The sequence below is a fragment of the Punica granatum genome, chromosome 3 (assembly GCF_007655135.1).
Source record: "Punica granatum isolate Tunisia-2019 chromosome 3, ASM765513v2, whole genome shotgun sequence".
Classification (NCBI taxonomy): Eukaryota; Viridiplantae; Streptophyta; class Magnoliopsida; order Myrtales; family Lythraceae; genus Punica; species Punica granatum.
The window spans coordinates 6,409,236-6,466,451 of record NC_045129.1 but is presented as its reverse complement, the minus strand read 5'-3'; the positions used below and the strand labels follow the sequence as shown (position 1 = coordinate 6,466,451).

General features: G+C 39.8%; 7 protein-coding genes, 1 non-coding gene and 1 pseudogene across 9 annotated transcripts; 3 read left to right on the top strand and 6 right to left on the bottom strand.

Moving 5' to 3' along the window:
- The first annotated feature begins 3,179 nt into the window (after positions 1-3,179).
- LOC116201568 (cytochrome P450 84A1) lies at positions 3,180-6,301 on the top strand. Its single transcript, XM_031532838.1, has 2 exons — positions 3,180-4,239; positions 5,401-6,301. The coding sequence occupies exons 1-2, from the start codon at positions 3,298-3,300 to the stop codon at positions 6,022-6,024; spliced, it is 1,566 nt and encodes a 521-aa protein (XP_031388698.1). The 5' UTR covers positions 3,180-3,297; the 3' UTR covers positions 6,025-6,301.
- A 6,801-nt stretch (positions 6,302-13,102) lies between these two features.
- LOC116200723 (transmembrane and coiled-coil domain-containing protein 4) lies at positions 13,103-19,781 on the bottom strand. The gene is made up of 15 exons (XM_031531580.1): positions 19,470-19,781; positions 18,641-18,722; positions 18,013-18,495; positions 17,016-17,181; positions 16,743-16,895; positions 15,912-16,009; positions 15,619-15,710; positions 15,060-15,130; positions 14,827-14,962; positions 14,634-14,693; positions 14,453-14,535; positions 14,252-14,328; positions 14,063-14,133; positions 13,787-13,844; positions 13,103-13,694 (listed from the first exon to the last, which is right to left on the bottom strand). Exons 1-15 carry the CDS (start codon positions 19,706-19,708, stop codon positions 13,542-13,544), a joined length of 2,022 nt encoding a protein of 673 aa, XP_031387440.1. The 5' UTR covers positions 19,709-19,781; the 3' UTR covers positions 13,103-13,541.
- Positions 19,782-20,930: 1,149 nt separating this feature from the next.
- On the bottom strand, positions 20,931-30,552 carry LOC116198900 (zinc finger CCCH domain-containing protein 44-like). Its single transcript, XM_031529170.1, has 10 exons — positions 29,909-30,552; positions 28,449-28,528; positions 27,797-27,984; positions 25,774-26,695; positions 25,555-25,682; positions 24,416-24,475; positions 24,225-24,275; positions 24,007-24,077; positions 23,570-23,712; positions 20,931-23,484 (listed from the first exon to the last, which is right to left on the bottom strand). Exons 1-10 carry the CDS (start codon positions 30,337-30,339, stop codon positions 21,185-21,187), a joined length of 4,374 nt encoding a protein of 1,457 aa, XP_031385030.1. The 5' UTR covers positions 30,340-30,552; the 3' UTR covers positions 20,931-21,184.
- Positions 30,553-33,578: 3,026 nt separating this feature from the next.
- Positions 33,579-35,619, bottom strand: LOC116199178 (probable pectinesterase 53). Its single transcript, XM_031529468.1, has 4 exons — positions 35,106-35,619; positions 34,820-35,009; positions 34,109-34,551; positions 33,579-33,813 (listed from the first exon to the last, which is right to left on the bottom strand). The coding sequence occupies exons 1-4, from the start codon at positions 35,465-35,467 to the stop codon at positions 33,663-33,665; spliced, it is 1,146 nt and encodes a 381-aa protein (XP_031385328.1). The 5' UTR covers positions 35,468-35,619; the 3' UTR covers positions 33,579-33,662.
- Positions 35,620-37,433: 1,814 nt separating this feature from the next.
- Positions 37,434-37,506, bottom strand: TRNAE-CUC. Its single transcript has one exon. It is a non-coding gene; the product is annotated as a tRNA-Glu (tRNA).
- A 79-nt stretch (positions 37,507-37,585) lies between these two features.
- Positions 37,586-40,178, top strand: LOC116199179 (protein CHAPERONE-LIKE PROTEIN OF POR1, chloroplastic). Of its 2 annotated transcripts, none has more exons than XM_031529469.1 (5): positions 37,586-37,740; positions 38,154-38,364; positions 38,456-38,559; positions 38,973-39,423; positions 39,643-40,178. In XM_031529469.1, exons 2-5 carry the CDS (start codon positions 38,189-38,191, stop codon positions 39,791-39,793), a joined length of 882 nt encoding a protein of 293 aa, XP_031385329.1. In that variant the 5' UTR covers positions 37,586-37,740; positions 38,154-38,188; the 3' UTR covers positions 39,794-40,178. The 2 variants fall into 2 exon arrangements, with proteins under 2 accessions (XP_031385329.1, XP_031385330.1); XM_031529470.1 differs by having other exon boundaries at positions 37,587-37,740; positions 38,154-38,337.
- Positions 40,179-40,794: 616 nt separating this feature from the next.
- Positions 40,795-43,567, top strand: LOC116199180 (annotated as a pseudogene).
- A 332-nt stretch (positions 43,568-43,899) lies between these two features.
- On the bottom strand, positions 43,900-49,984 carry LOC116199176 (probable serine protease EDA2). Its single transcript, XM_031529467.1, has 12 exons — positions 49,701-49,984; positions 48,813-48,938; positions 48,340-48,495; positions 47,465-47,647; positions 47,192-47,308; positions 47,021-47,074; positions 46,848-46,919; positions 46,396-46,601; positions 45,997-46,091; positions 45,671-45,745; positions 45,143-45,226; positions 43,900-44,306 (listed from the first exon to the last, which is right to left on the bottom strand). Exons 1-12 carry the CDS (start codon positions 49,899-49,901, stop codon positions 44,191-44,193), a joined length of 1,485 nt encoding a protein of 494 aa, XP_031385327.1. The 5' UTR covers positions 49,902-49,984; the 3' UTR covers positions 43,900-44,190.
- A 1,072-nt stretch (positions 49,985-51,056) lies between these two features.
- LOC116198726 lies at positions 51,057-52,424 on the bottom strand. Its single transcript, XM_031528948.1, has 3 exons — positions 52,163-52,424; positions 51,892-52,009; positions 51,057-51,728 (listed from the first exon to the last, which is right to left on the bottom strand). The coding sequence occupies exons 1-3, from the start codon at positions 52,324-52,326 to the stop codon at positions 51,417-51,419; spliced, it is 594 nt and encodes a 197-aa protein (XP_031384808.1). The 5' UTR covers positions 52,327-52,424; the 3' UTR covers positions 51,057-51,416.
- Between the last annotated feature and the right edge of the window lie 4,792 nt (positions 52,425-57,216).

The following is a 57,216-nucleotide window of genomic DNA, read 5'->3' as shown; positions in this document are numbered from 1 at the left end:
ACCGGATTGATCTACTAAAAGAAAAAATTCTTTCGGTGTGAATTTTCTCCATTCATATATAAGACTATAATTCGAGATTTTAGTTAAAGAGAATAAGTATAGAATAATTTAAATCAATTCATTTTGGAAGATAATTTTTCATTTTATTAGTTGGAGGGGTGATATCGAAAAGTTAATTAACCCCACAAAGATAATGACGTTTTAGTGATGTTAATACACGCAATCCTAACCCTTAGGTCCGTTACCTTAAATATTAAGTACAATTATTTTAACTTAAATAACAATATAAATATAATTTTCTGTCACAAATTGACTTGCTCGTCTTACCAATTTTTCATTCATAAAAACTAAATGAGTTGGAAAATTAAAGCCGACATAAGGTTTTCGATTCACTGTCTTAACCTTTGACAGTAACTCGTGGCAAGTCCAACATCAAATCTCTCACCTTTCATGGTTCTGAAGAGAGCTCTAACTTACAATCTGGGACCCTCAAAAGATCAGTTGCCCTTCAAATTGCTGCCACGTGGATTAGCCCCAGTGGTTGACGATGAGTAAAATTCTTGGAGTAGGTAGGTTAATTAGCTGTGTTTATTAATATTAAAAAATATGCAAAAGTTATTAATTATGCTGTGTAAATAATAAAGAAATAAGAACAAAGAATATATGAGGTCTATGTAATCAGTATTAATCAAAGGGTATATGCCGGCTATATAAAAATATAACATATGCAGTTTCATATGGACTTCTCAATATAATTCTATGGGTATCGAGGGTACGGAGGTTGATGTTCGAGTCTCTCCTGGGGCAGCTAAGATTTCTATGTGAACCTTGCTGATTCAATGAAAATTTAAGTCCGTAATTAAATTACACGGCTCGTGTCGATGCTCATATTACTAATTAAGGAGAAGCTAGCTAGACCTATAATCAGCCAATGTTCCATGGAGGTTGGGACTTTGCTCTACTAAGATAGCTTACCTCGTGCACATCGATTTTGTTAAAGAGAGAAAATTCCGAGGCGCAAATAATGGAGGCAATATATGAATCCTAGTCTTATATTTGCGCACACGAAAACCTTGGAACTTCCAATATGTATTCTCATATGCACGACACAAAACGACTTTGCATGGAGAATATTACAAATCTAAACGCACTAATATTGTTTTACGAATTACCAGTGATCAGGTTAGCTTCGAGGAGTAATTTTATCGCGGACTCCAAAGTAAAGTCTCTTGCAATCAAAGGTTTTTGCGTTCGACTCCGAGCACCGTGTTTTCCCTTCCCCATTTTCCCTCACTTGTAAGGAAATAAAAGGTAACATTAATGACGAGCCCAAGCCTAACCGACCTCATGCCTGTACTTCAAGATTTTGCTTTTTAAAGATGGAAATACATCTTAAATAGGACTTGAATAATTTACGATATTTCCTTTGAAAATTTTCCCTTATTGACACTGTGTATTCGACATTTTGTGAAAGAGACGAGCTTGAAAATTGTAGGTTTAACTCTCTTTGTTCGATAAAGTAATCGTTCTGGAACGATCCCTGAGTAGAGAATTTAGACCGAATCCGTCTTTGAGTTTGACTTGAATCCGACAAACCTATACGATATCACAATTATTATTGCTTTTGTTTCTTCCAATTTGTTCAACGCGTTTACATGTTCGAATTCTCATCAATATAGCAAACAAGAAAGCCACCGTGTACCCCCCACCCAAATAACCAAAAAATAAAGAAAAGAAAAGGAGTCATTTTTTGTCTTGTGAAACAGAAAAAAAAAATGATGATAATAATAATAAAAATTTAAATGTGTTACACGAGAGGTTAAAAAATGAGATGTTGCATAGAATTAGATGCCCTACCATAAACATAAGGATGTTCTTTGATATTTTAGACTTTCTTTTCTCCATCACTCGTGGGTCCCTAATTTTCTCTACATGAAGCAATAATCCGAAAATGAATGATAGTTTGTCGTACAAGTTTATGCAAAAATAAAAGAATTGGTTATGCGAGAGATCCTCGTGATTGTGACGAACTAACTCGGCATCGGTTGTATGGGGTTAGTTCGTCGGCTGCAAGTATATAAAGCATATCTTCTAAGTGTATATATCTATTACCACCTTCCAATTTTCAGATCTGTTATTGTAAACCTATTTTCAGTATAGCCAGACATCGTAAGTAATTCAAAACAAAACAAGAGGGAAATAAATCTAACTATAAATATACGTAATTTTTAGATTAAATTTTTAGATTTTATTCTATTTTCTAAATATAAGGGAAAAAAAAGATAGCCATTAGAAATTAAAATACATACTTTCAAAATTATTTTGTTTATAACCAATTGCATGTTTTCAATCAAGTTTTCTATTTTTCCTTGAAGTTTTTTTTCTCCATTAGTTTTCCATTAATTACTTTAAAAAGATTAAAACTTGAATGATATTTGAAAAATAAAATAATAAAATAGGAAAAAGAATACATGATAACTAAGAGAGCAAGTGAGAATACTGCTGAGAATGTCATAACTTTACTTAAGCAGTGGTGACTAACTTTTAACTAGACACCACTGAAATTTAATCCTCCCTCTATCTCTTCAAACAAATTATCGAACCCAAGAGCTCTTATTCGAGCATCTGCATTTTAATTTCTTTTTTTCTTTTCAATTTTCTCAATTGTGACATTTAAAGTTATTTTCTATTTTTCTAAAATTAAAAAATAAAATTATTTGCCTAATGGGAACGTTAATGGAAGTTAAAAGTGGTTATAAACATATATATATATATATATATATGTATAAATTGAAAGTACGATTTGCGTTTTTACTATATATTTAGGAAATAGAGTGAAGTATAGGCTTCTATAATTGAACATAATTTTTATTTAATTTATTTAATTATAACCGGATTATTGGTGATATACGGTATGTGTATGTACAGATTCCTAAGGCAAAAATATATATTTTTCCGGTCTGTGGCAAAAATATAATATACCAAAGGGACATATTATTATTCCTATCAAGATAAAATAATTAATAATTATCCCTAAAATAGAATTAATGAGAAAGGTCGAAAAAAATCCGTCCAAAAAAATCCATGACGTGATTAATTGGAAATTTTACATAATTAAATTACCTACTGTCCAAAAATTATGGGAAATTTCTATATAAAAGGCCCCGTTGTAACTCCTCTCCGACCAGCAACACATTAAGGTTGCACTTGCACTCTTATTTCTTCCTTCTTCCATCAAAATATCCAAAGAAACATCAACAAACATACAACAGCAACATATCGACTGCAGGGATAAACATGGAGGATTATTATTCTCTAGTTACACAAAACCTCCAAGCCTTCCCCATGTCCCTCCTCGTCGTAATCCCTATCCTCCTCCTGCTTGGGCTCGTGGCCCAGCTCCGGCGTAGGCCACCCTTCCCACCCGGTCCGAAGGGTCTCCCGGTGATTGGCAACATGCTCATGATGGACCAGCTGACCCACCGTGGCCTCGCCAAGCTGGCCAAGAAGTATGGCGGAATCTTCCACCTCCGCATGGGCCGCCTCCACATGGTGGCAGTTTCGTCCCCTGATATCGCCCGCCAGGTCCTCCAAGTCCACGACAACATCTTCTCGAACCGCCCCGCTACCATTGCGATCAGCTACCTTACATATGATCGCGCCGACATGGCTTTCGCCCACTACGGCCCGTTCTGGCGACAGATGAGGAAGCTCTGCGTGATGAAGCTCTTCAGCCGCAAGCGGGCTGAGTCGTGGGCCTCAGTTCGAGATGAGGTGGATGACACCGTCCGTACCGTGGCGGGCTCCGTGGGCCAAGCCATCAATATTGGGGAGCTCGTGTTTGCCCTCACCCGGGACATAATATATCGGGCAGCATTCGGGTCAATCTCCAATGATGGTCAAGACGAGTTTATCGGGATCCTGCAGGAGTTCTCGAAGCTCTTCGGCGCCTTCAACATCGCTGACTTCATCCCTTACCTGGGGTGGGTCGACCTGCAAGGTCTAAACTCAAGGCTCGTCAAGGCCCGGAATTCACTTGATGGGTTCATCGACACGATCATCGACGACCACATAAATAAGAAGAACAATAAGGTGTCGAGTGAGGGCGGAGATGACGTCGATACGGATATGGTGGATGATCTGCTTGCTTTTTACAGCGAGGAGGCCAAAGTGAATGAGTCGGAAGATCTTCAAAACGCAATCAAGCTCACTAGGAATAACATTAAGGCCATCATCATGGTAAGTTAATATTCACCCACAAATATATCATTCCCTTTTTTTTAACCCTTCTTCATGACTGTTCGATTAGAAATTTCCTCCTAAAATCATTAAAAAAATATTTTTTCGGCTACAAAAAAATTCATGAATCTAATATAATAAAATATAATTCTTAATAATTAATAAATAGACATGATCAGTCCCATCAAGTATCAAACTTACAACCTCTTTATTACAGTAATACTCCTTTTGAAGCATTTTTTCTTACATATTTTATACGGAATGGGCGAATCTACACGCCCTAATATCCGGATCTGTATAGTACAAGTTCCGGATATCCCATTAGAAATCTGTCCACTTTCGTGGAGTGAGTTGTCACTGCATAAATGAACTCACTGGCTACCGCATTGATTTGGAATTGGAAGAAGAAAAAAGACATGAACATGCATGCCTTTTCGAGTGTTAGTTTCTAACTGTTAGGAAAGAAGAGCTGAGGTTTAATATCCAGTCACCAAAACCATATTTAATTTGTCACGTAAAATCTTGTTCTTTGGATTACCAAAAAAAAAAATCTTGTTCTTTGGCAGTTTCTTTCCATGTGTACACGCCCCTAATCGCATGTATTTCTTTAATTTAATCAAACTATTTAGGTTAGAAATTGACATCACACTGTAGAAGATGTTTGTCGTTTGAATCTTTAATCTGCCTTGTTAATTCATTTTTCACAATTTCGTAGGGGAGTGTGCTACTTGAATATCGAATTAGACTTGAATTATCTCCATTATTTACATAGGGAAAACCTCTAAACCAATCAAATATAGCGGGTGGATTCATGATAGGTTAAAAACTAATGTTAGCATGGTACAATTGCAAGAAGCCCCGCGAAGTGATATATGTGGATTTAGGTTATAGATTATTCATTGCGAACGTGGGCGTAATTCTGATGCAACAATCTTGGTTTACAATTGGCATTTAAGATGAATCAAGCATAGTTTATTGACAATACTACTTTGAGCATGTTTTGGTGCTTTACTGCCTTTGGACTCCTCGTACATGCATATATCGGAGATAAAATCTAAAAATTTCACGTAAGCATGATAGAATGATGACGTTATATGCAGTAGTAGCTCATGAGATTAAATAACATCTTTAATTTTTGTATGTACTAATTTTTTGGTGTAGGATGTGATGTTTGGTGGGACCGAAACAGTGGCGTCGGCGATAGAGTGGGCCATGGCGGAGCTGCTGAGGAGCCCCGAGGACCTTAAGAAGGTCCAGCAGGAGCTGGCGGACGTGGTGGGCCTCCACCGGCGTGTCGAGGAGGCCGACTTCGAGAAGCTCACCTACCTCCGATGCGCTCTCAAGGAGACCCTCCGCCTCCACCCTCCGATCCCCCTCCTCCTCCACGAGACCTCTGAGGACGCGGTCGTCGGCGGCTACTACGTCCCCGCTAAGTCCCGGGTCATGATCAATGCCTGGGCCATCGGGCGGGACCCAGAGTCTTGGGAGGATCCCGAGTCCTTCAGGCCCTCTCGGTTCCTAAAGCCCAGCGTGCCCGACTTCAAGGGGAGCAACTTCGAGTTCATCCCGTTCGGGTCGGGCCGGAGGTCATGCCCTGGTATGCAGCTAGGCCTCTACGCGCTCGAGCTCTCAGTGGCCCACCTCCTGCACTGCTTCACGTGGGAGTTGCCAGATGGGATGAAGCCCAGCGAGATGGACATGGGGGACGTGTTCGGGCTAACCGCCCCGAGGGCCACCCGGCTCGTCGCGGTGCCAAGCCCAAGGCTTGTGGGTGCCCTATATTGAGCCAATGGGAGAAGGGAAAACATTATATATATGTCATACCCCAATTGTCAAAAAAGGGTGGGAGGGAAATGGAGGTTGCATGGATTTTTGGGTTTTTTTTTTATTTCTTTCACAAGAAAAAAAACGGAAACAATAACTGTGGAGGAATAATAGATTGAATGAAAGAAGTCTGAAGTACCAAATTGATCATCGATCGTTCTCTGTGGATAAAGACAATTTGTGAATTGTTTCTTTCGGACATTCGTCCTCATCATATATCTTATTATATTGCGTCCAACTTTTGTCATATTATTATTTTTTCTAATAATTGCTCAAATGAAGAAAAAGATTTTTGCTTCGATGATGCAAGCATAGAGTCATGTTTAAGGTAGGGCAATTAATTTTTTTTTTCATATTTAAATGTTTTGTTTATGATTCTTTTATCCTAATTAAATAATTAAACACTGATTTTTTAGCATCTTTAGCTTTACATTGCAGTCAATTCCAGGAGGTCTGATCTCCTTGTCGAAAGCTATATATACACCTACAAACAAAATTAGTAAAAAGCTTATTAATTTATTGGCTTTGTTAATTACGGTGTCATCCAAATGGCATTCAGCTCGAAATCCTCTTTTCTCTTTCGCTTTCCTTGGTAGTTGGTACAGTATTAAATATGGCGCTTTGTCGATGGGTATCGGAATGATAATCAAATCAGTGGGGACCGCCTACTAGATCACATTTTCTTTATAGGAGATATTGTAGTTTTGAATATATACCACGTCAATCAAAAGCACACAATTAAGCTAATATTATATATGTATATATATATATATATATTTAATGTGGTTGCAATGCGCAATTGAAAAAGTATATGAATGCAAAAAGGATAAATTAGATCCATGATCTTATTTATAATTATGCACCACTTCCTCTGCCACAGTGGCTAAAGTATCAAACATGCCAATTATAAATAGTGACATAAGACAAGAAATAGGATATAGAGCAATAGCGCTTGCTCTTGTCTAGTAACTTAATGATTTCATGTTCGACTCTCGTGGTGAAATTATAGGTGTTATTTTCTTATGTATTTTATTTTTCCATAGTAGGCCCATGAGTCTCTATTACAATATGAAAAAAAAAGAAAGGCATACTATATCATCAAGTTGGAGTACATTGAAAATAAAAGGCTTAAGCAATAAATATAGGCTGCACTGCATGGGTTCGAAAATTCACTTAAAAACATCTTATAGTCATGATTTAATTGAAGCTCGAATAGAATTAGTTTCAATCAATAAAATGAGAATTTTCAAGAATACATAGTGCTCCTTTGCAATAATAGAATTGAATGAATCCACGTTATTTGTTTATGATTTAAAGAGACATGTGGAAGGGAAGAAGACATTAAAAGCGAAAAGGCTATTGTCACACTGTACGAAAGGAGGATATATATGGTATGTATGCACATTCAAATTTTTTTGTATAGTTCTCTTTCTTTTTGTAGTATTAATGACGTTTTCTAGTACGTTCGATTATTGAAATCAATAATTTTGGCCCCCCTATTCGACAATATGGGACCAGTTGTCGCGTATCAAGTCACTCCAAGTTCTCTTGAGGATACATGCATGTATATATATCTCCACGGGACCTCCTTCGGTCCGCGAACTTTAGACTATTCATGAACTTTTCAGGATCGTTGGATCATATGAACTTTGCGTTGATCCTGCAACCTTTATGGATATCCACCTAAGGTTCAGGGTTCATTCATGGAGGGTAGAATTGCCGGTACGTACATGGAAATGTCATGTGATGTGATTGGGGAGACAGCACGTAGGATGTCCGGATGCATGTAGAAAGGAAGAGAGATCAGGGATGTGCATGCAGCTGGCGGGATGCTGTAATTTTCATGGTAGAATTGGTGCGACTCGTTTCCTTCGGATTTAGAGAACGGGAGGAAATTAAGAAATTCGGTATGAAAATTTTCAAAATTTCATACAAATTTTCCACCTCTTTCTTCTCTTTTCTTCCCTCCATTTTCCATGTGCCCAAGCAAAGAAATCTTAAACTTCTTTTTCTTTTCACTGTCATTAATCATGAATTATGATAAGAACAATAATAATAATAATAAGAATAATAATCAATACTGATAACGATGATTGTATATGGACTTATTAAGGTTTATGGGTTTTGAGGGATACCTAAGTCTAGAGTAAACTGCCAAACTTTGATCCCTAAAACTTAGATCGGCGACAGCGACCCCCCGCCAGTCCTGAAGCTTCTCACCTCACGTGTTTTCATTTTTTTAAAAAAAATTTCGGTATGCACTCTGGTATATGAAAACTCAATAGATTCTGATTAATTTAGTTCGTGCCAGGTCGATTCATTAAGAGGTGAGACTCTCCTAATGTATGGAAGAATTGAAGTTTGGGGACAATTTTGGTGACCAAACTTTTTTTGGAGGATCAAACTAATGACTGAGCCAAACTTCAAGGATCATTTTGCAATTTATTCTCTAAGTCTATGATTGGTGTCCATGATGATTAGACGGGATGGCTATTTCAATTTTTTGCCTCGTACGTTGCTTCAAAAATGCCTTTCAGTTTTCCTTGGATGCACACGTTCAAATAGTTATGATCGATCGATGAAATCGTTCAGACCTAGAATCCTAAGCTGTGGCCTTAGGATATATTATAAGTTGTTTCGCTCGTAAGCATTATGTACAAACGCTTTATGCTGCAAATACATTTTGCATAAATGATTATATTCACCGCGGATCGACACCCACTGAGGGGGTCGCGAGAAATCTATTCGAAGAATGTCCCCAAAAAACTCAGATTTCATGGGAATTCATGTTGGAGATCATTTATTAAGTTAAAATGAAGTTACAATTAATTTCATGTGTCCATGTATTAATTATTAGAATTTTTATTTTTTTATATTATCTCATAAACTTCTTTTTGTAGTCGAAAAATGAATTCATAGTGCGGGAGATACATTGATCCCACCAACAATTTTATCATTCTTGAGGAAACTATCAGCCTCCGTAAGCTTAATGTCAGTCAGGAGTCAAATAGAATCATCATTTGGCAATGGAATGGGATATCGTATCGACTGTTGGGAGCAAGAGGCAGGACCCCATACAGCCAATCAGACGATAGAACCAAATATATATATATATCTATATATATATATATGTATATATACATACTATTTATATATTAATTTATATCCTCAACTACTCTCTATGGAGTTGGATATAACTTATCCACTTGGTAAAAGACACACGTGTACTGCCCCCCTTATAAACTGCATTGGCGTTGAAAAGAAACGACGCACTTTATCGGCAATTATATGAGTTTTAAAAAATCCGAAAGAGGCCATATGATCAAATAAGATCGGTCCAAATGAATAGTAGTCTAAACTAATAAGCTGTTGAGAATGCATGCTCATGATCTGAGCTCTTTAGATAACCTTTGTATTTAAATAGAAATCTCTTTAGATATCGGGCCACCATAGCTTCGTTCGTAGCCTCACATTCCATACAGCTCCTGCCCTAAATGATCTGTGAAAAAAAAGTGCGCAATAACCTACCGGCCTCAGTAGTTCCTGCAGTTCGAGACGGTTATCCTTTGCTAGCTCGATAGGAGCATTTGGGACGACATAAACTATATTGCACCTTTCGAGACTGTCCTCATACAAAAGATTGTAATGAGCTTGATTTCGACCCATTTTAATTAGAGTTACTTGATTTGTAAGGCACAAAGCATAATCCTAGAATTGGCAAAGGCCCGATTCTATTGCCTGTCTAGCGCTAGTTCGCAGCCGGCCGGAGCTCTGCTGGATCAGGAAATGCCATATGTTAGAGGTGTCTCGCATCAAGCCCAAAACTCGAAGACTTGGGAATGAGAATGAAAAATCAATCGAAGAGAAGCGTGTTAAGGCACAGACCAGAGAGTACTTAGCAACACTTTAAATGAGGTGCCAAAATTTTGGTGCTGAGGCACTAGTTTTTCTTGCTAAGGCACATATGGTCGAGTACAAGATATTCACATGATTTTGTTTCCGTTTTGATGCGATTTCATTACAATTTAGAATCTATTCAAAGAATATATTTTCCTAGGTGGTGTAGGAATATTTTGGATATACTCTAGAGGATATTTGCGGTCTTGTAATATATAAATATTGGAAGAGTCTTGGAAGACAGTTTTTTAGTGAATATCACTTATAATCTCTCGAGAAGTCTCGGCTTATTCTCTTGAGATCTCTAGGGTTCATAAAATAAGAGAGTTATGAGAATTAAGAGGATTATAAGGCTTTTCTCGGATTGGATCTTATAACCTGGGCTGGGAAACACGAGTGTAATATCATGTTTTCGATATAGTGAATACTCATGTTATGTCTGTGAGTGTTTTCCTCGCGTTGAGGATTTTACCACTTATATTTGATGTAGTTTATTTTATCTCATTTAGGCATCATGTTACAACACCATTGTTAGAGTTGGCCAAGGCTATGGCGAAGTAGGCGAGGGGGGAAGGCGGCAATCATGTTGTGGCTGGGTGCAAGATAAGGAAACCGAGGCTTTTCGTATTTCAAATCATCTTGAATACCTAAACTTTTTGTCATAGTAATTGTATAAAAAAGTGAAATGATTCGAAGAGAAATTATATTGTTCTAAGGGATCTTTCGATAAATGTACATCTCCAATAAAGTTACGTGAAAAAGGGGAAGTCTAAATGGTTACTGTATCGATCGTGTGTCGATGTGTACCCGACCTGTCATGAAATAACAATCTTCACATTTGATAAATTAACCACGAGAAGGTACTAGTAAGACGTGAGAGATTGCCGTAAAGAGAGACCTTAAAATTGCCCGATAGAGAAACCGATATATTTGTCTGGGGCATACATTAATTAGAGCCACTATTGTCGACGATAATGTCATACATATATATATGTGTGTGTGTGTATATATATATATCTTGATCTTATTTGTCCATCTGTGCCAAGTTCTTTAATTCATGAACAGAATGTGTATGTGCTGTCCTTGAGATGGTGCCTCCGACGACTTTCAATTGTGTGGGGGTTGATGTTGCCGTGGCCTATCTAATCTGTTTTGATCGGGTTACGGATGGAAGTCTTCCAAAAAGAAAGACGTATACAATGATCTTTGCCCTAGCTATCATTTAAGATCGTAAGATCGGTGCAAGTTAAGCATTCCAGCCTAATGTACATTTTGACAATTTAGAGAAGATGTGCCCAAAAAAAAAAAAAAAGTGGCCGCGGCCATGTATTTTGGCCCGTTGTTTCGTTTTTTTTTTTTTTTACACATTGGTATTCGAAAGTTCAATAGCTCTTGATAATCTAGTTTGAATCAGGTTGACCAATTCATTTTAACTTCACTCGAACTCGGGATTTTATTTAAGGGAACTTGCATTAAACCATTTAAACCAACCTACTTCTCGCATTCAAACAATTCATTTCTTTGACATATATAAGACAATTATTTGCTCAGTTCCCTAATTGTAACTTGAAATTAGAAGTATTCTCATACCAAATAATTTAAAAAGGTTGATTCTTTGCCGACATGTGTTGGTTTAAGCGATTCGACGCTTGTTCCCCTTAAGCAATATCTCGAGTTCGACTCTTATAAATTGAGAAAATCCATACTGAAAGAGCTTTACCCCATAATGAGCCAACCCTATTCGAACTGGATTAATTAGTTAGGCGTATTGGGCTTCCGGATACCATAGTATATGCCGATAAAAGGGTTGATTTTTTTTTTTGTATTGGAGGGTTTATTGTTTTATTAATAGTAAATAAGAGTTATAAGTTTGCAAATTTGTAGGAGTATATACTTATGTTTCCGTATATTTTTTTTAATTACTGGTAAAATTTTACGATTGTTGATCCGATCATATACAACCTTGGGTAGGATAATAATATTGACAAATATGCCAAGCTTATTACGTGACAGATCAATCCAGCTATACAATTCAATGCCTTTGAACTTTGATTTTAAGGGTGACTTGAATTTGAATCTTCATTGATTATCAAACTGATAATGGCATGATATCATGCTTGCCATCAGAACAACCGGAAAGAAGAGAAGTAATTAATCTGGTGTATAACGATTTGCTAGCTAATTAGGATTAACCGACTTAAGATCCAAACGTCTTTGTCGTACACCAAATGTTTTCGGGGCACCGCTGCCTAATGGAGTGGTCAATTTTCGACACTATTCTCGCCTTCCCGAATTATTTGCCAAGATATGCGGGTAGGTTGAGGACCACACATGAACTTATATATTAATCAGAAGATGTCAATATAATTGTTCAAAGTCCTAAAGATGGCTTCGACTTGCAGCAGCAGTAGAAGCTCCCAAATCAATTGATTTCATCAAGTTCACATTTGGGGTAGACATCAATCAATCAAAGTCAGATATCTATCCAACGTGTATTAATTCAAACAGTTCGTCCTTTATTTCGCTTAATTAAGTTCTCGGGTATGAGTTCTTGTTAATGGAAAAAAAATCTACGATTGGGAGAGTTTTATCCTTAATAAACCGACCCGGTTCGAACTGTATTAATCGGAGCTCATTGAACTTCCGAAAATCAAGGTACATACCGGAAAAAAAAATGAATATTTTTTACCTTTTCAGTGAGGAGGCCTTTTCAATCTTCTGGACCAGTTCATCCTTTAATTAATCAGTCATTAAATTCCCCATCCAACCCGGAACGATTCAATTGATTTGACATAGGCTTTTGTTAGGTTGCAAGCACGTGCTGCTACAATATTATTTATGAATCATATCGACCAACTATACGTGAAATCGATTGCCGCCATTGAGTTCAGAACCTTGAACAGACTGCCGTTGATTAGCAGGAAAGGTTAAATCATCTAAGATTTTAATGGCAATCAATTTTTATCAACAGTATATAACATTTTTCTCAAATTCTTAGCCTATGTATGATCGCGATCAACAACTGCATTTTCTCAGAACCCTGAACAAACTGCCGTTGATAAGCGGGAAAGGTTAAATCATCAAAAATTTTAATCGCGATCAATTTTTATCAACGGTATATAAAATTTTCTTAGCACATGTATGATCGCGATCAACAACTGCATTTTCTCAATCAAGACATAAGTATATATTAACAGCACATCGTGCAACTCGTAAGTACAAGAACATGTGAAATGCATGTCCTCGTGGAGGTATCCTATGTAGTAATTACACTGGGGAGGAGGCTGATGTAGCGTTACTATGAGAATCCAATTTCGCGAACCGGATATACTACGATAAGGGAGAGCAGTATAAAAGGAAAGGGAAACGAAATCATGGCTCCAAAGCTCGACTGTAGTTACCCGACGAATTCTTTTCCCCTCTGATCGAACGAACTCTGACCAACCTTTTGGTCTCATAAAACTTCAAGTTCTGCGATGTGTGGAAAGGCTTCAAAATTTGATGGACTCGCTGAATGGAAAGACGAGTTTATTGCATCTAAGGAAGCTGGCACCAAACCCCACATGACCCATGCTGCAGCGTTAGGGCGACTTTTTCGAGCTTGAGTTTTCCGAGTTTCTGGGAGGAGGGATGCGAAAAGTGGGATAATAAGTATCCAACTCGAGACGATCCAGAATATCATGTGTGGCCCACAAGTAGGAACTGTGGCCTTCAATGAGTTCCGTAACATTTACCTGCACATCATTAAAGTATTAATTATTTGTATGTACATGAAAAACCAGATAGTTATCTATGTAAGGCCGAGCAGAGATGAAAAAATTCTTACATTTTCGATTCCGGGAAAATCAGCTGGTTGGATTCCCGCCAATCCTTTCGAAAACATACTGCAGAACAACAGAGGAATCAGGGGATGCCAGGAGAGCTTACTAGAGCTTCTCACGAATGATACAATTTAAGATTCGAGCACTCATGGGTAATTAAAGATTACACATTCTGATGATCGCTCTCTGTGTTCAATCCACCAACAGAATATTAGATAGTTGTGCTGGCCATATCAAAATAATTAGCCAAAACTAAAATCTTATGTTCCGCTGGTTCATACCTTGCACGGAAAGCAAATCCCAGTGTCCAATCATTAGTGGAGTATGCATTCACAAATCTTCCTGCCACCATCTGCAAAGCAAGCAGCGAGACTTAATGAGGCCTAACGCAGATTATGTGATGGAGGACGTGATAACTCGACAAAATGTTGCGATGATGCAATCTTGAAGTAAATTCAAAATTCAATCACCTTTCTAGCAGCTTTCCAGTTCTCGTCTTGAATCGAAATCGGTGCTCCCAGAAGAACAACTCTTTCAACAAATTCGGCTGGAAAAGACTCTAGGTTCAGATTCTCAAGGATAGAACCTCATATACTGAGCACTAAACTAGTTTGTCCATCATCAAAACAATATAATAACCGAAGAAGTTATTGAGTGAAAAAGATTGGTACCAGTGTGTTCAGTTTCAGCCAAAACCTCAAGACACTTGAAAATAACTCGAGCTCCAAGAGAGAATCCTATGAGCGTCACAGGCCTGAGGGATTCCAGGAAAACCAAATACATAATTGGATATCTAACTGAAAAGACAACTTTCCCATGGATTTCAACAGAATTGCTACTAAAAGCTATTACCGGTTCCCATGGAGTCCTTTTCGCAATACTTCTGCAAGAAGTTTTCCCGCTTTTTCAGATCTGGCAAAGAAACGAAGAAATAAGACACGTTATCCTATCATATGATGTTTTTTTTGAAGTAACTCACAAATAAAAAGGGGGCAAATTTTTCATTTTACTCAATAGACTAACGAAAAGGTGACGCAGAAGGTACCTGTCCAAAGCAATCGTCCATTTACTGTCTATGAAGTCGGTAGCAGCAAGTAATGCCGCTGGCCAAGCCAATGCAGTTAAGAGAGTACTTAAGACTGTCATCATTGCTCCTTGCTTCATCAACTCCATCGCAATTCCTACCCCAAGCAAGTAGTGCAGTATTGAAGAATCAAATGGAAGGTTTTTTAGGGTAAATGAATTAAATGAAGCAATAATTTGATGAAAACCAATTACTTGAAGTAAGCCAGTCCTGAATCGCAGTGCTCACAGAGATCAGATTCTTGGACTCCCATTGAATTGCATACCTAAGAATTGTAGGATGTTATTGCCAAGTGATTGTTTCTGCTTTGCATTCAGATAATAGTTATGAAGCCTCTCAATATAATTGGATTGTTTGATCACAGAGAGCAATTATATTTATCCATAAAGAAGATGATAATGATACTTGCAAGAACTGAACGACCAGTTTCTAGTAAATAGTATTTTTTAGAATGTTAGATTTATGGAAAATTAGTAAATATAACGGAGCAACTGAAAAAATTCTGTTTGCTGGTCATCATAGTCTTCTCCATGTTGTCACTAAATGAGAACTAGCACTTTAGAACCAGAGAGCCAGATCTCAAGAGAGTAAGAAAATGGCAAAAATATAAGCCTGCACCATGAACGCAATGATAAGATAGCCAAGGCACAAGAAAACAAGCACAAAGCACTTAAGTAAAATAACTTCTAGGACGTGGGTTTGTGCAGAAACGTAATGCAGAAGTTTGCAGCTCGATTAACATAGGATAAGTACCTTTCCAAGTTGTCACTTTGTCCCTCCCAGGGGCGCACAAAATCTTCCTCATCAAACACAAAACCAGAGACCAAGATTTCTACAGCTAATCTCTGTCAAAAGATGAATGATCAGAACCAAAGCTAAAGCAACATAAGCATGGACAGACTTGATGGTGTCAACTAAACAGGAAGCTCTAGCTGAATGTGGGCAAATGGAAGCAGTTTGAGAAGGATAGGGAAAAAAATAATGGAAAGGAGTAATAATTTCAGCTAAACGATGCTGCATGAATTAAAGGTCAAAGCATAACTTACCCCTTGGTTTTGATTTTCCCCAATGGCTTTAAACTCAAATTCATCAACGCTGCCAATTCTCCGAGCCATTTTGGTTCCTGTAAGTCCAGCTCCGGCAGCTAGCTTTCAACAAAAAAGAAATATAAATAAATCCTCTGATTGAACAAAAAAATATATAGTAGAGGAAACCACTAAATCATCTTGCTTATCACTGCAAAATACACCAAAAAAGCCCATTTTATAATGAGGAAGAATGCATCAATTCAATTTCAGAAAAACAAAAGGAGCTTATTTTTCACCCTGTGAGAATTTGGAAAAACAAATTTTGCACCCACTAAAATAGAGAGGTAGGCAATTATCTAATTTAATGGCCAGGATCATATTACAAAAAATCCCTGCTTGCAAATGGCATATCAGAATGCTCGGTAAAAGACCCAAACTCAACTATGGTGAAAAACATAAGTGGCTTCCACTTCTAAACAGACACAAGCATTTTGTTGGTTTCACTAAAACACAATCAAATAGATAGCCTAACTACCTTAATTTCAAATTTCTCAATTGTTATAAAGAAAAAATAAGTAGGCTTAGCTCATTAATATAACTGAAACAGATAATACCCAAAGCCTAGCTATCCTCTCCGACAGTCCGAGCACATCATACTCTATGAAAAATTGCAACTCCTTAAAGCAAACTCTTGATAAGCTACAAGACCATCTCGTGTACTTCTCAAATGTGTAGCATAGAAGCATAATGGAGTCAATTTCTCAAAAAGTTGCCTAACAATTCCAGTCAGAAAGGATTTTACTGGATTATAATCATAGATGCACTGTAAAATCTTAGTGAATCACTCACCTCCAAAGGATGCAGCTACAGCAACAGAGCCAGCGACAGTTCCTGCAGCACTTGCAACTGCAGCAAACCCACTGGCTCCAATCACTGGAATGAGAGTGCCCAGTGTAGGAGCTAGAGCGCTAAGACCTGCAGCAATTGCTGGGGCAGCCAACCCTGTTTGATGTTGAAAAGAAGAGCATTAAGGAATTCAAAACTACTGAACCCACAATAGTTCCGTGCCAGTATGAAAATTCCTCGTTCCATCACTAAAGGAGAAGTGGAAGATATCCATACCACCAGTAATAGCCAATAATGCTCCTCCTGTCAATGCAGCAGCACCAATGATTCCCCCACGCTTCCATTTTGCCCATGAGCTTTTTGGTGATTGGCTTTCTTCTTCCTTTTCTTTCTCTTTCGCCACAGCCATTGCAGAACATGCAACCATCATCTCAATTGCTTCCTTAAAAAATAAAAAATAAATAAAAAGTATCCTAAACACGGATTATACGATATATGACTTCTACTAATGAAATAGAAGAATTTGAGAAACAGATAACACCATCTTTTCAGGTGATATTTCTTACCACTAAAATTACATCCTATTAATCAATTAAAACCTCCTCTCTCAAAGATGTTTCCGAGGGAGGTTATTTGGACATGACACCTGAGTGAGCTCCAATGAAGTAAACGAGAGTGAAAAGAAAGGCCAAAAGTTGTTTGAAGTAGTGGAGAAATATCTCTAGCGGCATTACGATGGTCTCCTCATAGATACGTTTTACGGACCATTTACACAGCTTCACTACATTCACACTGCAGTTTAACTTGAATAAAGATTGCTCCTTTTGTTGTGCATCCTCATTAATTGGTCTTTCCATGATAATATTATATACTCAAGTGACTCTCTGATATTAATCATCCTTATTCAACAGGCCACAAATTAGTTTAACAGAAGTAAGAACCGCTGAATTAGAGAGCAGCGTCATCACAGAACTTGGAGTTAGAGATTTCAAAGGTTAGTCAGTGAATATCTAATTATATCTGATAAAAGAAAAAGTACCAAATAAACGATACTGGTTGCAAAACTTCTTTTGGAACAATCCATTGTTATCCAAATGAACATCCTTGCATATTCTCTCTGGAAAAATGCAAGGTGTCCCCAATTTGGGGAAATTAGGAGATACTCGAGATAATAACTACTAAATGAGATGGGATATTCTGCCATTATATTTGTAGAAAGAAAAGAATGGCCCAATAGGAATCAATTCAGACTAATCAAGACAAATGTACATACCATTTTCACCCAGTTGATATCAAGCCATGTAGCCAACAACCTCAAAGCCACCCGATGTCGAGCATCGTATCCTTTTCTCCGCCGAGCACTTTTCTTATCATTGTCACGAATATCTGCTAGACAAGCTGTAAGAAGCTCATAAAGAACCGCCAATTTCCTCTCATAACTAAGCATTTTAACTTCTTCCACAGGTTCCTCTTCAAATGCACAGGTCAAATCAGGAGATGGGCTTTCAATGTTTGATGTACTACTTGTCTCTGGCATTGTAACTGTAGCTTCGGAGTTCACTTTTGCTTCATTCGTGGAGAGTTTCTCTCGGCATTCGTTTTCATATTCCTGGTGTTTCTCTTTCTTGGACTTGGAAGATGCAGGATTTGTTTCCATGCTAAGCGTCAGGCTGTCAATAGCTTTTGATAAAGCAAGTTGCTGATCTGAACTTTCAGAAGAGTTAACACTGGTGTCTTCTGCAAGTAACCTTAAGAACTGTTCCAAGTCATGAAAAGAAAAACAGCGAGAAATATAGGATAAGTTTCTATGGTCTTCAAAAATTCATTCTGAATAGGATTGAGCTATATGCAGTCTCAAACTCTGTTCCTAGAAGGCAATTACAACTAATTAGAAAACATACTGCTCCAACGTGATGCTTTGCCGGAGAAGATCCAGCTGTCTCTTCAAGCCCAAGCCACGCAACTTTGTCGATATCAAGAAATCTGCACATTAGAAATATAAAATCGATTCATTTCAAAGGGGGCCAAACCAGCTGCAACTTTTTCATTTTTGTAATTAGTAAAGCTCACTGTTTCATCTGATAAACATAAACACCAGCTGCTGTAAAACAAAAGTTTCGATGAAACACATTAATGCAGAAAAGTTATTTATAGAAAAAAATTATGTTATTAGAGAGAGAGGGGGGGGGGGGGGTTGGGAGGGAAAGGTGGCAGCCAGTGATGAATGTAAAAATGAAACCTTAACTTCTACAATGAATTCTCACACAACTATTAGTTCATTTCCGACCGTCCTTAGGTGAATTATATGGCCTATACAACTTTCCTGTAATGATGATTCCAACAGCAGCATTTGGCAACTTCTTTTCTTTTCTTTTTTTCTCATTGCAGTGAAGAACATATCGAGTGACCGGCGATTCACAAAGAACGAACTTTTCTAATGTTCTATCTGCACCTTTTCACCGGCCACAGCAATACCGAGCTAAACCAAACTTAAAGAGAATCTCCATACCCCATAATCACTAAACTGAGACAACACAAACTATGACCATCGAAGGAAGCAAAACGTTGGGCAGCTCATGATCAGCTCAAACGTACCGTTCCAGTATCATTCAGCACTTCGTCAATTGACGACTCGACCATCTAACATCAATTGATCCCTCAATGCAGCCGCAATGAGGAATTCACCAGTGCGACTGATGAAATCAGAAAACCGATTGAGGAAGACGTCACCTGAAAACGGGGAGGAGGAGGCCGGAGTTCTCGTGGACCCAGAGATCGGGGTCCTCGGAGACGGAGTCGCTGCTACTGCCGCTGCTGGGCCGCTCTTCTCCGGGGCCGTCGTCTTCCCCATCGGGGTCCAGCATGCCGAGGGGCCGGGTCTGGTGCATCTGAGCCTGGTGGAGGGCCAGGGCGAACAGAGCTCCGGCTCCGTACCGCTGCGTCGGCGATAGGAACGACGTCGTCGCCATACTGACGAAAATGGATTGATTTGAGACTCTCTGTTTGCTTCCGATCGAAGATGACTGATTTTGTCAGCCACCGCCGGGAAAAGGACAATTAGAGGGAAGAGATTCCCGGGAGCGTGAAACGACATCGTTTGGAGGGAACCGTCACCGCATGGAAGTTTTCACTAACGGCCGCTCTTCAGAAAGCGCGGGTTTGACTTTGACTTGATGTCAAGGACCACCCTTTGCATAAAAAAAAAAAAGTAAAAAGAAGAGTAAATAAATAAAATAATTTCCCGACTGGTGAGTCTTAGTATGAGATAATTAAAAAAAAAGAGTACAAGAAATTCATGGAGAAAAACCTTTTGATTTCGATTCAAGTGTAATGTGACTGCACCACTCCCTTGTGTGCATGTCATTATGGAACTAAGAATTTAGCTCAATCATTATCCAAAGGCTTTATTTGGCAAGTCGAGCTCGAGATTCGATCAGATTTCTCGAATCCGATTGCGACCTTTATTTATGCATTCCATGATGGGATCAAGGATTTCATTTTAAACGCTAGCGTGTGATCTCCACACATGCCATGACAGGATCGAGCATTTCGGCACGATGGTAATTACTCTACAACTTCATTTTGCATATCATTGTATCGAGGATGATAGGATCGTGTATTACAGCGTATCATGTACTAGCATTACTGAAGTTAGCAACATACTTTGGTATTATTATTTTGACCCGCTAATAATGACTGTTTTGGTTCGACTATACTGCTAGACACACAATCGATTTCCCAAATTATGTACTTACTATAACTGAATTGCGGATTTGACATGACATGTACATAATTGGCCTGCCAAATCAGAGGTAAAATACGATTCACCGTATCCCCTTTATTTTTTTCGGCTGAATAGACGACGACGATTTACGATATACTAAATCCAGCATATGGCACGTACCATGATAAGATTTTAGGCGCGATTAAGCTGACTTGCCATAATTAGTTTGAGGAATCGATATCATATTCCTGAAACGCCGCCACATCTCCAAGCATAATTTCTGAAATATCCTGCCCTTTCTGGTAGCCTCGGCTGCGACTGATGCTGACCTCAAGAGGCCAAGACCAGGACTGCCCAATCTAGAGACCACGACTACCCTCTCGACTCGAATGATAGCCCCGAAAAAGCTGCCCTGTAAAACAATTTGCCGTAACAAGGCAAATGCTTATCTGCCCGAACATCTCAACTACAAACCATAAATGAGCCCGGAGACTTGAGAGGAGCTTTGTATGGATCAATCCTTGAAATAGTACATGTGCTATGGCACTAGAAGAATTACAACATTACAACGGTGAGACACAAATAATAAATTGACTTCTTATGCCCTGACCTTCACTTTACAAGGTCACTTGGACCACGACCAGCAACACAAATCCGATAACCGCAAGAAAGAATTGACTCCCGTGAGACTATTTAAAGAGGCCTATGCCCAGGCCTTCACTCAGGGGTGGAAGTAGCTACAGGAGGACCCCTTCTTGCAGTAGCCGCTCTCGTAAAACTTACAAACACGCTGCCCTTTGGGTGGCTGCTGTCTGTGTCCACCCCCACTGGCCCCGCTGGAATATTGCCGACTACCACTATTACTATTGCTATTCCATGGTCCTCGGTTGCTCCTCCCATAACCTTGATCATTACCTTGGAAGCCCCGCTCTCGTGGGCTAGAGTATCTATTACTCCCACTGTTGTATCTTTGCTGGTTGCTCCATATGCCTTGGTTCCCTGAGCCGCTGCCCGAGCTGAAACTTCCAGTCCTCTGATATTGACTTTGCCGAGCCTCCAAGTCCATGTTTGTCTGGCCATCATTTGTCCCTTCCCAATGAGAGCTCCCTTGAACCGCTCCCCAAGCATGAGGAGATGTTCCCGGCAATTGCCAGGTTGATTGGGGAGGCGAGGGACGAGGGAGTTCAGAGGTGGGCTCCGATTTCCATTGATTGCCCGTGTTTCCTTCATTCTGCTGCTTCCCACCTCTCTCGGGTTCAGTGGTGGAAGAAGAATGCTTGTGAGAAGTCCTCCGAGCGTGTCCCAGACCTCCATTAGAAGCCGTATTCTGTGGTTCATCTGCAGTGACAGTGGGCTGAGAAGTCACCATGAGTTCGACAGTCGAAGTAAAGACCTCACTCTTTACTGGGCCTGGTGTCGGATCGAACCCCTCTATGGGACTGAAGCAATCGTCTTTGCTGTCACCATTCAGATCATGACCACACTTCATCGCTGATGTTGGAGACGGCAAGCCGGCATTCTCCATTGCTTCAACCTCGGCCAAGAGATCTGACACTGATTCTTCACCTAAAGAGGCGAAGTCATTCGTCTCATTCACTATTGCTTGCCAAGAAGATTCTATGGGCAGTGGGTTATGAGCTTGGGATGAAACTACTGTAGTTGGCTGGGCACTCGTTAACGTCAGAGCAGAATTATTCCCTGGCATATCAGTCGGTCTCAAGGAGCTACCCGACCCGAGAGTGGAGTCCCATGCATCGACTGGCTTAGAAGGAACAGAAGAGTACCCACCACCCCATTCGGCTGTGACTCCTTTAGACTGAGTGGCCTCAGGAACTAGACTAGGGGCATTGCTCCAAGCTGGAGCTGCATCCTGAGAGCATAAGTTTGAAGACATACCCTGCTTGTTCCGTTCAGCATTATCATCAACCCCTTCATTGTGTGACCCCACTGCAGAGGTCGGCCCCTGGGGAAAAGTAATTCCTTTGCTCTCTTGCTTTGTTTCAAGTGATTTGTCCAAGGAATCAATAGTGGTTACAGGAACTGAATTGTTCCAGTTCTGGCCTGACAACTGACCTGAGGGCTCATCACCATCGCTACGCTTCTCGTTACTTTTGGGCCCATTATTTGCTGCTGGAACAACCTCAGTAAGCCCAAACAACCGTACATTCCGATTGTCTTGTCGAGATTCTTGACTCTCGTTTTCTTGCAATGAAGTCTCATCTTGGTTACTGGGTAATTGAACAGAATTGCAATGTTGTGGCTGAGACTGAACAATAGAGAGGGGAGCATCGTCATTTAGAGAGTTCCACACTTCGGCAACGGTTATGATTCGTCCTTCACTGGAAGGAGGACCCTCCATGACTTTGTTAGTATCCTCTATGTTCGGTTTAGGAGGAGAACTAGGGCCTTCTTCCTTGTGATTGGGGCTACCATCAGCAATGTTTTTGTCTCTCCGAGGTGAATTGGCATTGCCTGAGCCATTCAAGTTGACGGTTCTATCATCAGAGGACATCCTCGGTTCCTGCTTGATATAGTTCCCATTCAATGCTTCAATCAGAAGTATAGAATCTTCTCGCCTTTCATCTATTCTCCATATCCGCAGATCAGCAGGGAAATGGCCGCTTCCATTCCATTTCCGCAGCTGGGACATGGTAAATGGCCCTTGTGTTTTCCCAGTAGGGTCCTGATAGTGCCACATCTTATTAATCTCCGCATCATTAACAGACTGGTCAGTTCCCGTTGAGAGAGGTGAAGGTGAGACTTCTGAAGCAACCCCAGAAGCTGATTCTGATCTGCTGGCTAGGCTCTTCAGAGCACAGACTACCGAGACAGCAGGGTCAAACCGACTCCTTTTATTCATCTCATGAGTTAGACCAGACGATTCTCTCTCTGAATCAGAAGCTGACGGTTGGCTAGTCCGGGATGCGTTTCTCCTCTTGTTCGGGATACTGCTCCCGCTCTGTGCTGCGACTGCCTGCCTCCTCTTTCTACCAGGACCATTGCTCGGCCTGACAAGACCATCTGAAAATGGACTAGGAAGTCATTACCAATCCAATAAAAAAGCTGAAGTTGAAGAAGAGGAAATTACAGTTATAACGATATTGACCTTTTTTCTTTGGGGTTTCATATGGAGGGATGTGATTCGGGTCCAGGCTTCGATCAGCATGCACTTCAGGGATTTCCTGCATTCTGCGCTGACGTTCCTCCGGTGAACTGAGGAGCTGTATCTTCTCTATGCAATCTCTAAGCGTGCAGTTCAGTCAAGGATAACTTCTAATATTGTCCCGACTTTTCCAACAGCAAGCATGTACATGCACCCAATTTCGTATTAAGCTCACAGGGGTGAAGATGGGGGAGGGGCATGGGTTGGAGCAGGGAGGGCATAGGGCACCATCCACCCCATAGACCAATATGCTTACGAGTTCTTATAATGCAACTATACGTACTGACCTTATCTGCTTAAGCTGATCCAATGCTGCAAAATCTTTATACATATTGACAAGATCTTACCAAATATTGCAACAAACTAAATAAAAAGGATATTCCTTTTGATGTCCCTTTTCACTTGCTCGATCTCGAAGATGATTAAGCCTCAATGACTCTGACTCCAGCCACTGAATCAGAAAAATTGGAATAACCCAAAAGGCGCAAGAGTAGGAATTAGGGTAAAAATAATTTCGTAAGTATCACACTTCATCATAGAAAACAACTAGCAGGACATTCTACATGCACACCTGGGCTCCAATTGACCAGGAACCTACCTCATCAACTCTCACTTCCTGAAGTTTCAGTGCCTTCTGCTGGAGTTCACCCTGCAACGAGCCATAAATTATTGTTTTAGATTATAGTCCACGAGTGCTTTAAGGAACTACTACTTTCGAGGACAAAGGAGATGGTGGCATATGTCCTCCAAACAAAATAATATCAAATATAGTAATCATTCAGTACTCACCACAGTCAGCCATTTAATTTGCCCACATTTGATACTCTGGCGCAATTGTCCACACTCATCCTGGAATCACATTTACCATCTCAAAACTAGAACAGTTTGTCTAAAAATACATCAGAATATTTGGCATCTTAACTACTAAAGACAAGCTACCAGATTTTTCCCTTTTTCTCTTTTGGCTGAAAATTGAAGAACAAGCTATCAGTTGACGACTTTTGTTTACGGAAGCTTTACATGTTACAAACAAGCATAAGAAAGGCCTTCAATTTTAATTAATTTTTTTTTTCCTTTTGGGGGCTTAAAAGATGGTGCTTGCTGGGTTGCAAGACATTAAACCAGCACACGTGCTTGGCATGGGAATGCTTTTGTCACCCACTAGGGCACACGCCCCCTTTCCCCCCTCTACTGTGGATACCGCATGGCAAGGGACCACCAAGCAAAAGTGTGAGGCATTAAGCCCCAGAGACTCAAGCCCAGGTTATGAATGAAGTCAACAGACTGCTTTGCCAATTTTTCGACCAGCCTACGTGGTGAAAGAGTGCCATTTTGAAGTTAATTTAATTGCAATAAAAAAACTCCCCGCCTTTATATAATTGGAATACAGATAAAATCAGCAAGTTTCACCAAACACCTAAATTCTTTTACCTCATTCATACACAAGGATGCACTTAAATTATATTTTCACAAAACATTCAGAACACTTCCTAAGAAAAAGGTAAATCACATCCCTTTCTAGAAAGCAAAAGGACAAAAAAAGACCCTTCTGAAAACCTCAAGCAACATAAACAAATGTGATGCTCCGAGAATGATGTTTGCTCCTTCATATGTTGGTAATTAAGTTCTTATTTGTTAATAATCTATGAGAATGGGAGCAGAAAAATCAATCAAGAAACAATAAGAAAAAGTACCAAAAATAAAACACTTAGAACTATACTGGGAAAGAAAGAGAGCAATTAAATCAAATACTCCAGATTACGTCACCAGACCCTGTTTCCCACATTTTAGAGAGGCCACCTTATAATTATTTAAAAAGTCACAATCACTGTGCATGCATAACTCTATAGGTTTCTACATCATTAACCATCAACTTAACAATCTGAAACTAAACAGATGTATACTAATGAAATGGGATGTCAAATCACCTCAGAAATTTCCTGATTTGAGATCTCATCAATCGGCATGAGTTCTTTCTTCTCCAAATTCATTATTTCAAGCACACTCCCTGCAGTTTTATCGCCTACCTTATATGGTTCTGCCACATTGCTCGTGCCTGAATAGTAGATAATCACAAGTTAGAAAATTCGGGCATTGCATTTAAATGACACAAAGACAGTCACTAGGACCAGAAATTGAGTTGTTACCTACGACTCTAACAAGTCTATGAATATCTTGTTTCTGATCGCTACCAGAGACTTTAATGCGGACCATAGATCCAACAACTTTATCATGAAATTTTTCAGGATCATCAAGCAACTTCTCCATCATATTTCGCCGCAAATATATCAAGGAAATGTTGTGGCCATCTGCTGCAGCATAATCATCTGGATTTACTTGTGGCACTCTCTCATCAACCTTCTTCCTTGTCTTGCGCCTTTTGTTGCTATCCAACAGCTGCTGAGTATCACTGTGTACACTATTATTGACCTGGCTACTACCAGGACCAACTATAGATCCTCGAATAAATCCATCTATTTTGGGATTCTCCTTCACAAGAAAGTGAGAATCCAGCAGCTTTAGCATTTCAAAATGGCCAACCACTGTTTTGCCGAATAGGTTGAGGAGCCTTGAATCGCAGACAATTTGACATTTGCGATGTGTATCTCGAAGATTATTTTTCCTGATATACTCCAAGAGAAGTGCTTGAACATCAAACTGAGATAGCACAGATGTATCACCATCTTTCATATGGGCTACAAACTCCAGGAGCTCCTTAGATGCCCATTTTGCATCTTGAGAAGAAGATGGTCGTTCATCAACCAGGCTAACTTGCTCGTTTTGTACCTCATTATCAATTAGCTTTGGCTGCTCTTTAGCTTTTCTTCCTCTGAGCACACGCGTTGATTGGAATCCATTGGAGTTGCCTGAGCCATATCTTCTGTCACCATTACTATAACTCAAGTTCCCAGAAGTCTCACCGGAAGGAATTGCAAAACTAGGTTCTATCCAAGGATTTTTAGCTTGAGTCAGCTCATTTATGGTTAAAGATAATTTTTCTTTCAAAATAACCCAGTAGACCTTAAATAGATACTCCCAGCTTGTTTTGTCATCAAAATCAACTTGAACCTGCAGCATTATAAGAAGAGGGTGAACCAAAAAGTACACCTTAAATTACTAAGAGTTGACTTGACCAGTCATTAAAAGATCTTAAATAAGATAATTCTGCAAAACAATAACTGTCACTTAATAGGCAGCTGCATTTAGAATGATCTGATCACCAAATTTCTGCCTTTAAACAATGAGATCATCCATTTGACAGACGTTTAACAGTTTTCAAGTTCATTCATCAAAGAAGCCCGTTTTGATTCTATGATAAGATCATGATTCAATAGATATACTCCTATTCACGCAGATTATTGCAAATATAAAATATCCAATCACATATTTGACGATCATGACAGATGTAAACCAAACCCCTCCCTTTCCCCTCTTGTCTAATCCCATACGCCTCCAATATGTTGGCTCAGCCATATGTTGGAAAGGGAAAAAGAATTTCCAATTTTCTGATAATAGATAGCACATAGGCATGGAACAGCCACTAATCCTAGCAACAATGTGAATGTGAATGATCTACAATTTAATGAATAACAACTTTCAGTTCTTATTTTGCAAATTATTTGTCTCCATTACCATGGAGCAACAACCAGTAGGCATGAAGTCCTCTCAAGTTCTTTAATGTTTATCATTGATTTTGGAAAAATTATGAGGATTGATAAACTGCAACAGGAGAGAAATTGACCATGAGAATAACCATGATACAATAGAACTTGTAATGCAAAGCTAAGATGACCTATTAAAGATAAAATCCTATTTGGTTGACTTTTGGAAGGTTCGTTAGCTCATGAACATATCAATAGGCTTACTGGCTCTTATAGGTTCATCAGAAGCTCTTCAGAAAATAAAACAACAGAACTTGGACCACCAGAATGTAATCATCTAGCTTGATGCAGCTCAAAAAAGGTCTTAGAAGGCTAAGATTCTCCTGCCCCGGGAGATCCTTCCATGCTCATTTCAACCCAAATATACGGAACATCGGCCTTTTCAAGTTCTCGACCCAAATGTTCATTTAATTATAAAAGCACATCTTTTACTACTTATTATGAAAAATGAATAGAACTAAAATTCAAAACTTGTAGACTACCAACCATAGACATATCAAATACATACCCTTTCCTGATTTTCCTGCGGAACATTTTCAATAAGCATTATAGTCTTCATGCATGTCCCGCACAATCCTTTGGTTCCTCTTACACATACGTAATCAGCATCTTTAGTGCAATTCTTGCACAAAGAATAAGTGCAGGTATAGCACATATAATAAGCTCCCTTTCCACAAGTACTGCACAGATGCCAACCTAATCATAAAGCAACAGAAAAATGAAGAAACGGATGGTTAGAAAAATGAAACTGAAAGCCGATTAAACCAATTATCAGACATTTCCACTCAAACAAAACATTGGGTGAAGGATTCAAATGGAGTCCAAAGTTAGATACTTTAAATTTCTTTTCAGTTTTTCCCTTCATTTTTCCTTTTTGCCAGTTCAAGAATAGTTGCCACCAATAACTTCTTTGTCAAGAGAGAAGACAATGAAGTGCATTCTGGCTGCAAGCGCATAAATGGCGCAATAACATAGACTATGCAATTGCTAAATCTTACTGACATAGAATAAATATGATGAATCAATTATTTTAATATCAGACACCGTACTTCCAAAGGCAAGACAATACAGTACCAAACCAACTTTTATTTTGTATAGGAGTGAACAGAAATAGCCAAAATAAATAGCAATAGAAAAGAAACTAGTATAGTTTGGCATACCACACATCCATTTAGCTCTTGACTGAAAGAATGACTCATCCCGTTTAATGCAAGAAGGATGGTACGCCTTGGGGCAACCCCTAAAACAATCAAAAAAAGCAATAACATAATCAACAAAAAAATAAAATAAAACCTGGAAAAAGAATCAACTCAGAGTTGAAAGCGCATTCTCATCAGATAAATTAAATGAGATAACATTTATTTAACATGAAAACAATGACTGAGTTCCTACTTTGAAGCCAGTAGAAATTGAAGTTAATGAGCAGGAATTACCCATGGATTTCTGACTTTCGCCTAATGTAACCGAATATGGCTAAATTGAGTTCAACCTTAATTGACTGCCAAATCAGATAAACAACCTTCCATGCACTAACCACATATCACGTTTTGCATGCATAAAAAGGCAATAGATCAACCACAACACCAGACAGACCGAACAAAATGCTAGTTCGCATGAAAACAGAAACTTTGCACATAAGTAGCTATGGTACAATCACATAAATATTCAGATGTCGAAATCTTTATCAATTAAGAAAATGACAAAATAGGAATTTCCAACTTACATTATTTACAACCTTATCCTGCTTTAATGTCTCTTTTCCATCATAGTTAGCTTCATAGTTAGTCCATGTTGTGGTTATTTTATATTTTTAGTCAAATTTTCACATGAATGCAATAAAATTTTCCTGCTCGACAAATATACAAGATGCTGAAGTAAACAAAATAATAACTTCATCCACGTCTCCAGTAATCTTACTGTAAACTAAATGCATAGTTCAAGTAACTAATCTTACTTTTTCACATGTCAATGGAACAAAATTTTGGACATTTTCAATTAAAAAATAAAAATTTGAAAAAGAAAAACGAAAAACCTTTTGGACGATTACAGAAGGTTAGCAGTTTAACTAGACATATTGAGAAAGGGGCTTCAATGCAATGAAACTCAATCTTGAATGGCAATCTAAAGGCTCCAAATACAATTCACATCGTTAGAATTTCCGCGACCCTTTACTTGCCCCTACTGAACCCTCATTTGCAATCTGACACTTAATATATCAGTTCTCCTATCGCCCATATTTATTATTCCAAAACCAAGACAAGAGTAGTGGAATGGAAGCTCAAAATTCCGGCTCGACAAAATCTAACTATATGCAAAACTAAAAATAGCAGAACATCAGATGGAAACTGATCACGAAGAACAACTGCCCCAATCTACTTCCTGATCTAGCCACAAGCTCGGAACAATCAGCAAGAAACTGCTTTTCTTGCAAAATTGGCAATCCCGCCGCAGATAGAGAAGAAATTAAGTAGATTTCAACTTTGCAAATTCAATCCTCCTCCATTCCCTCAAAGTTACTTAGAAATCAAGCTAAGCATGCCGAAACCACTGGTCGAAGTTCCACTCTGTATAAGCAACCAAACAAAGCACCAAATATAGCAACTATCAGAAAAATTCTCACTTGCGATCACACAGGACAAGGGTGCCCCCATCGAAGCATATAAAGCAGACATCCTCGTCTTCCTCAACTGGCTTTCTCAGCTGGGATGCCGGTGGCACCGCCGGGCATGGCTGCCTGTTCATCAAAGCAGCATTCTTTGGCGGCCGCCCGCGCTTCCTTTTCACGTTAACAACCCCGGGCAACTGTGCAGCGGCCACAGCTTGGGCCGACCCGGCCGCGGCGGCAATATTCCATGCTAAAGCAGGGGCGGCGGCGGGGCCTGCCGGAGCGGCCTCGGGAGGCCGAGAATCGGCCGGTTCACACGGGGCAGAGAACTGATCGGGGGCGGCTGGGTCCCCGGGAGCGGACCGGCGGAGCTCGCGGTCCTCGATGGACTCGAACAGGGACAGAATCTGCTCCTCCCGGCGCTGCTGCTGCAGCGAGTCGTCCATGGTGGAAGCCCCGGGAGAGGACCGCCGGAGCTGGAAGAACTGGGTTGGAGCTGAATGATCGAAGGTGGGAAGAAACCCTAGGCCGGGGAGGCGGCGGCCGTCGTGGTGGTAGAGCCGGTGGCGGTCGCCAGTAGAAGATTGGGTTGGGAGGGGAGCAGCGGGCACATGGCAGATTGGACTCTGAATTGAAAGGATGGGACTACTGGGATAAAAAAAATAAATAAATAAATAATCATTTTTATATTTTCTCTTTTCCAAAAAAAAAATTCCATTTTTTAATTTTATTTTTAAAAAATAATTTTAGTCGGGTCGGCCTTTTTGGACCGCTTTTTACTTTTTTACACGATGAGAGAGAGAGATCGATCGATCGGAGAGGGGAAGGAAAGAGGTCCGGACGAGGACGACACCGAAGGAAAAAGCGTGAACTAGGAAGAATTCCTTCATGCGCAGGGTGCATGCACCCATCAGAGAATCTCGGCGGGACCCTCACAAGCGTGCTGCCAATCCGATGTACACCAGGTGTATAGGTGTTTCTTGGACGGAGAGCACTCTGTTTTTTCTTTTTAATTAATAATTTTATTGATGGTGATTTTTTTATTTTTTTTATGTTTTGGTTTAGGAGATCTCAAATTTCATACGATACTAATATTAAATTCTCTTAATTATTTATTTTTTTTATTTTTTCTCATAATCCAATCATACGATCATTATAATATTAAATAAATATATTATTTATAAATAAAACGAAGTAAAATTAAATTCCATTCCATTTTCAAACGTCCATTTCGACGGGCGAACGACGGAAATTGAACCCGCGCATGGTGGATTCACAATCCACTGCCTTGATCCACTTGGCTACATCCGCCCCTTACTATTTTTTATTAAAAATGTAAAATAAATTCCAAATAATGGAATTATAATTAAATATAAAATTAATCAATAATCAATCAATTGAAGAATAAATAGAAGAAAGTAAAGTAGTATGTCTGTCTCTCTCTCTCATGGTCTCTTATTCTATGACTTACCATTACACGAGGCAAACGAGGTTACTGGTAAGCATCATTTTCGTATTTTTGTTTGACGTCCTTGATATTGTAGTTTAAGTTCAAATAATTGACACTTGCCTGGCAAAAGTTAGAAGTCACTTTGCGTCGATTTTTTAAAAAAAAAAAAGAGTAAAAAGATGAATTACTGTATCTGACGAAAAAATTTTCAGCACCTCCCATTAAAGGGAAAAGAAGGATAGGAGCTTATCGACGTTCCAGGAGGAGTTGAAGCCTTCCCTTAGAACCTTAGGAATGAGATGCATTGCCCGTCGAAAAAAAGAGACGCACTGCTCATCATCATTAGAAATTATCTTTCTAATCCCGATCAGTATTATGGAATAGGGATCTACATCGATAATATGATAAAGTTTTGTCGGTCGCATGATTAGGCAAAGCTGATTAATATGACTTCACATCTTAAGATCTACTATATCTAGGTCAATTTTTATAACTCCCCTAACCTCCAACGCGAATTACTGGCCTTGTCAAAGACATGGTAAATATTATGACATAGAGTAAAATTGACATTTCTCGTGCTTAATACGTTGATGCAAAACATATAGTTTTTCTCCATTTTTCTTTATGCGTGCATGTTGAATCATAACTGTATGTACTCTTCGTTGTTACATACAAAGAGCAGCCCTATGTCCGGCGAAGTCGAGGGCTTGGAATGACAGGGCAAAATTGTAATTTCATTGAGGCCTATTCGGCAAAAAAAGCATAATTCAAATAAACATGATGAATATTTCTCGAAAACTATCTTAATTTGCTTAAATTACCAAATAAGCACCATCAATATCGATCAATAGTCGAATCTAAAAACCTTTGGATTTGTTGCACCATATAACTTAATATTGACAGATATTCTTAGATCTATCCCAACGTTATTTTTTTACCTGAGGTATCTCAACGTTACTATTTTTATTTTACCATCTAGCCTCATGGGGATAGATGGTGACATCAAACTAGCAACGTTGGGATATTTCATATAAAAAAATGACGTTGGATTAGAACTAAAAATTTCATCAAATGTTAATTCATTTAAAACCTTTTGTGAAGATTGATTGAACTGAAATTATTATTTTATTTATGCAAAAATAAAATAGCTTTCCATTTTGGTTTAAATAATAATATTCTTTACTGCGTCGAATAGTCCTTCCCCATGTCGACCACCACGTGGCCGTCCTGAGGGGACTGGAAGGAAGTGGATTGGTGGACAGTGGGACCCAGACAGGAATTTGTTCAACGCTAAAAACATGTAATTTGTTATCTGCCAACAAAAATGTAATTTATTTATATCTGCGGTAATTTTAAATTGCCCCCTTAAAGTTTTACATGATATCTCAACATGCTCCTTATAGTTTCACTCGTCTCCTTTTCATCTCCTTTTCGTTACTGATGAAACATAAAACAGATATAGATAAAAGCAAAATCGCGTTACTAGGCCACAAAGAATAACATACTTATAAAAGCCGAAGAACAGCCTTGAAATACCGCCATGTACGGTCTCAATCGAGGCCATTGAGAGACCAAGACTCGATTGGCAGGTTTTATAGATCTCGATCGTTTCCAAGAGGGTCACGAATGTAACGAATGCATTTCTTACCTTTGAACATTGAACAACCCCTGGTCCTTTGGCACCTATATAGAAGTGCCCTCCTCCCCACGATTGGATATTGGTTCAAACTATTTCTTACCCTTTTTTTTCTGTTACAATCACGAGTTGTTTTCGATTTATTAAATGAAATTAATTTTCTCCTAGGCATCAATTTAATCTCGACCATAAACTACTTTTAATATCTTTTCACTATAGGCAAAGTCCGTTCAAATATAGCACAACTATATCACGGTTCGTAATTAAGAACTACAGAACATTTAACCTGAGTTTTTTTTGTTTTTTTCGGTGATAGACATTTAACCTAAGTTGACCAATCAGATGTTCGATTTCTTGTCCCGCTGTCAGCTGGCATTTTCCACATTTGGATTGACTATCGATCACGGGCTTCAATTAATAATGGCTCTCCTGTTGACTGGACACATGTACTCAAGGGGTCGCAAGAGAACAGTAGATGCTCGAAACATCCACGACGAGGGGAGGCTGTTGGTGAATGATGATGATCTTAAGCCTCGTCGAGATCTTAGGGACTAGACTCGATCACTAGTCCGAGCCCGGGATTGCGGTGTGTTAGTCGCTGTTAATTCAAAATTTTCTCTGAGAACAATTAAATATCAAATTATTTGCCTGCAGTACATAGGCGAGAGAGGCACGCATCGATGTCACGACTTCGGAAGCCATTCATTCCCATCAATAAAATCGAGAGAAATAAACGGTTCAGCCTCTTCACTTGTGAGCTCCCTCGACCACGGCACTCGCGCTTCGTAAGCAGCCCCTGGTCCCAAGCACTTGTACTGCCCGAAGAATACGGTCCTGCGAAGATATAGTTAAAATTTCTGTAGTTATCTCGTTTCTTTTCGCATCAGTTTGTTCTCTTTATTTGGAGAAAATCAACACGTCTAAATTTGTATTTGTCATTAATTTTATTCCCAGAAAAACGGAGACAAATATTTCATATGCTTTCCATGGAAAACATGTCTTCTGCGTTGCAGTCTAACATATTGTTTCTGACAGAAGATCTACCGATAATTTTCTGACATACGGATCGATTGCCATTGCTCCAAGAGTAACCAATAATTTTCCGATAGAGGGATAGATGGGTACATACATTTCCCGGTTCTTGTCTCCCCAGTCGTACCATCCTCTGGGGGTGATGATCTTATCCATGTAAGTGTAAGCGAATACGACCCTCGAGAAAGTCCCCCATGCCCGGCCCAGGTAGAGGGCACCCGACCCTGTGACCCTGCACTCGACGAACGAGAACCCGGTCTCGTCCAGCAAGCTCTCCCTCTTCTGGGCCGTCAGGGCACCGTAGCTGTTTGTCACGGCGTGCAGGTGGCAGTTCCTGTATAAGGAGAGGCCGTCCCCGAACACAAAGTCCACGGAGCCCTCGATGTAGCAGTTCTCGAAGTAGTGCCTGCCCGTGTGGTCGTACAGCGTGTCTTGTGCTCCTATGAACCTGCAGCTCTTGAAGGCTGCCTTATCTGCGGAGATTCGGAAGGCCACAGCCTGCTTCCCGAGCGCTCCGGAAGGCGGTAAGGGTGCATTGTTCTGTTTATGAAGTGAACACACTCAGAGACATTCATTCATAAGTAATATGCTGAAATTGAAACTGATGTGGCAATCGCTAGAGATCAGTCCTAGTTCAGGATCCGAGTGGGAATGACCATCGAAACGAAACCAAAAGTTATGGGGAAAATGTGTCAATTAGCTTCAGATGAACACTGATCGCAGAACCGGAAAATGCAGATTCCGGTCACCTGAAGGAGTGGGAACATAGAAACTTTAGCTCCTTAATAAGTAGAACTACCGGTCTCACCTTGAAGGTAATGTTCTTGGCGATGAAGTGGGGAGAGTTCACGGCGAATGTTGCAGAGGCGTACGTGCCCAGTGGACGCCCATTCGGCCCTTTTCGGTCTGCAGTGTCGTCCCATTCAATGATCGTCCTGTCCGCCCCAGATCCTTTCAGGGTAACGTAGGCCATTGTTGCTGGAATCTCAACCTTCTCCCTACATTTTCCAGCAATTTGAATATCATGTAACCTCAAAGCAGGACATATCATGACATTCTCCTTTTTAAGCGCTTCACAATATCTAAGTAATTACCGGTAAGTTCCCGGGCCGACAAAGATGACGACCCGGCAGTTGTTGATGGTAGGGACCGAACTTATAGCCTTCTGCACCGACTGGAAGGCTCCTGATTGCTTCCTCTTGGATACTCTGACGATCAAGCAGGCCTCAGGCACCTTCTTCTTGTTGGTGCAACTCTCCCGATTCTTTGTCAGGGAATGCCTGAAAGAGCCCACCTGCCTCAGCCACTTCGCGTAGTCCTTCTCGATTGACACCAAGCCATTCGAGCCATTCGGGCCAAAGGAAGAAGAGCTCTCGACCCCGAGCAGCAGTGCGAGCACTAGAAGGCTTGTTAGGATTGCTGCGAGAGTAACCCGAGGAGGAGAAGCCACTCCCATTGGATATAACTTGTGGAGAAGAATGTGCAGAAGAAAGCTAGGAGAGGTGAATGAATTTTACTTTGTGGCAGTATGCGATTTAGTGTGGATATTGATTGCATTTATATGATATATCTAATAGACATTGGGATGAGGTGGGTAAGATAAAAGGAGGAGAGTGAAAAGAGCATATGGAAAATTCCAGTGGGAGTGGTAGTCACATTTCTCGTATATAAGTCGACAAAGCAATTCACAGATCTTCCGAGATTCAGAAAATTATCCAACCCAAAAACTGGACTGTTCTATCAATGCTTTCAAATGCACCCGGTACCGGTACTAACGGTCTCGATAGACCTCCGGACGGTCCGACAACTGAACTGTAGATTTTATTGGTCATTTATTGATATTTAGTTACATTTGCGCCATTTTTAACTAGCCTAATTAAGCTAAAGTGCTCCTTACACTAATCATATGCACTACAGGAACTTTTCTCGAAGTTCCGATTGTATTCCTTTTCGATTATAAAGAAGGTCCGTGATCCAGTATAATAAAATAAAAATTTTAATTACTAATAAGGGATAAAAATAATTTGATTAAATATTAAATCTGAAACTTTATCATTCTGCACTTTGTTTTTCGGGTCGTGCCCCTTTTGCCTGGCTAATGAAAGCTGTTGCACCCATCACCTTTCGTTTGATTGGCCTTTGGAGTGGATGACTTTCTGCCAAGTTGGGTGTCTTGTTCTTTTCCTCACGGGGGGTCCTAGAGGACAAAAGAATTAACAGCACATTAGGTGAAAAAGAGCATGTCTATTTCGGATTTACTGTGGACCGCAGCCAATTCACATATTTTGTACGGTATGGTTTATTATTTTGAGATCGCATATTAACCTCTATCTCTCGTGGCAAGTTTGGTATGACGGAGTTGGACTACGCAAGTCATGTAGCACGTGTTATTTCGATCCATTCCCTTACCAATGCAACCAGATGATCTCTCTCGGGCATTAGAGGCCGGAAAGTGCGTACACATTTCTCTCGAGGATGAGCTGAGCTTAATCATATGCGAGGAAATTGTATGTTATGGGTGAAGGAGAAGATGATGGCTACACGTGATTCTTTTCGCGCTCCTAAGTTCATATGCATGATGGCATGTATGACTTCCATTGATTACAGTGTTAAAAGAAGGAAAGTGCAAGAACATATATGAAATGACAAGAGTAATGTGTTTCTCCTCGTATCATAAAATGGTGTAATGTAATGATGCACGTTCTCATATGATAATAAAAAAGATTTCAAATTCGATACTTAATAGGACTATCTGTACCCATTTATTAGTTATTAAAATTTCTGTTTCATAGTATTAAGCTGATGGACTTTCTCTCTAACTCCCAAAGGAAAAAAAAAAAAAAAAAAGAAGTGTTCTTCTTCCTCATTATGCATCATGTTCCCCCGGGGGTCCATCTCATCTCGTGAGCTCACCAAAGCTTGTTTGCTATTGAAGGTCAATGCATATCTATTAGATTTCATTGAAACTATGCATTTTCTTTAAGTAAAGTTCACCAGAAGAATGTTTAGCTAGCAATCCATACTATATATTTGATTATGAAATTAATGTGCAATCTTAACTAAAGTTCACGAGAAATATTTGGCCAGCGTGGAGTGTTGAGTGTTATAATGTAATATATGGACCAGACTCTAAAATTAATAGGCTTTATCAGTATAAACTATAAATGCATGAGTTATGAATTATTTGTTGAGTTGATTGCCCTGCTTACTTCTAATGTATATCGGACACGATCCAAATTGTTATTCCACATAAATGATCGTATCAGAAAATCGATAAAGCAAAAATAAATTCATCAAAGGGCCTTCCGACGAACTTAAAAAAAAAAAAAAGGTTTTCGAGGGGTAAAAAATTGGGAAATTTCTCGGGAAAACAATAAGAAATTAAAAAAACAAAAAGATGAAAAGGGGGAAAAAGGCCAAATTTCCGTTGCCGGGACTTGAACCCGGGTCTCTCGGGTGAGAGCCGAGTATCCTAACCAACTAGACTACAACGGATGTGCTAATACCCCTCAAAAGTATTATATTTAATCGTAGTTTGGGAAGAGACAGGGTTTTGGTTCTAGCTTCTCACTTTTAAGCCCTCTCTCTCTGGCCTCTCGCGTCGAACTTCTCGTCTGCTTCCGTGACTCCTATCCGGTCGAACTGCTCGCCCGGCGCAGCGCAGACAGAATGATTCCTCTCTGAGGCGATAACGCCATCCCAAGGAACTTCCCAGCTCCAATCTGATCGGTATGGCTTCTCTATTCGAGTCTCGCCATCCATACCCGTCAGCTCCTGATGCTGAATGGGAGAACTGGTTTCAAGCTCCGAAGTTGTATTTTAGTGCAAATTCCGGTGTGTGGTGCGAGGCAGCATATCTAGAAATGGTTGCATGGTCTAACTGCAGCAGTTTTTTGAATATCTGAGATCAATTGACATGTACTCCGAGGATACCAGAAGCACCCTTTAATTTGCATTGTCTGAAACTCGGTTTTATTATCTTCCACTCGATAACCATGATTAAGCTGCAACACGACAGGGTTAAGTAGGATTTCGTAAATGAGAATGAGCTATTCCTGCTGAAACACTTCAAGCTGGCCAAGTATATTAATTGCTTTTGATACTCTTATCCCATTCGTGTCCTTGGTTGTCTGATTTGATAGGTGGTGCTGCAATAGAGTTGCAAGTCTAATACAATATGCCTGTATCTGGACTGGCTGGATGTCCTTCGAGATGTCTATCGGTGCCTACTCGAGGCTCCAGGTCCAGGTCTGATGAAGTCTCATTCTTTTCGGCTATAGGACGTGGGTGTGCTCTCGGGAATTTTGAACCCCTTCGTCTTCAGAGGTTGTCTGAGCTTAGTGTGGTTTTTAGGCATGTAATACCTATAGGCTCTAGTTAACATGGAATATATAGAATGTGCGTTTTCTAACTGAATAAAGTACTTGAGATCATCTTTGAACAGGAGCAATGGGGCAGTTTCAAGATACAGATGCAGTAGACAACGAGACTATTCGATCAAGTGTGCGATGGATGCATCTTATGGTGATTTTACTAATGAATCAGCAGGTAATACTTTGGTTTCAGTTTGTTGCTTTGGTATAGTTTATAGTTGACAAAACAAACTTATGCAAATTAGACGGGTAGATCAAATCCTACCTAGATATAACTGAGACTGGCTTGTTTGAGTGGAGGTGATTTAGAAGTTGTTGAAAAACTTGAATTTATTTATTTTGAATGCACAGAAAAATCACTAGGTATTCGCTGTAATTGGGCTGACATTATAGGACCTTTTTGTGTCATAAGTGATTGCTTGTCAATTAAAACTTAAATGGTTCCAATATCTCCTGGGGGTTCAATTTTGAGCTCGAGTGATTCCGAGGAAACCTTATCCCGAGACTGTTTTATTTGCTGACCCTTTCATTGTGAAAACCTCGCCTTTGTACTTTAGGATTCTTTTTATAATTTTATTTTCTCTGCAGGCTCTAATGTCTTTCCTAGGATTAACGTACGGGACCCATATAAGAGGCTGGGAATCAGCAGAGAGGCTTCTGAGGATGAAATCCAAGCTGCAAGGAATTTCTTGGTACAGAAGTATGCTGGGCACAAACCCAGTCTCGATGCAATTGAATCAGCCCATGATAAAATAATCATGCAGAAGTTCTATGAAAGGAAGAACCCAAAAATCAATGTCAAGAAAAAGGTCAGAGAAGTTACTCAATCCCGTTATGTGCAGGCCGTGATGAGTAGATTTCAGACTCCATCCTCGAAGTTCATTATAAAAACATCCATAGCATTTCTAGTTCTTGGAGTTCTGACTGTTCTATTTCCTACGGAAGAAGGCCCCACTCTTCAGGTAGCCCTATCTCTGATAGCTACCATATATTTCATGCATGATCGACTAATGAGCAAATGGCGAGCTCTATTCTACAGGTACGCTAAATTATTAACAATCATTATGCAGTTCCCATTAGCTATATAGACAGCTAGCCGTTTTTTAAGAATTATAAATCACTTGTTTGATATTAGGATCAAAGTTGAACAGACTTCCATTCATACAACTTCCTGATCTGCCAAAAGCTGGACCATTGTTTATATAATTTATATGGTAACAAGTGATACAGGATCATAAGCCTTTTTGTACGCCTGCAGTGCTGGAGCTTTCATCACCTCGTGGTTGCTGGGGACCTTCTTGATGGTTTCTGTGATTCCACCAATGTTCAAGGGTCTGAGGGGCTTCGAAGTGACGACTTCATTGATAACCTATATTCTCCTCTGGGCTGCCTCTACTTATCTAAAGTAAGAAACCTTTTCATCACCTCACCAGAGATCCCAATTTTGACAAAGCAGATGGTGTCAGATAGATTTCTCCTGGTCATGGTTCTCAACCAAGTTAGTTTACGCTGAGGCCTTCCACAGAAACCGTAACCGGTATCTTCTCGCTGTTGTATGTTCCTGCGCTGTTTGATGGACCTGTTGATTTAGACTTTAGAGTGGAAAGATTTTTGGAAGAATTGATCTGGAAATTTTCACAGAGGTGTTGGCACTTCGGAAGACGGATAATTGTTTCAATACTTAGTATAAAAGTATCCTTTCTCACCTCCTGACTCTTGTTCACTACTCTAGATCTTGTGCTGTAGATGTTTTAAGTTTTCTGGTTTTTCCCTAAAATTCGGGAGATTTGCTAATGGTTTTGCATAAAATCAACAGCTCTGTCACAACCGAGGGAAAATGAAAGAAATTGGCTGCATATGAATCTTTTTTTGTGTGTGTTTCATCTGTCACCTAAGCTACGAAGGGACAGAATCTCGCAAACAAAGTTCGTCAAACTCTGTCCACAGACAGCCTGCCCATGGCATTTCTGCATATCATTGCCAAAGCGCTAAATTTCTCAAATGTCATCATATTTTTTTATCAAATTGACAATTCAGACTGCTCTAGAATCTTTTCTTGAGGCAGGGGCCACTGGCACAGTTCTGTAACGGTGGTCCTCCGGTGCTTCCGGTTAGCTCTCCACCATTCGTTCCTCGAAGTGATGTCGTGAAAGCAGGGGAGAATAATCTCCCTTCTGTCTTTGTGGTCAATAACATATTACCTTTTGCGAAGACTTCGTAACTGAGGTAGTGCAGTCTTCTCACAGTTGTTATAAACATTGTTGATGGCAATGATGTTTTTGTTGTGGACGACAAACTCCTCCGAAACAGAAGCAATAATTGCTTCAAAATGCAGGGCTCGAGGGATCTTTGTTCCTATGATTTAAGATTTGTATGAAGACGGTCGTAAATACCCGAGACGATGAAATAATTGTCCGGACCTTGATGACCAACAGGAAGAAAAATTCGTCGACAACTTGCAATTTGAAGTACCTATTCGACAGAAAAGACCAAGAAGGAGAGAGAGCGATTGCTCATGTGGTTTCCCAGACCACTAATTCTCCATAATATCTTCCATGTGGTCTGGCTTTTTGAGAGTCCCATTTTCAGGAGGTCTCACAAATTCAGGAAAAAAAGGACCTAAAAAATTAAATAAAACTATGAAAAAGAAATCCAACCAACGGCTAACTTTGCCCTCAGGCCAAGTTTGCAATCTCCGTTCCGTATGCCACAACCTGATTAGTCGATGCATCGCAACCTCAAAAGAGGTATCTCTGTCTTAGAGCGGAACTATAAATTGCTCATCAAGTTTGAGCAGCAGAACTGTGCAATTAAGGGGAGAGCAGAGAGCAGAGAGCTGATCGTCGAAGAGCTAAAAAGAAGGTGGATTACCTTTCCTGACACCGAAAGGAAGGTGATGGCCTCTGCTTCTCTTCTCAAGTCATCCCCTGTTCTCGACAAGTCCGAATGGATTAAGGGACAGTCTCTGCGCCAGCCTTCAGTTTCCTCCGTGTGCAGTGTCCGGGCTGCATGGTCTGCTCTTACCGTCCGTGCGAGCTCCTATGCTGATGAGCTTGTGAAGACCGCTGTACGGGCCAAAAGCCTAAAACTACAATAATATAGGTATCATCTACTTGATGTACTACTTGTGTTATTACATCTGCCAAGTAAATGAAGTGATTATGTTAAAGTACGAAGTGATGGCGTTTCATATAACCATTGCATCTATCAAGTGAATGAAGATGCTTGATACTGATACTGGGAGACATTTGGTGCAGAAAACCATTGCATCTCCAGGCCGTGGCATCCTGGCCATGGACGAGTCGAATGCGACTTGTGGGAAGCGGCTAGCCTCGATCGGCCTCGAGAACACTGAGGCGAACCGCCAGGCATACCGGACGCTGCTCGTCACAGCTCCGGGGCTTGGGAAAGTACATCTCTGGCGCCATCCTCTTTGAGGAGACACTCTACCAGTCCACCATCGACGGGAGGAAGATGGTCGATGTTCTTGTCGAGCAGAACATTGTTCCTGGTATCAAGTTGACAAGGTGAGTTGTGGCATCATTTCTCTGGCTCCTTGACTTACCTTGCAGAACAAAATCATCACCATCGCCGACGACTAATGCTTATATAGCATCATGACAATTTATTAAGCGATGGTTGTGTGATGTTGAAACGTTTGATACTGATGCGATATGTGTAACAAAAATATTCTGTTGGGCCTCTAAGTACTAACAGTGCGTAACCCTGAGCCGGATTTAGAGCATGATAAAACATGCCTTAAGGAATGATGATGCCATGATAAATTGATGTTATTACGCCCAACCTACCTGCTTAAGGAATCTCAATGATCAATCCAATCTTTTCGTGGAACTAGAGTGTGTCAATTATGTTGTGAATTGGGGACCAAGTCGAAAGTGATCTGCAGGGTTTGGTTCCATTGGCGGGATCAAACAATGAATCATGGTGCCAGGGACTCGATGGACTAGCCTCTCGCTCCGCTGCTTACTACCAACAGGGGGCTCGTTTCGCCAAATGGTACAAGCAGGATGAAGCTTTCTATTATTGATTTTTCGTAGTTCTACCTGGTCTACTGTCTCCAGTTCTGAATCCTTTACCGGTCGATATTCTTGAAGGCGAACTGTTGTGACCATTCCCAATGGCCCATCTACACTCACTGTCAAGGAAGCTGCCTGGGGTCTTGCTCGTTATGCGGCCATTTCTCAGGTCAGATAGCACGGAAAAGTGAAAACATTAGGCCAACAACGTTTCTGCCATTGCTTTGTCTTCGTTTCATTCATGGTGGGGTTCAAAAATCTTGTTGCCGGACAATGGGTTAGTGCCAATTGTGGAGCCGGAGATTCTGCTTGATGGGGATCACGGGATAGACAGGACTTTCGAGGTTGCCATGAAAGTGTGGGCGGAGGTTTTCTTCTACCTCGCCGAGAACAATGTCATGTTCGAGGGGATCCTTCTCAAGCCCAGTATGGTCACATCCAGAGCCGAGTGCAAGGAACAGGCCTCACCTGACAAGGTTGCCCAATACACCCTCAAGCTCCTGCAGAACCGGATTCCCCCTGCCGTCCCCGGAATCATGGTAAGCTAGTTCCTCCGGAAATGGCCTTTTGCCCGATTCGGCGGAATCTTTTGGTTTTCGGATTTCATCTCCCAGGAAGATGAATAACTGCCTGAAGTACTAGTTTGTCAAGCTACCGGCTATTCAGTACTCAATACCAATTTTCTGACTACGTTCGGTGTTTTCTGCAGTTCCTGTCCGGTGGGCAGTCTGAGGTGGAGGCCACCCTCAACCTGAATGCCATGAACCAAGCCCCAAACCCATGGCATGTGTCCTTCTCGTATGCGAGAGCCCTCCAGAACTCATGCCTCAAGACACGGGGAGGCAGGCCTGAGAACGTCAAGGCTGCCCAGCAGGCCCTGCTGGTCCGGGCAAGTGCCAACTCTCTCGCTCAGCTTGGGAAGTACACTGTGGAGGGTGAGTCCGACGAGGCCAAGAAGGGAATGTTCGTAAAGGGTTACGTGTACTAGGTTGCCAATCTCGTCTTGACAGCCTAGTAAGATTGAAATGCAGCGTCCGAATATGACGTTGGATGTGATGTAGCGAGATTGAATATACAAATGTGGTCTGATTTTTATTTACGCTTCAATAAAATGATGAAAGCAAGTAGTTTACAGGATTCATTGAAGTACCTAACCACTTGCCAGAGATTTCCGAACCCAGCGATCATACTCGTCGGATGTTTCGATAGTTTCTGAGCTTAGAATTTTGTCCCCTTCAAACTCAACTGACGTGGGAACCAGATTGAGTTATGATGTTGCCAGGTTTGTTTTTCTTCCACATATTTCTGATACCGAACTTTGAAAAGAGATGGCTAAGGGCGCCTGTGAAACCAGAGCCCATGACACCAACTAACGGGTCTAATGCATTCCGACTGGTTTTCAGAGGCTTCCGCTCCCCAGTTCAACCAGTTCCACACGCCCATTCACCAAACCATTATCAAACCCAAATTCCGACATGTGCTCCAAAAAACATCATAAATGAATATAAACACCAGTTCTTTCAAGAGCCAACCATCAACTAAAGTGCTTCCTTATAAGACATCATGGTTACAGGACATTACACGTGCAGCGGAAAAGACAGGGAAAACAAGTATGCAGTCTCCAGTATATACACATACACGAGTCGACCCTTTCCGCTAAATTCTTTTTCATGGCTTATTCCATCTGCATTCTTTCCTAGCGAGCATGGTGCCATAGAAGTTTCACGCAGCGAGAATACTTGCCGTGGATTGTAAGGTTTTAGGTTAATTCATATGGACCTCCTGAGGGGGTCATGGCACTCAGATAACCATAGGTCCATGTTCTCGATTATCTGCTGCCTTACTTTGTGTACCGCATCGGGGGTGGTGCACTTCTCAGCATTACCTGCAAACAAGAATTACATTTTGCAATATTAACTACATCTATTTCAAAATTTATTCAGCCCAAGGAACAGGGGAGGGGAAGACACGCACAGAAAGCAGTCACAAGAGCTTGATAAACAACAAATAGTGTGCTCAAAGTGTGCGGAACCTTCTGCAAGCCAGGCACCTTAAAATGCCATTCGTTCCTTTTCCCAGTTTTGCAGTTATTACACAGTATGGTAAAGCAAATTGAGAAGTTCAGTTTACATCCCACGTTTCATACCCATCTATTTTATTTCTCGGTAGGACCTGATAATTCTTCCTCACATAAGGGCATCTATAGCTAAACTAGTGCTCAAATAGTCAGGGTGCATATGATTCAACACTGCATGTCAAGTCCAAACAAGGGAAAAAATCAAGCATACAATAGCTTAAACTGATAGAACTGCTTCAGTTATTTAAGTTTATGTTCCAGTATGATTGCTCTTCTTTGGCTCGTTAAGGCGCAGAAACCAATTTAAGTTCAGTTTTGCCCTACCAGGTCCCATTTAGAACCAAATGAAGCCTGAAAATTGTGAACCTAAAAGAACCGCTTTATTCCCGTCCAGTTCCACATCATGATTTTCCCTTTGACACCTTTATGGAAGAAACATTGATAAACTAAGAGCATTCTTGGGATTGGCAGGCTGGAATTGGTTTGACTTTAATCCAATTGACGTCCATTGCTTCAAACATCTGTATAACTATACATGATGGATACATGCGGCAGTCACAATTTTTATATCCTTATGGAATTATGAGCATTTGTCAGGAATTTGAATATATTCGTGCCCTATCAGAGTTGAAAATTGTGCATACCTTCAAGGCTTAGTGGAGACTGGGGGCACCCTCGCATGTCAGTTCCATGACCGCAGTTATAGCAAGAAATGATGTAGGAGGGCACTGAAATGTCCAAAAGGATATTAGTAGCCGATAAATAGATGGATCAGTAAAATAAATTAAGAACTTACAAGTATCCAGTACTACCACAAACTTATTTAAGATTGAATGGAACTTATAATGTATGGAACCCAGAACTCATTTATTTTTTAAAGTACATTTGCTCTTCTTTTCTATCGATACTGATTCTCTGTGATGTCATCAAGTTGATAACTTGCTAGGTAAGATTTAAACTTTCAAGTCAATCAATTTTACTAAGAAATTCTGCTGGTAGAACAGGAATATCTTCAAGAAAACGAATTATCTAAATAGATCTTCATGGGTACATTAACATAAATATTAGCATGATCCTTAAAAAAATTGCAGATGATGTATGTTTAGCATTCCACTTGCCAACTGAAAGATTTACACAAAACAAAATTTCGCATCAAACTAGGTGAGACTTACTATCTTGGGAGGAGGTCTGTTTTGATGCATGACGCCAAGGATCTTGTGAGCCATTAGTGAAAATAATCTTAGAACCTGAAAGTTTACTCAATGATAAGACTAGAATGCTTACATTTTACGAAGCCAGTAAAGAAAGTAGGTACATGTGGTGATGGAAAATCAGTAATTTAAGCAGAAGAAAAGAACTTTAAGCAACAAATTATCATGACAATCTCGTATACTTTTCTCTCTATGTTATTAACAGCTTCCATGATCTATATTCGATGATTATAATCCTCAAGTTTCGAAAGAGATGGAACTTGGGAAGAGATTTTAGTTTTGGAAACCTGCTGTCTTATTGCCACCATAGTATAAATTTGTGGCATCAACATCAGGATAGATCCCCTGGCCAAAGACATTCTTGCAGAGATCCAGATGATACCTGCAGCACCATAACATTGTCCAATCAGAAAATAGAAAGAAACAAAAAAGCACATGGACACCCACGAAGCCTCATGCCATAATTACCAGAACCTGACCACTGACCAGCTGGTTCGAACTTTCAACTGTGTACCAGCAATGTTCTCCAGTCTGAGTCTTGCTGAACCAACCGGACAGTTCACCCATAGTTTTTTAATCATTAGACCAGTGGACTGACATTTTAACCATTTCGATGTCCGGCATGTTCTGATAACTTTATAATCATATCAAAAAGCAAAGAAGGATGTTCATATAAGTGAGAAAACCTTGTATCAACTTTTGACAATCGAATGCTATCATTGGAGGGCGCGACCTGGAAGTACGCAACTTCTGTGCAGACTTGGAACCACCAAAGTCGACTACCACTCTCTTCAGTTAAAGCCGTTTTCTTCAAGTGTTTCTGGTCATAGGTTTGTGGTCGCTCACCAAAGGTTCCAAGGAAATAATCTTTTATGTATTTGGCATATGCATCCTGCCCAAACAGTTTCAAGGTGCCAATTCAGGCATTAGTCGGTGCACAGGGAGATTAATATGGGGCAATTCACTAATACTCGGCATAATAACTAAACACATAACAAGTTTTAATAAATCGAAAGTAGAGAAGACGAGCTAATACCAAAGAAACAGCAATAACAAGAAATTACTATTTTCAGCATAACAAGTGTGCTATGCTTGACCGTAAAAGAACCAACTAAAGGACCCAAGGAAAGGTACTTACCACCAAATCCTTTCCTGCTTTCTTGGCTTCGACAATGGGGGAGCATACTTTATCAGGATTTCCATATTGGAACTGCAATGAGTTGGAAACAGGTGAAGAGCAAAAATTCTGCAGAAGAAAGGAAAAAAAAAAAAGAAAAGAAGCAGAAAAGTGAGAAAAGAGAGCACGCTTACTGCTGTAACGGCTGCATCTGCCAGGAAGTAGAAGAAATCACCATCAACATCAAGCTGCAAGCAAGTAGTAAAATTCCCAAACCCAGAGGAGTTATGGAGAAAGTATAGTTCCATCTTCATCTATATATAATATATAAGGAAAATATCACTTTAGAACATTATTATATGGACCTCGGCAGCACCAAACTGTGCCTTCAAAGCCTTCCCCTCCGATGGAAGTCGTTGCTCCACAAGCTGAGTAATTTCTTGTAATGCAGCCTTACATTCTGCACCAGCTGAATCTCCAATCTAAAGGTTAGAAAGAGAATAAGAGAAATTTTTTAGGTTCTCGGATTTTAGAGGAGCAAAATTGAATATCTTTCTAAGAACCTGCTCCTTACTCTTTAAAGGCAACTAAAAATGTAATATGGAGTCAAAAGAGGCAGAAGAATTGTTTGGGCTTACCTGCCGGTCAAATTCAGGGAATTCATATATAGCCTGAACGACAGCAGAACTTGCGAGGCTTCCACAAGTCAAGTGAGGAAACTTAAGCCGAAACCATGCACTGAGAGCACCAGAATATGAAACTCCAAAGACAAACCAAGGATTTTCCTTATTTGATTTGTTGAACTTCGAACTGATGGAATCCTGGAATCATCATTGAAAAAGGAACAGGCAGTTTTCAATATAGAATATCTTATGAAGGAAAACATATGGAATAAAACATCTGCTCTCAATGATCAGGTGCACAAAAGCATAGCATGCAAAAAGTTTAAGATTTTTTTGATAAAATTATGCACAGTATTTCTATCATAATGAATTCAGGAAGAAGTACGAAAATTTTGAATAAAAGAGAAGCACCAACCATCAAATTTCCCAGTAGAACCCTGATAAAACTAGAAGGTACAAACGACAGAAAATTGTGCTTCATTGAATTACACAAAATGCTGCTAATACCTAGGTCCATATGCTGTTAGGAGATAAAAAGATGAAAGATAATTTGTGTCATTGAACATCTGTAATCTCCAGACTCTAGAGACCTCTCTATGGTATAGCTGATAATTTCTAGATACGCTCCACTTCAGACAAGATGACCTCGACATTCGTGCTGTATTACTTGCACAAGAAGCACAAATAGCTCTAACTATAAAATGCAATTAGGTTGCAAGGTGTGTGTAAATTTTAAAGAAAAGCACTGCAAACTGGAAACATTGACACCTAAAGGTTAAATAAAAACAGAAATAGCTCAACCTAATTATCGAAGAATCCAACTTTACTTAGTGGGTACCATAATCAAGCAGTGCATTCATGCAAATGAACTTTATACATGCATTGCCCACCTGATAAAACTGGCGAAAGGCAGCCAAGTCAAAGAGGGCTTGTTTTGATGACAGATATTTTAGATTTTCAGTCGTCAAAGATGTAAAAGGTGAACTCTTCCCATAATACCGATGCTCAAGAGAAACAACAGCTGCCCCAAACTTTTTTGCCAAGACCTGATTAAAACAATTATATGTTAGTAGAAATTTCACTTGACTTAAAATAAAATATTTCACCATTTCAAACAAACAATCCGCAAAATCTATCTGATCCTATGTAGTATCAGTGCAATGTGGCAGTCTAACCACAGCAGGGACAATCCATCCAAAATATTTTGTCGACAAATAGGAATGAATGAAAGTAGATGACAGAACAGGAGATGCGAACCCAGAAGTTATCAAATCCCCGTAAAATGATCATTCAGTATTAATCAAGTGATGACATCTAAATCTCCCCCGTGCAATATTGCCGCGGGGGGGAATACAGCACTCACACTGATGTAGTCATTTGTTATTCCATTGCAAGCAGATTCACCGCAAATCTTCAAAAATATCGGCCCATCCGGCATCTGAAAGTAGTCGAGGAACTCATAATACCGCTGAGCAAATTGATGATGATCCTGAAAATCCCAATTTAATCCTGACATTAGGCCCGATCTTCTGTGATACAATTTGAAGAAAAAAATAAACTGTTGCTGCAAATCACTGCTCAACTCCTCTACAGTATGTTTTAATCTGTGAACTGCAGAAATGTTTGAAAATTTTCATAAGCCGATCTCAGGGGGAAAAAAAACTATTTTCTGGTGCAAGGAGAAACTAATCTCGTCAGGGCTACACTGATATGTGATACAAATTAAGAGTCATCAACTGCCTGATTGTCATGTGATCAGATGAGAGCAACAGGGATGACCAAATTGCAGATGCCTTAAGTAACTCATGTGCAGAAACCAATAAGAAAAGGGAAACTGAGATGAACTAGCATAATGGCAACTTCTGTCCACATTAGCAATTAGCATATGAAAGCGGGAACTGATTTTCAGCTGAAATGAAAGACTGCATCGGATTATCGAAAAGCGCAGAACCTTCAATTTTTCACAAGTGTTGCAAGTTCATCTTTAATATCTCAAACAGTCACAAACTTCCCACCAAAGAAACTTCACACCCACCAAGAAAATAATTCCTTTTTCGGCTGAAGAGGGAAAAGGTTGGAGCTTTCTCAATGTATACTCAGAAAACTCGAAAATGAGATACTGTCGAAGACAATTTCAATCGTCGTTTTCACTTTCACGCCAATCCTTAACGCTAGCCTTCCCATTGGTCTATGAAATTAGAGAACACCAATGGAGAATCAGGTAAAAGATTGCGAGGGTCGAGAGCGGTACATAAGGGGAGAAGTGATCGAGGGTCTGATTGAACCAGAGCTCGGAGGTGGTCAAGTAATTGCCGCTCTGAGACTGAGACAGGCCCCGGAGCTCCGTCCGGTGGGTGACATAGCCGTCGGAGATGCTGAGGAGAGACAGCAACAGGGGAAGGAACAGCATCGGAGCGAGTACGAGACGACCTACACGCGCCACATCCGCCATCTTTTCTCAACTGATGACTTCTCCTCCTCCTCTGTCGGATTCTCGGATGAATCAAATATAGGAAGCTGCTTGTCGTGTCCATCCGCTGCATTTAATAGAGGAATCTGCGTCGCGCACGCCAACAAAACAGACAAACAAAGCCCCTGAACCGGACGTGCCCAGCTGGGACGGTCCTGTCCGGTCCGGTCCATCTGCTTCAAGGTTTTATGTTAAACCGAGATGTCACTTGCCAACCAAACATGGTCATAGACCGGCTCGTCGGATAGAAAACATACCCGTCAACACCAATCACGAGAACCCTGCCGATGGTATTGTCATTCCCTCCTAGCGAGGGCTGCAGCCTCTCAATTGTGGAAGCGCAAAATTAGACCCGACCTTCGATATACAACGTTCTATTCTTCGGGGTGAATTGGGGCAGGTGGTCAAAGTCTAATAATAAACGCATCCATATATATTTCGTACAAAAATAAGTTCAGAAATGGTGAGTTGAAGTTTCTTATGGTTTGAATCGATTCAACTGCACGAGTTGCAGGGGAAAGGAAGTAAACTCCGAGCAGTCGAGCCTGTTCAGCCCTAACAAGAGGGCCATGCTTTCCCAAAGAATTCTTCAGAAGATGGTTTAAGTGATAAAGAAGTGACTAGTTTGGTGGGTAAAGTCATCTCATCGTCAACCAATATTTCAATAGCTCTTTGTGTTCAAGCAGTTGGATTCATTTCTCAGTTACCTCGTGTGAAAATTTTTCTCTTAATATTTCTTTCCGATGCAATTTTAAATTTGGACCCTATTAGATCGGTAAGAATCGATGGATGGGCTAAAAACCGATTGTCGTAAATCATATAATAAAACAGTTTTATTAAGCATTTCGTATTAGAACCGTAGACATTAGAATTCTCGTGCACCCGCAAGTGCACGTACTACTGAAAACTCTATTTGTAAGACCAGATTTAAGTCAAATGATGATGATGATTGATGGCCAGTGCACCACTACAAGTTTTTTTTTTTTTTTTGGTAAGCCATGGAAGGGTCTCCCCGTGTGGTATTGAATTCGATTAGAGGCTGTAGTAAAGATGTTATCGCATCAATTTAACTTCGTTAAAAAATTACGTATTTTCAGAAATGGATGCAATCATTTCTGAAGAGATTCAACATGGAAATTTATCCATAATAAACTATTTCACAACTTTTATTTATAGATCATATGAACCTGACATTCATACAAACATTTCCTTGCCAACAATGACACCCGACAAACAAAATTACCACATTGTAATACACCATAGGGTATACATAGCACTTGACTATTTATTGACGACACAAGCTTTTAACCTTTTGCCTTTTGACATGCAAATTGCAATAATTAACAAATGATTTTTTATGAGAAAGAAAGTGTCTTTTGTTTGTGTTTTTGCACTCTCTTATGCTGTTCTTGTCCGAAAATAAAATAAACTTGGATCAATCATCGATCTAACTGGCCAATGCTTTTGCTACCGGCCCATATCGACTATCAATATACCTTAGAAGGAGAAGTTCATCATGTCCAAGCTCAGGCTCTCCATCATCACCCTTTCCATGAACCCGCACTTGGTTGAGGCCATCGCGCCTTTCTCGAAGCTGCTTCCCATCCTCATGGGCTTGAAACAGCTAGACGCCGAGCCGGAGAGGGGAAGGATCGGGATCTTGTCACAGTTGCAGATCTCGATCATGTACCCGTCCGGGTCGTGGAAGAAGACCTGGTCGACCTTCACTCCGGCTTCCTCCACCACAGCCGTCACATACCTCATCCCCATCTCCTGCAGCCTCCTCTTCACTAGCCCAACATCGGTGCACTGCATGATCACAAGACAAAAAAGAGCCAAAGATCACATTTCAAAACTTTTAGGGGCTTGATGATATGCCGGTCTAAAGTTTGTTTGACACTTACTAAGCTAAGCACATTGTCCTGATTACCTACGTGTATGCAACAGCTCTTTAATTTGATATTCTCTTTACCTGGAAAGAGATGTGATTGTCTTTGGGATTTATAGGCCTTGGCTCGTAACCGGTTGCGTCATATTCATCCAATGAAGGGTTCTCAATCAGGTGGATTCCAATTCCATAATTGTACAGCCTACAAAACCAAGCCACAAAATCGCGTAACTTGATCATCGGTCCATGAGAAGATGCATAAAAGATTTGAGATTGTATTGGTATTAATAAACTAAAGCTGATCATAGTTCAGTAAAAGCTTAGACTATGAGATTCCGGAAGTTATTACACTCACCATGCACCATTGAAATTGAAAGAGGAGGGGCGTTTGATGAGAGCGAAGCCCAGTACATCCTCGTAAAACCGGACTGAGTCACACACCGACCGGCAAAGTAGAGAGATATGATTCAGCGAAAGCAAGGGCAAGGCCTCGAAGCTGCTCACTTCTTCGATCTCCATATCTTCTTCTTTTAGGAATCTCACTTTGGTAACTCTCCTTTCTTTCTTCCGGTATTGTTTTCTCGTGCAAGTGTGGAACGTCGACGACTTCTGCAACAGCTGAAGACCCTTTTTTATAGAGGGAGGGCTCGAGTAGATGGAGTATTTCAATCAGTTTCTTGTTAATTTGGTTCAATTTGGAAATTTCGGTCGAGATATGAGTGAGTGAGAGGTGGAGGAACTTTCCTAGCAGATTCTATGAATTACACTCCAAGGAAAAGACACTCGACCGAACGCTTGCATGCGAGTTGCCTACTAAAACAAGAATACACCGAGCTGGCCAAAAATCCTCCGGATCGGGTGTTTCTTTCACGTATCAGTCGATTATAACTGTTGATTGACGTGTGGTCCCATATGAATCGCGTGATGGGGACCAAACCCAGTAAGCTATTGTAATTAGCTGGCTAGCCAGGGCGACATGATATCCGATAATCTAATTACTGACAACCACCTCTAGCACGCTAACATTTTATGGAACCAGTTAAACTGTCTCTAGATTCGATCATCTATGGTATCCGAAGGATCATGGATGATATTCCACGTAATCTTACCAGGTTTCTCCATCAACTGGTTGACATCATCAAAGTTCTATTATAACTTTAAAAATGCATATAGCACGTATACTGTTATCACTTATCACTTGGATATCTCATTAGTTATTGACTATTAATATAGATAAAGCGTCACTGTTGTTTGGTGATATATTGTAAGGACATTGGTGTTCCACTTTGTATTTCCTAATTTCTTTTGCTTTTTTTCTGGGCTTACCCCCCCGGTTTAATTACCCATAGAAAAAAATATAGATAGTTTTACTGATCGAGTATATAAAAATGAAAGTAAAAAAGCAAAACGAATGCTCATGATTCTCATTTATAACCCAACAAAAGAAGAGAGAGTGAGAAGAATGGATGATATATTTTTGCTTGAAGGATAGTACGGACATATATAATTTGTGCTTGACCAACCATCTAACTTTATGGGCTCAACGTCTTCGCATTACATGTTACGGTTCGTACGTGATAAGAAGTGACGATAAAGATTATCGGAGCTCAAGTGTACGTGATTGATGAAAAAGTTGGTACACAACATATTAACTAACGAAAGATCCAACTTAAACAATCACTTCTTCCCTTTTTGAAGCTACCACGTTTTCTATTGCTTTTGGAGATTCTCATATACGTATGTAGAATCCTAGAAAGACGGCGAACTGGATGTATATAAAGCTCCAAATATCGAGAAATTTCTTCGCAGTTCCCTCACGAGCCTCAAATGAGTTGCATGCCGATTCGATATGTTATCTTTGCACATCGTACAATCAAGAAATGGGATTTGTGTGAAAAAAAAGCAAGAAGTGGGACTGATTATAAGCTTTTGAGGTCCAGCTAGAAAGAGGATGAATCATACGTCGGAAATAGCTTATTTTTGGCTGTGTGAACAAATACTGGAGCATGCACCAATGTTTCCTTTTAATTTTCTCTCTTTTTTTCCCCCTCAATAATAGTAGATCGAGAAAAAGAAAGCCTTTTCGCATAAAAAGGGCATAGAAATGAAATCCTTTCATTACCAACGCATCATTAGTATTATTATCATTATTATTTCCTCTATGGAGAGTATTGAAAAAAAAACTCATATTACAAAACTCATAAATTCATTTTCCAAAACTCTATTTGATACAAACTACTAACTAGGTATAAGCTTGCATTTTGCTCGGGTGCATGAATTATCGATCATTTCATTTATTAAAAACACTATTTTGTTTTCCACAAAAAGTAAATTTTAAATCCCCCCAATGGAAAGTCCATGTATTAATTTATCGGCGGCTGCACGCTTACTCTAGGAAAATATGCTGAGTCCTCTTGATATCTTATATATATAAAGGACATATAGAATTAATATCATATATATATATATATATATATCCTCTAGTATTATAAAATATTCCTCATAGTTTTCGAGACAATAATTAATTAAGCGTTATATATAGTTTGTTAGAAATAAAAATAATTTGAAAAATCAAGATATTTCGAGGATTAGTTAATGAAGCTCTCAATCATGTTATGCACTTCAGCTTTTATATATTATAATTGATGATTATCTCAATCACCAGATGAATGGGCTGTTTACCGCTAGCTGCTTCGATTTTCCAACCGGTATTGGATCCTCGATTAAATCCTCATGTCATTTTGGTAGGAAAGGAGTCAAGATGTTGCTATCCTTCCTACCAAACATATATAGGACTAGTGTCCATACCGGACCTATTCGAGGTCACGCTCCAAGCGAGAACATGTACAATCTGACTCTGAACTGTCTTGGGCCACTCGACTTCAAGTCAACGGGCTGAGGCACCTGATTACTTATTGGGCCTAATCTAGCTACTCAGTAAGCCCATTAACGGACTTGGTCACTGTTCATGAATTAAATCCTACACTGTCCTGATTCAAGGATCCCGTATTTTGGTTTATCTCGGATCTCAAGCATGTTCGTATTTTGTAGTCAAGTTCACGTATCCAGTGTCGACTTTTATTACATGGAAACTAAAAAAGAACGAATTTGTGAAGCCCGCACGAATCGGAGTGCGAAAGGCTCATCTCTGGCGTGCCATTAGGGTCTCTACAACTACAGCTCTTAAGCAGGCAAGCTTGTGCCCACAGAAGCCTTGATACCTTCAATGGCGAGCCGGGCCCGATACAGGCGGCGGAGGCCCAGTCTCTCACCGATGATTGGTCGTCAGTTGAAGCTAACTGCGAATGTAGGTAACTACTATCACGAATCGGCATTAAGTTACGAAACAAACATTGAAATCGATGACATTCGTAGAGTCACATGGCGGATGTAACCCGAAGATGACTACAAACATGTCCAACCAAAGTGGTAATGGTTTCCTACGCAAAAGCACAGAAGCAGTTAAGTCTAATGACATACTATAAATACTCGATCAATATAATAGCACCATATCATGTCGGATTGTCTTGTTCATTTAGGAAAATCAATTCTTTTCCGCTGAACCCCGGAAGAGGTTACGGCGCATTCCATCGACTGTATATCCAATCTAGTATTTGTGCTATTCGATCTCCTCAAGATCTTGTTTGAGTGATCTTATTCTATATTCTCCAATCACTTATTTGAAGGAGATTAATTCAGTAATATATTAGCATGCCTCAAACACTTTATTCATCCATGTCGAAAATTGCAAAGCAAGCATAATATTATATATATATATATATCTTACGTTTTCTCAAAATCCCATATGGAGCACGCAATCAAACATTTTCGCTGACCAAAAATATTATGCTTCACGAGACAATTAAAATAATATTTAGGGGGATTTTTTTTTACTTTATTTTATTTATTTGATTTAATTATATTATATATAAAATTGTTTTTAGAATGTTCCCTGCGCAAAGAAACAAAACCAATTAGATTAATACCATGGCTAAACGGTCAGTATTTACCGGTTCCACCAATAATTGGCTCTTAATTCGTGAGGTAGTCTTTATTTATCAAGGAAATATACTAAGCCCTCAACCTTAATGCGTGTCACCTTATGATTGCGCCGTCCAAACCTATATATATTTTCAAAGTTGTTAATTTATTTTTTATTTTCATTATATATATATATATATATATATATAATTGAGTTTGAAAGTTTGAACTGATGGTCTAACGATCTACTAAAATGATACTCTAACGATCTTCTCTAAAATCAAACCCACCTCATTTAGCATCAAAGGTCTAACTTAATTGAATTATAATTGGATGGCCAATTCACATATATGGCGCAGTAGTCTGACTGACCGGAGGGTCGATCTTTGCCCAAAATACAAATGATGCGAGTGGACCGAGCTACTGCCACATTTGTACGTATATGTCCGCACATTTTCTAGGGATCATTTGTTTATGTTTTGGATTTTGCGTATGAGGGAGCTACATAGAAACGCACATTGTATAGCACACATCCCTTCATGTTGGCCATGCATATAGCCCAAAAAACAAAAACCGAAAAAAAAAAAAGAAGAAGGAAAAAAACAAATACGAAACAATAATCGATCTCAATTGTTTGTTTGGTGCTATGATTTGGAACCAAGAACGACAGGCCAATGATATATTCGTCAAAACTGGACAAGGGAAGCCCTTGAACAGCACCTCCATTTCATCAATTTCCCAATTGGATTTTTCCTCACGATACCATTTTATTTCCCGTGAGAAAATAAATCAGAAATTAGAGAAAATTGTGTAGAATTATTGTAACACTTGATCCACATGAATCATGATATATATTGTTTTTTTTATCAAGTGTGTATATATAGATATAATATAATATAAACGCAATACTTAAAAGAACAAATGTATTAAAGCACGTTCAGAGTTTATTATGTAATCAGCTCCTATAATGTGGTCATTGATGATTCTCAGCCATATATGGGATTATCAGTGTCGGCGGAGGCACATGAAGGGATTCTTGAATGAGTCAAAATAAAGAAATGAAATGGTGCATGCATGTGTTTTTTCTTATAATAAAATTAAGAAAGATATTAATCTCGTAATTTTGCGAGATCAATCACTAAGAGTTATTTTCCCTTCAAACAGAAAAATATTAGGTAAGTATTACTCATTCACTTTGCATGAGTAATAACCAATCAAAATATTTATAAAGTGAGAAGATATTAACTGTTGTAAGATCTGTTTTTCACTTTCAAACATTCTGATTGAATGTTATACAACCAAGTGATTGAGTAATATTTACCCTATATTTTGAACAAACAAGTGCGTTTCTCATTACTCAAATTTGTATAATTCTCCTTAGGGAGATTAAAATTGTTTATTACTCAACAAATATTTTATTAATTGAGG

What these genes read in the sequence shown, in the direction of transcription:
- LOC116200723 (XM_031531580.1), bottom strand. Translation starts at nt 19,708, where the DNA reads ATGGCGACGACGTCGTTCCTATCGCCGACGCAGCGGTACGGAGCCGGA. An exon ending in CAAAGTGACAACTTGGAAAG is followed by an intron (nt 15,131 to 15,618) that starts GTACTTATCCTA and finishes TACAATTCTTAG; the next exon opens with GTATGCAATTCAATGGGAGT. An exon ending in AAAGGACTCCATGGGAACCG is followed by an intron (nt 14,536 to 14,633) that starts GTAATAGCTTTT and finishes GGAATCCCTCAG; the next exon opens with GCCTGTGACGCTCATAGGAT.
- LOC116198726 (XM_031528948.1), bottom strand. Translation starts at nt 52,326, where the DNA reads ATGGAGATCGAAGAAGTGAGCAGCTTCGAGGCCTTGCCCTTGCTTTCG. An exon ending in TTCAATTTCAATGGTGCATG is followed by an intron (nt 52,010 to 52,162) that starts GTGAGTGTAATA and finishes TTGGTTTTGTAG; the next exon opens with GCTGTACAATTATGGAATTG. An exon ending in ACAATCACATCTCTTTCCAG is followed by an intron (nt 51,729 to 51,891) that starts GTAAAGAGAATA and finishes GTGATCATGCAG; the next exon opens with TGCACCGATGTTGGGCTAGT.
- LOC116199179 (XM_031529469.1), top strand. Translation starts at nt 38,189, where the DNA reads ATGCCTGTATCTGGACTGGCTGGATGTCCTTCGAGATGTCTATCGGTG. An exon ending in GAGCTTAGTGTGGTTTTTAG is followed by an intron (nt 38,365 to 38,455) that starts GCATGTAATACC and finishes ATCTTTGAACAG; the next exon opens with GAGCAATGGGGCAGTTTCAA. An exon ending in TTTTACTAATGAATCAGCAG is followed by an intron (nt 38,560 to 38,972) that starts GTAATACTTTGG and finishes TTTTCTCTGCAG; the next exon opens with GCTCTAATGTCTTTCCTAGG.
- LOC116198900 (XM_031529170.1), bottom strand. Translation starts at nt 30,339, where the DNA reads ATGGACGACTCGCTGCAGCAGCAGCGCCGGGAGGAGCAGATTCTGTCC. An exon ending in CTTGTCCTGTGTGATCGCAA is followed by an intron (nt 28,529 to 29,908) that starts GTGAGAATTTTT and finishes TGATTGTTTTAG; the next exon opens with GGGTTGCCCCAAGGCGTACC. An exon ending in TAGACTTGTTAGAGTCGTAG is followed by an intron (nt 25,683 to 25,773) that starts GTAACAACTCAA and finishes TCTACTATTCAG; the next exon opens with GCACGAGCAATGTGGCAGAA.
- LOC116199176 (XM_031529467.1), bottom strand. Translation starts at nt 49,901, where the DNA reads ATGGCGGATGTGGCGCGTGTAGGTCGTCTCGTACTCGCTCCGATGCTG. An exon ending in TAACAAATGACTACATCAGT is followed by an intron (nt 48,496 to 48,812) that starts GTGAGTGCTGTA and finishes TGTTTTAATCAG; the next exon opens with GTCTTGGCAAAAAAGTTTGG. An exon ending in TGGTGGCAATAAGACAGCAG is followed by an intron (nt 45,746 to 45,996) that starts GTTTCCAAAACT and finishes GTAAACTTTCAG; the next exon opens with GTTCTAAGATTATTTTCACT.
- LOC116201568 (XM_031532838.1), top strand. Translation starts at nt 3,298, where the DNA reads ATGGAGGATTATTATTCTCTAGTTACACAAAACCTCCAAGCCTTCCCC. An exon ending in ACATTAAGGCCATCATCATG is followed by an intron (nt 4,240 to 5,400) that starts GTAAGTTAATAT and finishes TTTTTGGTGTAG; the next exon opens with GATGTGATGTTTGGTGGGAC.
- LOC116199178 (XM_031529468.1), bottom strand. Translation starts at nt 35,467, where the DNA reads ATGGGAGTGGCTTCTCCTCCTCGGGTTACTCTCGCAGCAATCCTAACA. An exon ending in GTCGGCCCGGGAACTTACCG is followed by an intron (nt 35,010 to 35,105) that starts GTAATTACTTAG and finishes TGGAAAATGTAG; the next exon opens with GGAGAAGGTTGAGATTCCAG. An exon ending in GGAGACAAGAACCGGGAAAT is followed by an intron (nt 33,814 to 34,108) that starts GTATGTACCCAT and finishes ATATCTTCGCAG; the next exon opens with GACCGTATTCTTCGGGCAGT.